The 72,089-nt window shown below is 45.0% G+C and overlaps 1 protein-coding gene across 1 annotated transcript; it reads right to left on the bottom strand.

The window, feature by feature from the left end:
* Positions 1–29,135: 29,135 nt before the first annotated feature.
* LOC101770856 (bifunctional 3-dehydroquinate dehydratase/shikimate dehydrogenase, chloroplastic) lies at positions 29,136–43,957 on the bottom strand. Its single transcript, XM_004968714.4, has 11 exons — positions 43,591–43,957; positions 41,414–41,519; positions 39,868–40,086; positions 36,993–37,339; positions 35,528–35,591; positions 35,323–35,428; positions 35,109–35,249; positions 32,297–32,445; positions 30,568–30,733; positions 30,438–30,484; positions 29,136–29,541 (listed from the first exon to the last, which is right to left on the bottom strand). Exons 1-10 carry the CDS (start codon positions 43,776–43,778, stop codon positions 30,441–30,443), a joined length of 1,530 nt encoding a protein of 509 aa, XP_004968771.1. The 5' UTR covers positions 43,779–43,957; the 3' UTR covers positions 29,136–29,541; positions 30,438–30,440.
* Between the last annotated feature and the right edge of the window lie 28,132 nt (positions 43,958–72,089).

The following is a 72,089-nucleotide window of genomic DNA, read 5'->3' as shown; positions in this document are numbered from 1 at the left end:
GATCCACGGATTGATAAACCTTGGATGGAATACTCTAAGGGAAAAGTTATGATGATCCGTGAGCTTGCGGTTCACAAACTGGTGCGCTAACCGTCGCCAACAATTGCATAGCATGTTTATGTGGTTGTGGTGACTAGATTTGCATGCCTTAATCTACTGATAAGTATGACATGTTCTTATGTTCATGCCCTTAGACTACCTACACTGATAGGGGGGACCATGACAAGATTTACTTTGTGTAAGATGGGGGTTTTCGGTAGCTAGACCGGAGGTGTATATTTAAAGATGCTTTTGATTCAGTTCATATCTGTGTTACTTTGCTATCTTGCTCAGAATTACAACATATGCATAGTCTATGTTACTCTAGATGGGTTACCTCTTGCTCATATCTATTATTTGTTTGTGTATGCTAGATTTCATCTGACCTATTCATCAATAAAAGGTTCATACTGACAATGCTAGTTGAAATAGATCTTGTGTTATAAGTTTCACGGATTGATAAACCTTGGGGAATACTCTGACAGAAGAGCTACAACCGATCTGTGCGCTTGTGGTTCACAAACTGGCGCGCTAACATCCGCCAATAGCTGTGCTGCATGAGGAACTGCAGCATGATGACCTGCTTCACATGTAGTGCAGCAACTCACAACCCAGCCTACTTCGCGCCCGAGACGATGCTCAGCAACCATGGATACATCTGGTCTTGCGATGTCATGCTCTACATGCTGTTGTACGGTTTTCTCCACTGGCATGAGCCTGTGGAGGAGTCGCGCGCTCAACATGCTCGATGAAATGCCCCAGCTAGAGACAACGGGATAGGAGAGGAGATGTCCAGTCAGCGTGCCAAGTCAACATAATGTGCCATGTGGAGGGATTTGGACCTATGTGAAAAAACATAAAAAGTTTATTTACCTAGCATGCACTTTCAAAGTTCGTGTACCTAAGTGACACCCCGATACAAGTTGATAGATCTTGGACGCATTTTACTCTATGAGAAAACATTCTTAGATTTCAATATGAACACGTAAGGACAAATTTCATTCTTCAGAAATCCATTTTTCTTCAAGAAAATCCATTTTTCTTCAAGAAAATCGTTAAGACAATTATGCCATATACTTCTAGATTGTTTTAAGACATAAAGTGATCTTTGTAGTTTCACACTATATATGTTACATTTTTTTGGTTTAGGACAATAATTCCATCAGGGAGTTTCATATAAATATTTGCAACTAGTGATCCACATAAATATGCTTTCACAACATCTATTAATTTCATTAGCAAGTTCATACATGCTGCCATAGATATCAAGTATCAGAATGTGATTCCATCCATTATAGGAAAATAAGTTTCATCAAAATTGATGCCGGGTCTCTATGTAAACCCTTGAGTTATTAGTCTTGCTTTATTCCTTTTCACCTGGTTATTTTCGTTTACCTTTTGAACGAAAAACCCATTTATGTCATTTAGGGAATATCCCTTAGGGATTCAATCCAAATGAACTGCTACTTAGGCCAATCATAATGCTTCATGTATTTTGCCAATGATTTTGGATCGGGATCTAGATCAAGTTTTCTAATCTTCTCGGCAAAATACGTATCAACTTTAGTAGTTTTTCTATCATATATATTTCTTGTTTCAAAATAATTTGTTGAATTTTCCATTATTCTTTCACATTCATCCTGATCGATTGTTATATTTAAATCAAGAATTTTCAGTTTCTCAGTGTGAGCATTTTCTCTGCACATATTCTCACTGGGTTTTCCATCTTTAGGATGTTTCACTATAAGTGTACCTTCACTTTAATTCTTATTTTCATTTTGCGCTATCTTAATCCTTTAAGGACGTGTCCCTAAAGCTATTGTCTGAGTAGATACACCATTCTCTATTTTTGCATTTCTACTTTGTCTCCGCATCTTTAGGGTATGAGTCAGTGTAGATTTTACTTGGAATTCCAATTCATCAACTTCTTGTAGTATTTCGATTCTTTATGTTGCGTTTATTGTAGATTCATAAATGTTCATAATCTCTTTAGTATTAGTGAAGGTTTTTGGTAGCTCATATGCAATTCTTTGCAAAACTATTATACTATGAACTTCATGTTCAATTTCTTAAGTGCGAGGATCCATTCCTAGGACCCTAGTGCTTTCCAATGTTGTTTCTCGACATTTTTCCCTAGCAAGATACTTTCCTCCCTGCTAATGTCAAGAAATTACCTTCAATAAATATATTACTAGTGAACCAAAGTATTATGGAGAACTCCAGTTAACGGCTGTAAATATTTAATTTTTTATGCGCTTTCAAATCCTACAATGAAGCCCCATCATGGTTCATTGAGGTGATGGTATAGGAATATATACAACACATTAAATTTATGCAGATGGGAAATATTTGGTACAAGCTTTTTCACAACTATATTGGTTACACTTCATGACATGCAGATGATCTTCAAGTGCACGAGTATATTGGTTACACTTCATGACATGAAGATGATCTTCAAGTGCACGAGATCCTTCTGTGTCACTCGGCTGTACTATGAGAGAGAGAGAGACAAGAATCAATATACAAGGGTCAAATCGCAAAGTTTTGTACAACTATAGCATGATAATTATCATAGGTGAACAATAATATTACACTAACAGCAACATTTTCATTCAGTTACATCCAGAGCATGTCGTGATAAGTTAACCAGTGTATACAAATGACCAGAGCATGTCGTGATAAGTTAACCAGTGTATACAAATGAAAAGCATAGGTTTAGGAGATATGTCAATGAAAGCTTATGCTATGGAAGTAGTAGTGAGGCATCATGTTGCTGATACAAAACACACCATCCTTAGTTTCTCCCCATTTATTGAGTTGTCTAACCACCACAAGATTAGAGCTCCAATGGATGTATAGATGAATTAGAATATACCTAGCTAAAATCCTCTCCAATTCAAAACATCACGAATTTCTCCATTTCTAAAGCAAGAAATGTACTAACCTATACACAAAAGATGGGAGGATTAAGTTACTAACCTTTGGAACACTTGTACAAGTCAAATCTCCATAAAATCGTGAAAACATTTGGCAGCACCTCCCCCTAGGCCCGTATCGCCATCAACAATAAGAGCTCGCCTCTGTTCATGGTTCAGGCTTGAAGAGAAAGGAAACTGCATTATAGCAGGCTAATTTGCACCAATCGGTAACACCAACTGGTACTATTACTTGCCTATAATACTGGTTGGTGTTACCAACCGGTACTAATGTGCATAAATGACATTAGGATCAGTTGGTAACACCAACCGATATAAATAGGCTAGTATTATATCCCTGCCTGGGATGATCGCATTAGTATCGGGTCTAACAATCACCCTAGGTGGTATATTTGTGCTGGATGAACAATGAGTTCTCCAGTAGTGACGAGTATCAAGATGGGCCAATCAATCACACCCTAATCTGTCGACAGATTTGAAGGTATCATCCAACAGATCACAACCAGGGTGCACAGATAAGGCAGCTTCTCTAGGTGGAGCTTGTCATGTTGGACTCTGGAGTGAAGTCCATGACTCGGTAACATTTCCTTAGCTGGTGATAGTGTTGACCGTGATGGAGGGACACTCCAAGAAGTTATACCATGCATGTACTTCTCTTTATTGTTTGCAGGTCTCGTGAAATAATAAGGTTACTTTGACAAAATTCCTTAAGATCTGAAAAAAAGAATATCAGATTGCACGCAGGCTGCACAGGCAAAAGCTACAAGATGACTAATTGAGATAAGACAAAAGTATCTAACAAGAATTCCTTTGAGGCTACTGCCTGGTTAAAAAATATCCAGATCATAGTGAGTCATCCATAGGTGGGTAACTGTTTTTGTTTCTATCTCTACCAGAGATTGCAATAATCAAGGCCACGGTGATGCATTTTCAATTGTTGGTCGGAGATGGCTGGAGCATAAATTGAATAGAGTTGAAGATCATGTGAGCCGCCATTTCCATGAGATAAATTATAACCTAATTTCTTATCTAGATCACTGATTTTATTTATTGTTCGATGGAGTTGGTTGAGTCATATTTCAATGATCTTTTTATTCAACCCAACCGAAGGATCTTGGTTAGAGGTCTATGTTTCCATTCATAATGTGCAAGATGATTGAAAGTTTGCCAAATATGAACATTATTTCTGCAGAATGGCTGCCTTGCCTTCTTCCTCAACTTTCACCGATGCTAGCATGTCTTCCATCATGATACAGGTTGAGTGACTTCTTGATTAGATTCACATGTGTGATGTTTGCTACTTTTTGAGATGGATATTGGTTTCTTCAATAATTGAATCCTCTGTAGATCCGGAACTGAAGAACAAAGAGTCATCAAGATTCAAGAAGTACAAGCAAGTAGCTGTAGAGAGTTTTAGGTTCTTGCATTGGATGGATTATACTCGTGTGAGGACATAAATTGTTGGGATTTGTTCTATGGATTTAAGAGAAGAATACCGAATTAATGGGCAAGCGGGGAGACAAATGTATTTTTGATCATTTTTCTTGTAGCTAGAATTTGTATGTACTCATGAATGTTCATATCTTAATAAAAGTGTTGTCTGCTCATGTGGATGAAACTAATGTCCAATGTGTGAATGCTTGATTTTAAGAGCAATAATTATTTTGCACAGTAGTAACTATGAAAACAAAAGTTAATTCAATTTGTCCCTAGGATTGCGAAACCGTAGGGAAAGTAAAGTTTCCATGTGCCATGTAGCAAAGTTCCCTACCGTTGTGATTCGTAGGGAACCATTCTTTCCCTACAACTTTCAGAAAAAATCGTAGGGCACACCTTGTTTCGTGACAATATTTTCCCTACAAGTCTTTCCCTAGTAAAAACTCTACGGAAACTGTTTCCCTACAATTTTTTGGCTGTTCCCTAGTAATGTTAGCTGTAGGGAACATCAACATCGTGGATTCTAGTAGCGAAAGGCATCTTATTACTTTTCATTTGGTACACTGGCTCAAGCGATTAGTAGTTCTTTCTACTGCCACTGCATCGGTATAGAGGTGTTTTCCAACAATGGAAATTGTTTGCAAAATCATATCAGTAACAATTTATGAATTTTATGGTGCGGTTCACTGAACAAGAATGTTTAGCTACAGTTCCAATCGGTGATGTAGCAGTATTGTTTCATAAGATCGAGGACCATAACCATAAGAGGTAACTACTGTCCTGAGTCACTGTTATTTTGTAGTGACCATGACAACAATTAATAATTTCCAGGCTTTGCATCAGCTACCTTTGTACATATACACTTGGGCTCAAACTTAATTTAGTACAACTATATGCATTCATAATCTCCCATTATTGAGCCTCAAACTTGGCAGGTAATTTCGGCTTTAAAATGTCATGATGTATGGTTCTCTAGTACCATACTCCCTCCATTGCACAATGTGTGTCCACACCCTATATTGTGCGTAGACCAACAAAACCCAACACTATCAATTCAACACATAAGGAATAAGTCAACCCATAATTCGGTGTCCAGCTCTGGAAACACGCAAATTTTATCAAGTGCCATACTTGGACTGATTATTCACCTCCAAAATCCAGTTTGCATTTGAAGTCTCTTAATAGAAAAAGTGCAATCATCATGTGGACTTACACTGTCAAACAAATAGTTCCAAGGCCAGTAACTCACATTGCAAACGGAGGGAGCATGTGTTAGATTGTAACATGTATATGCTGTGTTTATTGCGTGAGTGGGCCATGTATAGCAGGCCCAGGCCGGTCCATCTCTGGGCGCCGGCCCTAGGTGATTAGGGTTAGGCGCCTGCATATATATGTACTGTATCCCCGTATCCCTAATCAATCTGCTAGTTCCACGCACTCCTAGTACTTTCATGGTATCACGAGTCCAGGTCACCCCCGATTCCTTTTCTTCCACTTTCTAGCGCGCCTCTCAGGCGCTGCCTGCGCGATCCCGCGCCTCCGCGCGCCGCGCCTCCCCTGCGCGCTCCCCGCGCCCCACGCCTCCGCGCGATCCATGGCCGGCTCCTTGCCCGCCTCTCTCGCCGCTGCCGTGGCCGCCGCCGATGCCGCGCCCCAGGAGGCCGCTGCCGACGCCGCACGCCTGGACGCCGCTCGCGCCCAGCGTCAGGCCACGCGCAACGCCACCCTGGCCCGCGCCGCAGCCGCCGAGGCCGCGGCCGCCACTGCCGCCCGGGACCACGACGACGCCGAGGCTCGCATCCGCGACGCCCTGGCGCTCGCCGCCGCGGCCCGCCAGGAGGCCAACCCGGCTTCCGACGACGACTCAGTCGTCCACGATGACGCCGACGACAACTTGGATGCCCGCCACGCCCTACTAATGCATGAAGCCGCCGCCCTTCTTCAGCTCAATGCCCAGGCTACCGCTGTCCAGAATGTTCGCAGCCTCGTCCTCATCGTCCTCGACTCCGATGGCAACTACTCCCATTGGCGTGAACAGTTCCTTCTCGCTGTCGGCAAGTACTCGCTGCAGGATCACGTCCTCCGCGACCCTCCATCTGTTCCCTACGCAAATTGCCTCCGCATGGACTGCGTCGTGCATTCGTGGCTCTACGGCAGCATCGCCACGGACCTCGCCGACATCGTCATGGCCCGCGGCGACCGCGGGGCCACGGCCCGCACCACTTGGCTCGCCATCGAGGCGCAGTTCCTTGGCAACAAGGAGACGCGCATCATCATCCTCGACGCCAAGTTCCGCAACTTCAAGCAAGGTGACCTCAGCATCACGGAGTACTGCAAGCGCCTGAAGGGTATGGCCGACGGCCTCAGCGATCTCGGGGCACCTGTTGACGACAAGCTCCTCGTCCTCACCCTCGTCGGCGGCCTCAACGACCAGTTCCACGCTGTCGGTCACGACATCCGTCGCAGCCGCCCCCTGCGCTCCTTCCTGGAGGCTCGCGATGACCTCCTTCTAGAGGAGATGACCATGCCGTCCTCGCCGTCCGAGCCACCGCAGGCCCTTCTCGGGCCCACTGCTGGCCCTTCTCAGCCCCGGCCTCCCACGCCCCCCAACACCACTCGTGCCGGCAACGGGGGCGGGGGGAGCCGAGGCGGCCGCGATCGTCACCAACGCGGCGGCCAAGGCTGCTCCGGCAAGGGTTGCCAAGGCAAAGGCGCCGGCTCCAGCAAGGGCGTCAAAACCCCTGGTCCCCCTGGTGCAGGCGACGCCCCCCTAGCTCGTGGCCGTCATTTTGGAACCCATGGACTGGGACAATTCAGATGTATCCCGGTCCTGGGACCTTGCGGTCTGGACCGTTGCGCCCCACCCCGCCTCCCCAAGGCGGCCCACCTCTACCCCAGGCCTACCTCGCCCATCACCAGTGGGCCGCCCTCGCCCAACAGCAACAGGCGTGGCTTGCTCAGCAGCAGACCTGGGCCGCCCAAGTTTCCCCGGCGCAGCAGCAGCAGGCGCCGCCCGGGTTCTACGGCGCACCTTCGGTCTTGCCCTCCTCCTGGGACCAGCAGTCTCTCGCCTCTACGTTCAGCACAATGACGCTCAACCAACCACAGGTGACTAACTGGTACCTCGACTCCGGTGCTTCCTCCCACATGACATCCGACCCTGGTACCCTCTCCCACTTTTCCCCTTCGCGGTATCCCTCTCCCTCCTCCATTATTGTCGGTGATGGTTCCTTAATCCCTGTCACAGCCACTAGTTCCGCTTGTTTTCCAGGATTATTGTCTCTTAATAATGTTTTAGTTTCTCCTAAACTTATTAAAAACTTGGTCTCTGTTCGCCAGTTTACTTCTGACAATAATTGTTCCATCGAATTTGATCCCGCTGGCTGTTCTGTGAAGGATCTGTCATCCCAGAGAGTGATCGTCAGGTGCAATAGCTCCGGTCCCCTCTACCCGCTTCGATTCCCCGCCGCTCACGCCTTGGCAGCCACCTCCTCCTCCGACGTGTGGTATCGTCGCCTGGGGCACCCCGGCTCTGATGTTCTATCTAGAGTTGCTTCTGCTATTCCCTTTTGTAATAAAGCTGCCAATACTACTTGTCATGCTTGTCAGCTCGGCTGTCATGTGCGCCTTCCATTTCAAACATCGTCATCTCGTGCTCTTCACAAATTTGATTTACTCCACTGTGACCTATGGACGTCTCCTGTTCCTAGTATTTCTGGCTACAAATACTATCTGGTGGTGCTTGATGATTGCTCGCATTATTTGTGGACTTTTCCTCTGCGTCTTAAGTCTGACACTTTTGCGACTCTCACCAACTTCTTCTCGCTTGTGCATACTCAGTTTGGCGCCACAGTGAAAGCCATGCAGTGCGACAACGGCCACGAGTTCGATAACTCCAGCTCCCGCACCTTCTTCCTCTCCAAGGGGATGCACCTCCGGATGTCCTGCCCCCACACCTCGCCACAGAACGGTCGTGCCGAGCGCATGATCCGGAGCATCAACAATGTTGTTCACTCCCTCCTCTTCCAAGCCAGCATGCCACCAGCATATTGGGCGGAGGGCCTACACACCGCCACCCATATTCTTAATCTCCTGTCGACCAAAACCCTACAGGGTTCCACACTGCACCAGGCCCTCTTCGGCACTCCACCCGACTACGGTCACCTACGGGTTTTTGGTTCCACCTGCTATCCGAACCTCTCTGCCATGGCGCCACACAAGCTAGCTCCTCGCTCCACTCTCTGTGATTTCCTTGGTTACTCTGCTCATCATAAGGGATACCGCTGCCTTGATCGTTCCACCAACCGCGTGATAATCTCTCATCACGTGGTGTTTGACGAAACGCAATTCCCCTTCCAGCAGTCCTCACCAGTCTACACTAATGAGTTTAATTTTTTGGAGCTCCCCGAGGTGGTTCCATACAGCATGGCGCCTCCTTTGCTTCCTGCAGGTCCCTCCATTGGCATCGACGTCGCCACACTGCCACATGCGGCCAGTGTTCCAGCACCACCAGGTGCTCCCTCGGCGCCACCAGCACCGTCCCCAGGCGCCAACGGTGCCTCCGGCTCACCTCCGGACGCCCTAGGCGCCCCTCTGCCACCGTCTAGCACCTGGTCGGTTGCCCCTGCAGCACCCTTCGGCGACCGACCAGCCCTGACGACGTCTCCCGGCCACCAGCTGGGCGCTGCAGCCCCTGTCACCCGGTTGGGCAGCACCTCGCCCGAGCCCGTTGCGCCCCTAGCCGGGCCATCTGCTACCGCCTCGGCACCTCAGGAGTCGGTCGACGCCTCTAGACCATTGCTGGTCTATTCCCGTCGGCACCGGCCTCCACCACCATCGTCACCACAGCAGCCACCTGCGGCCTCTCTGCCTCTGGGCGCCGTCCCGATTCGCCCCGTCATCAACACACACTCCATGATGACCCGTGGCAAGATGGGCTTTCGGCAGCCCACCTTGTTCCACTCGTCGTCTCTCTCTCCGGTGCCTCGGTCCTACCATGGGGCCCTTGCTGATCCTAATTGGCGCCAGGCGATGCAGGAAGAATTCGACGCTCTCCTCTCCAACAACACTTGGGACCTCGTTCCTCGGCCCTCAGGCAGCAACATTGTGACCGGAAAGTGGATTTTCAAGCACAAGTTCCATGCTGACGGCTCTCTGGAGCGTTACAAAGCACGCTGGGTCCTTCGCGGCTTCACACAGCGCCCTGGGGTTGACTTCTCCGAGACTTTCAGCCCGGTTGTGAAACCCGCCACCGTCCGCACTGGGGTATGTATGCAAGCTAAACCGCTCTCTCTACGGCCTCAAGCAGGCGCCTCGGGCATGGTACAGCCGCTTCTCCACATATTTGCAGCAGCTCAGATTTGTCGAGGCCCGTACGGACACCTCCCTCTTCGTATTTCACCGTGGCCATGACACTGCCTACCTCCTCCTCTATGTGGATGATATTGTTCTGACAGCCTCCTCGTCACCCCTCCTGGCCCGTATCATTCAGGACTTGCGCCAGGAGTTTTCGATGAAGGACCTCAGCAAGCTACACCACTTCCTTGGGATGCATGTTCAGCGCTCTGGTAAGGGTCTGCTACTCTCCCAGCGTCAGTTCATGGTGGAGATATTGGATCATGCAGGTATGACCGATTGCAAGTCTTGTCAGACGTCGGTTGACACTTGTCAGACGTCGGTTGACACCAACCCCAAGCTATCCGACAGTGAAGGCAACCTACTCTTGGCTGCAGCTGCATCGGACTACAGGAGTTTGGCCGGTGCCCTTCAGTACCTGACATTCACCCGCCCGGATATCTCCTATGCTGTCCAGCAGGTTTGTCTCCACATCCACGCGCCGCGCGATTCACATCTCGCAGCCCTGAAGCGTATTCTGCGCTATGTACGCGGCATGCTTCACTTGGGCCTCCTGCTGCGCCCGTCTGTGCAGACCGAGCTCGTGGTGTACTCTGATGCGGACTGGGCGGGCTGTTCGGACACCCGCAAATCCACATCAAGTTATACGGTCTTCTTGGGCGACAACTTGGTGTCCTGGTCTTCCAAGCGTCAGAATGCAGTATCCCGTTCCAGTGCCGAGGTAGAATACCGTGCCGTTGCCAACGCCGTCGCTGAGGTCACCTGGTTGCGCCAGCTTCTCCATGAGCTCAGTGTCCCTTTGCGCTGCACAGCTCTAGTTTACTGTGATAACATCAGCACTATGTACATGTCCTCCAACCCTGTTCAGCACCAGCGCACCAAACATGTGGAGATTGATCTCCACTTCGTCCAGGAGCGCGTCGCCACAGGTGAAGTCCGCGTCTTGCATGTTCCGACGACATCTCAGTACGCCGACATCTTCACCAAGGGCCTACCTTCTTCGGTCTTCACGGAGTTCCGGTCCAGTCTGAACGTCCAGGCTACCGACGCTCAGACTGCGGGGGGGGGGGGGGGGTGTTAGATTGTAACATGTATGTGCTGTGTTTATTGCGTGAGTGGGTCATGTATAGCAGGCCCAGGCCGGTCCATCTCTGGGCGCCGGCCCTAGGTGATTAGGGTTAGGCGCCTGCCCCTATGCAGGCGCCTATATATATGTATTGTATTCCCATATCCCTAATCAATCTACTAGTTCCACACACTCCTATTACTTTCAGTATGTCAACTCCCACAATAATATGAATCTAGAAAACAAATATCAATGTGTTTTTCATGCATGCCCCAGGAAACATTTGATCTTTGTTGTTGATAGGCAAAGAACAAGTAAGGAGGCAATGCTTACTCACACTAGAGTACAATACAAATAGCTAGTAATCCAGAAATTTAGCCAAACATCTTTGTGAATCAGAGACACTACTGGAAAATATCCCTATGGGACCAAAATTTTTCGAAGGTTTGGGTAAACTATATAATATGGAAATGCGAAGTTCCTTGTATGTTCTTTGAGGTATCTGAAAATCAATATATGTATTGTACTCCTGTAGTGGACGTAGTGGTCAGCAATGAAATTAGTTTATAATGAAGCATTCTGACAACACGTACTCCATAGTGTAAGCAAGCTCCTTTAATTTTTCAAATGATTAGGACTTCGATTTCATAATCACACCATTTATAGTGGGAACGTAAGGTTGGACTAAAGGGTTTGTGCACCCCTAATTGCCTAGCCAGCTGATAGTTGGTGGCAACCTCTCTGGTCGAGCAGATTTGTTACAAAGAATGTGGCAACCCCGAATTACCATTCATCTACTCATCTTTGACCAGACATAAGTCTTGTAAAATCAACCTGCAGTTTTTCCCCCAAGGGTCTGAATGGAATAAAGGAGCAACAAGAACATCACCATACGTGAAGTCATGCATTACTGAAACAGAAAAGTTAATATTGATAGAGAGCACGAAATAAGATAATGAATTTTAATAAGGTTATGCTCATATTTGTTGATCCCAAAAATTACTTTATGAGGTATTCTCTTAGAGGTATTTTAGGGCTAGTCCAACCTATTCTATTTTGATTTCGTATTCTAGAACTTCGAAATTTTAATTAAACATTTTTCATATTCTAGAACATGGAAATTTTAATTAAACATATTTCAGTAAAATTAAATTATTAAAAGTGATAGATTCAATTATGATCACTACAAGTAAATTCCAGATCACATGTTGACCATTTTTGTTGTCAGATTTCTGGAGATTTATTGAATTTCAAAGAAACTAGGGATAAGATATATCTGTTCTATATAATCTTTGTAAATATCCTCTCGTGTATTGGTTGCCACGAAAAACGGAAAAACTATTTCTGCATTATTTATAGAACCACAACAAGAGGGATGAGTGGAAGAGGCAGTAAAGATGGATCAGATACATTTCTCCATGCCCATCAGTTTTTTTTGTCTGCACTTGCTTTGTTACCTGTATACAGTTGAGCTAACCAACAAATGCCAGTAGAGTTATGAGTAGAAACCAGCTATCAGTGAAGCAAACCCCAGGTAACTTTGTCTTTATAAACACGAGTTCTCCACTGAGTGAGGGCATAGTTGTGCTTGAGGGAAGAGGTAGGAGTAGGGCACACCATGTCCACGCCTGAAGGTATCAGGGCTGGTGAATCTACAGCCATTGAACCAGCCCCCAATATTACTGCAGCAGCCACCACGGCTGCAGCCATGGTCCAGACACAAGTTGCTCTTGGTGACGCTCGTCATATTGGGCTCCAAGGTAGAGTTTCCACCCCTCACCCGGAAGAAGCCACTAGGAGTGATGTTGAGTCTGGGGGCTCCAACCACCAGGGATTCAAGAAGACAAGGAAGATGATGATGCTTTTCAAGAGAGTAGGAGTTGCAGTCAGGCGCTTTGCATCTTTGCGTTGCCGCAAGGTAAAGTTATCTGAATCTGAGACATCTGACGAAGATGAAGTGGACTCTAAGAAGTGCGCTAAAAGACGTTCCTAGGAGCAAAGATCGGCATGCTATTGTTGCTATAGTAGCAGGAAATCGATCAATAAATAGTTTCAGTCGTGGTTTGTTACCAGGGTTATGTACTTTTTATGCACTCTTTCACTTAAGTTTCCTTCAGTTTTTTCCGACAATAAGGATAGTCCCATGTTATCTTCAAATACTCCAGTATGTGGTATCAGTTGTAAGGGTATTGTAAAACAATCATCCGTTGTCCTTTTGGATTGCATTTCATGGTCTATATGGTGTTTTTTGCCTGATTCTTGAGAAGAATGGATGTGGAACTGTTGTACTGTATGACCTTTTGTGAATCTTTTGTGTTGAAAATGCACAACAATGGCACAGACAAAAAACTAATATATATCTGAACTAATATAAGTATTAAGTTTATCTAAAATACTATCTTCCAATAAATAGATCAGAACACAGATGTAAAAATAATGATACTATCTGTCCAGTAGCACATTATTTCTTTGCCTAATCTTCTTTAATTTACAATAATCATTGTGTTTCATATTCCACAGATTTGAAATTTCGTATAGTTCTGAATTAATCTTACTCTCGTCGCTCATAATTATGTAGCGCATTATTTATCGAACTGGCCTATAGTGGTGCTCAGCTTTGTCCAGTCAGTATTCTAAAGCGTACTGCGAAAAGCTTACTAATAACTTCAGTTTGTTGATAGAGTTTTGGAAATAAGAATTTGATCCCTCATCTGAATGCCCAAAATCCTCCATCTTCCATACATACACTGCGCTTTGATTTCTATAACAAAAGTGTAATATTTTCATGAAACTGACTCCACCGATTTAATGTATATTAACTGCACTTGCTCTAAATGACAAAACTGCTAACTGTCTACACATATGATACAATTGGCAGTGGAGTCATCATGCAAACGAGCTGTCAATTTGTCATGCCTAGCAAGTACATTGTAATTTGTAAAAGACATTTCTCGTGAGGGAGAGAGAGGGAAGGGATCAAGAAATAAGATATGCCGTGCCTCAAGGTGTCAAGATTGAAAACCTTCAATTGAGCTGCCGGCCCCTAAGGCCGTAACCACACAGTCAAGACTTAAGGGTGATACCCACTGACCTGCCATAACTGTGCATCCATGGACCAGGCATCCCCTATGGGTGAATCCCACCGTGTTGGGCTCCACACAGTGAAGTCCATGCCTTCATGAAGAGGAGGATCGATGAAGCTGTGGATGAAATCCATGCCTTGATAACTCCTTCCAGTAGTGCAATGACAATAGAGGGACAGATACACCTGTCACTCAGAAGAAGGAATAGGCAGTGATGATTCACTTCACTGTTGGATCCAACAGCCATCTGTTCAAGAAGAGGAGGATGAAGCTGTGGATGATAGTGGGGATCAAATTCTTGTGCATGTCATCTTGATGACCACTTGCCAAGTCCTGGTCTTTTTGATAATTATGTGGATTCCAAGGAGAGAACCAAAGGGTACGGTATCAGATGCCTAGATCATGGTCTGTTATTATGACCGTAGCAAATCTATTCAATGATATATCTGATGTGTTCACTAGTGAGTTTTACGTTTCATTCAGAGCCTAGGGCTAATGATATAGGTGGTATGATCGGTTGGAAAGGAACAACCGCAGGTGACAGAAGCGGAAAGGCATTAGCAGGGTGAATTAATGCTGAAGTGCATATCCAGATGAAGTGCTGAGCAGCATGGGAAGCCGGCGACAGGCGGGACTGCACAACACTCTGCAGTGGCCTCATGATGATCTACCCTCTCTGCACAACCTTCTTTCTTCCTCTAGGGGTTTGACGTTTGACAAACAAACGTTTAATAAGCCCTTGATGCTTCGGTGGTACATCTTTTAATTTCTTTCCTCCAATATGGTGCTTCCTCTTTCTCCATTTGTTTCTCTTCATGCAGAGTGGCAAACAAACATGCAGGTGTAGTCTTGGCCTTTTTAGGGGTTCCTAGAGTGGGTAGTTATGCATCAATGGCTGTGGCTCAGATCTTGTTATGAAAGGATCAGATGTTGATTATTTTCATGATAATGTGGCTTATCCAGGAGCGTTTTATTTGCAGTCAATATATAAGGTAGAAGGATATTGAAGTGCGCAGAATATTTATTTATCGATCATTATTATCATTTGCATTAGATAACTAAAGCAGCATATATAAGAGAGTGGCAGGAAAAGAGAACTCAACTTGAGCCGAACTACTGAACTGCAGGGGTCCATAGATCTACATATGTTATGTACACTTAAGCAGGTGATCTGCTCCATATATACCATCAAGGTAAGATAAGGAAGGAAATGGATGCGCACGAAATGAAACTCAAGCACACAGTAGCTAAAAAGCATTCAAAGATACTCAAGGATACACATACAATGAGATGGGGCAACTGAGTTTTATCTATGGAAGAACACTGTTAAAGGCTTGCAGTTCACCACGTTTTAAGTTCGTAGCACCTCAAGCAAGGTAATTCAATAAAAGTAGTTCGAATATAATGAAGTTCTAAAATAGATAGTCAAAGGTAGAAACAAGTAATAATGTCTTCTGAAGCTAAAAGATGTATATTGGCGGTTTTCCGGCCCACCGGACCTTCAACTTAACTAGCAGAATTGCCCATCAGTGGCAACAGCACTAGTACAACGACTATTCATGTATTTTTACACTTTTAAATATATTTCCTTTCTGTATATTTTTACACTAGTACAACTGGAGCTCTAAAATTTGGTGGTGTGGTTTGAGCCATCGAGTTGTCAAAGCTTTTGCTATTCCATTTTTCTATTAAAAGATCTACCAGTTTTTCCTCTCCATATTCTCTATAATTGGGAATTCTTCACCACCTGAAATCATGCTTGTCGGGCCAGGTAATTCAATTGAAGCATATATATATATATATATATATATTAATCCATAGCTTTTAGGCTCAACTAATGGAGTGGTTGGGAGTAAATATGGTGTATCCATGCAAAATGTGCATTAAATAGGCAATTCATCAGTACTGTGAATAAGCTATTCACATTGCTTGATTTTTCGTCCTCACCTTTTTATTTCTTTAGTAGTCCCTAAAATATAAAATATGCAGCTTCTAGCTAGCATTTCAACTCTAGAATCTTGTTTGTATTTTTCCTCATTTAACATTTTTTTCGAAAGTTCAATACGGTCCAAACGGTGGTACAAAATGTGAAAACTATTTGTATATGAAACAATTGGCGGTATCCAGTCTTAATTGCTACAGGCATATTCCTTTATATTATTTCGCCAGGAAAATGCTGGAAATAGTAAAATCCTTAACATTATGAGCTGCCAAAACGTTTCACGATTCGTGATCATCCAGTCTGCTAATCACTGGAATGCATTAATTGCCTCCAACTATTCCCCACGCTATAAGTCTGCCTCGTCCCAGATCACCCGCACCGCCAGCCAGAAAGAGTTAAGAGAGAGCTATCAGCAGGCATCACGTTCTCACGCGATGGCTATTAGGGTTCGGATCTCTGGGACTCGCCCTCCCCGGACCACTGGGTCTTCTTCTCCGGCTGGACGTGGCTGGGTCTCGCCCATGCCTGGTGAACTCGTCGAGGTGCGCCTCCTGGACGGTGCGTGGGTCACTGGTACGGTGTCCCTCTACGGGAACTACCCCACCGGCACCTCTCTCCGCATCTCTATCAACGGCGGGGAGCCGACCTACTTCGCTAGGTGCAACGTTCGAGTTGTCCAGGTTCCTCCCACCATGGAGCTGCCGGAGGTGACTTCCAACGGCTGGGCGAGACGTCGCCGGCACCGCCGTCGCCGAGCCCGAAGAGATCGTTGGGAGACAAGCCTCGATCTTGAGTGTTTTAGTGCTCCTCGCTGCGATGCTGAGTCCGCGGAGAGCAGCAACGAGTGTTACCTTTAAGTAGGATCCTTGTGCACAGTAATGCATTGACATCTGCAGAAATGTTATATCCAAATGGTTCGAGATCGATCTGTTTAGCTTTGCTTTAGATGTTTCAATTTTTCAGCAGCACAAGTATATCATTACCCAGATGTATTAGGCCTCTTGCGAGGTTTAATTTCAGACTTGAAATGAACTAGCTTGTAAGATCTAAATGTTTCCCTTCTTTTTGGTGGATCCAGAAGTCACATCTTTTGTTGTGATTCTAAGGGCTTCAGTTGATTGAATAAGCCCCAAGCTCTTATGCATTCGTGTATCAACTATCATTTCATAAACTCCAGACTCAAGATGAGATGCACAACTGGCCTTTTATTATTCAATAATATCTATATTTTTACTTCATTTTGATTTTTGACTCATTAAATTTCATGGATATTCATGAAATTCGAATTATTGTTGGTGTTAATGTAGAAAGTCGTACCATATTCATGATCCAGATAATTTGTTATAGGGTATAACTGAACTTCCACCCATATGATTAAACAAAACCCAAAGATCTCTATTATGTATACTTATGAGGGAGTTTGCCGATCGAGCTTATCGACATATATTACCTTAAGGGATGGAGCCACGGCATACAGCCTGCTAGCCCTCTGTATATCTCCCCACCATTTTCCAGTAATAACCCCGGTGAAAAACCAGTCTGACCAGGCGGCCTGGATCAACCATTTGATCCATTCTGTTCTGTACACAAGAGTTTGTAGTACCCCTAATTACCTAGCCACCTAGTGATGGTGTGGAAACTTCTCTACTCCAACAAGCTTCTGATTGGTCAAGCAGATATGTTACAAAGAATGCATCATCACTGCCAGACATAAGTCTTGCAATGTCAACTTGCAGTTTTTTTTCCAAGGATCTGTACGGAACAAAATAGCAACAAGCACATGACCGTCTGTGAAAGTCATTACTGGAAGAAAAAAACTAAAAACACTATTAATAAAGAGGGTACAAAATTAGATGATGAATTTTTGGATCGCTGGTATAGGAAAGGAATGGCAAGGTTACGCTCATATTTGTTGTCCACCCAAAAATTCTTGAAGAGGAGGTATTCCATGAGAAATATTTTAGGGCTAGTCCAAACTTTTCTATCTTGATTAGCTGAGAAGGCAAACTTTCATATTCTCGAACTTGAAATTTTAGTTAAATATTTTTGTGTAATATTAAATTATTGGTAATTTCCGTCACTTGTTGACCATTCAGTCGTTAGAATGCTGGAAATTCATTGAGTTTCAAAGAAACTAGGAGTAACAGATATCTGTTCTACATAATCTTTGTAGACTCTCCTGGGGTGGATTAGTTCCTGCGGAAAAGCATTTCTAAATTATTTACGGAACCACAACAAGCGAGTTAGTTGGGAGGACAGAGTAGTAAAGATTGATTTAATTTAATTTATTTCTCTATGCCGATCTGTTTTTTATCCTCACTAGCTTTGAACAGACAAAATTGTAGGTATTAAATAAAGCAAGCCTTTCCTCTTTTGAACCTCACCATTAACGTTAAGGCTATGCCATCTTGAGTGTATACATGTATACAGTTGAGCTAACCAACAAATACCATTACGCCCCGATCCCTTCATTTTGAAGGAATTGGAATCTACTTAATGGAGTAGGCTAATTTATCTTGGAATGTGGCATTCCACAACTTTCCAAAGTTTAGATATAAGCCTATCTTAAATTTATGGGGATTCTATAGATTATGATTATTACAATGGAATTCAGTTCTTATAGCACGCTCTTGGACTCGCTTCTCTATAGCAGAAGTGCAGCACATAAGTATCTCTCCCATATCGCCAACATTAATATACAAATATATTCCACATATAATTATATTAGCTTAATTAATTTGTGCCTAAATTATGATTGTTAGAATGGAATTCAAAAGCATCCAAACGGGGCCTTAGAGTTATGAGTAAAAACCAACTATCAGTGCATGCCAACCACCATGGGAAGGTTGTCTTTACCATCACGTACGAGTTCTCCATTGAGTGAGGGCATAGTTGCACGTGAGAGAAAGATCCAAAAGATCGTGTCTAATATGTATAGCTTATCGACATATTACCTTGCAGGGGTGGAGCCACAAGAAAACAGTCTGCTAGCCCTGTGTATATACTCCCCTCCATTTCCCAGTAATGACCCGGTGGCCTGGACCCTGCCTAGCTGCTAGCTCGTACAGTTGGCAGCAAAGCAGCCTGCAACTGGCCTGCTTCATTCTCCTGGTCGCTTCCTCTATTCATAAGCACTCACACACATCTAGCCATCTAGGCAACCCCACAGTGAGGAACTACCTCCCCTCTCCCCCTCAGAGCTAGGGTCCTAAGCCCCAAGATCAGCTTTAATTTACACAATCCAATTCCTCGGTTATCAGTGTATCTTGTTTCGGCATTGATTGATCACTGGTTTTGATCTTAAGGTTCTGTTTTTTCCCTTGATTCAAATGTCAAGTCTGGATGTTTAGGGTTTTTTGTTCTTTTCATCAGTAAATCGGTCATCAGGAACCTGAATGATGATCATCTTTGCAGAAAAATGCCTGGTACTGAACTTGTGGTTTTTATAAATTATGATTGTGGCTGCAGCTTTCATATCGTGCCTTATCATACTTAAAGCTTAACAGCTTGTGAAACCATGGTAGAACCATTCTGAAAAGAAAAATACCCCTAGATAGTGATAGGATGACCGGGATGGAGGGACTCCAAGAAGAGATGGCATATACTTTGCAGGTCTTGTGGAATAACAAGGTTTATTTGACGCACTTCCTTAATTAGGATCTGAAAAAGAATATCAGATTGCATAGGCGCTGCATTGGACAAAACCTACAAGATGTCTAATTGATATAAGACAAAATACCTAATTAACTAGAGTTCCCTTAAGCTAATTAAGACTGCAAACAGGTTAAGTATCCAGATCACATGTGAGTCATCCACATCAGTATCAATACAAATATAGGTGGGTAAGTGTTTTGTTTGTATCGACTTGTTCAGATATTACAATAATAAAGGCCATTGTGATGCATTTTTTATTTATGGTCGGATTGGAGATTGCTGGAACATAAATTGAATAGAGATGAATATCATGTGCGCAGCCATTTCCATGAGATAAATTATAAACTAATTTCTTATTTACATCATTGATCTTATTAATTTTTTGACGATGGAGTAGGCTCAGTCATAATTCGGTGGTTTTAATTCAACAAACATAAGGATCTTGGTTATTATGATGAGTTCTATGTTGCATTCATAGTGTGCAATATATATGAGGAAAAGTTTTCCAAGTTAAACTTCTTTCTGAGCTTTGCTAGACTAACGGTGGATAAAAAGGCATCATATTACTTTTCATTTGGTCTTTCAGCTTCTTAAGAAATTACTAATTATTTCTATTGCCACAGCTGCATCGATAGAGAGGTGTTTTCCAACAATGAAAAATGTGGATGAAATCAGATCAGCAATAAATTATGAATTGTATGGTGTGTTCCAATTGATGATGCAGTAATCTCATTTTATAAGATCGAGAGCTAAGTTATTTCTTAAGTTACTGTTAGTTTGTAGTGACCATATTGTACTACGGGAAACCTCAAATTTGCCGAGTGTTTTTTCTTTGCCGAGTGTTTTTTTACACTCGGCAAACAAGCTCTTTGCCGAGTGCCAAGCTAAAAACACTCGGCAAAAAAAAAACACTCGGCGAATCAAGGATTGGCCGAGTGTTAAATAAAAAACACTCGCAAAGAAGGAGTTACCGAGTGTTTTTATTTGGACACACGGCAAACAAGGGGTTGCCGAGTGCCCCGAATCAGCGGCACTCGACGAACTTTTTTTTTATAACCAGCGCGGCCCATCACGCGGCACCCCTCACGCCCAGCGCCCCTCCCTCCTGACCCCTCACCTCCCTCCTGCTGCTCCCTCCCGGCGGTGCCGCTCCGTCTTGGCCACCGCCACCGCCTACCTCCTTCCCCGTCCCCCCCCCCCCCCTGATCTGCTTCCCCGCAGTGCCCCTCCACCGGATCTCCTTCCCCGCCCCTCGCCTCCATCACCGGCGGCGTCCCTCCCCGGATCAGGCGGATCCGCTGCGCCCCTACCCGGATCCGGCGGACTCCGTCTCGGCCGTCCGGGGAGCCCACCGAGAGACGCCGTGGAACTGTCCGGGAGTGGCGGCGGCCTCCTACACCACCCCTAGGGCTCCATCGGCAGCGCGGTCGAGGCTCCGGCGGCGCCTGGCTGGAGCAAAGCAGCGGCGTGTGGTGGTGGCTAGCGCGAGGGCGTGGTGGCGGCAAGCCAGTGCTGGCAGCGGCGGGGTTCATGGCGTGGCCGTGGGAGGCAGTGGCCGCGGTCGGCGGCGGTGTGGATGGTGGCGACGGTGCTGGTGGTGCGACCGACGGTGTCGGCGTGCCATTTTTTTTATTTTTTCAAAAAAATGGTTTGCCGAGTGTTTTCTGGGCACTCGGCGAAGCTTTTGCCAAGTGCCCAACAAAAAACACTCGGCAAAATTACTTTGTCGGCGGAATTTTACCGTGTACCAGATGCCGAGTGTAACACTCAGCGAACTTGGTGCCGAGAGTATTTTGGGTTTCGCCGAGTGCCCCTGGCACTCGGCATACCACCTGTGTCCCGTAGATGATGGCAATATTTCCTGACTTCACCTCCACTACGTCATAAACATAGGTTTTATTTGGCTCAAACTTTATCTAGTAGAACAACTATATGCATGTATGATCTCCCATCTATTGAGCCTCACATTTTTTGATATAACATACGACTGCATGAAAGATCAAAGTTGGAGGTAGATTTGGCTTCAAAATGACATGTGCTGTAGTATATATATATATATATATATATATATATATATATATATATATATATATATATATAGTATATATAAGTACCATACTCCCTCCATTTCACAATATATATCCACACCCAATATTGTGCATAGACCAACCAAACCCAACATTAATTCAACATAAAGCGATAAGTCAACCTACAATAACGTGTCCAGCCCTTGGAACCCACAAATTTTACTTCAAGTGCTCTACTTCGACTGGTTATTCACCTCCAAATAATCCACACTTTGCATTTAAAGTCTCTTAATAACAAAAGAGCAATCATCATATGGCATTACACTGCCGAACAAATACTTCCACAGGCCATGGACTAACACTGCAAAAGGATGCCGGAATAACATGAATCCATAAATCAAATATCAATGTGCTTGTTTCTTATGCCATCAAACATCTGATCTTTGTACTGCGAGTATACTAGAAATCATAACGCAGCAATTTAGCCAAACAACTTAGTGAATAAGCAGAGACGCTACTGGGAATGAAACACGAATATTCCTTTGGGCCCAAAATTATTTGAAGGTCCCGGTGAACTATATACTAGGGAAATGCGTAGTTCCTGGTATGTTCTTTAATTTCAGGTATCTGAAAATCAATATATACTGTGCTCCTGTAGTGGATGCAGCAAAGACGAAGTTAATTTATGATGAAGCATTCTTACAACGCGTACTCCAATAGTGTAAGAATTGTCCTTTTATTTTTGAAACAATTAGAACTTTGTTTTTATTTTTAAAACAATTAGAACTTTGATTAGGCCTATACCGACGGTCTGCCTATTGTTGTTCCGGGGCTGTGGTGTAGTGTGTGAACCTAAGATTGAAATCAAGGGTTTGTTGCACCCCTAATTGCCTAGCCAGCTTCGATGGTGGCGACCTCTCTACTCCAACAAGCATCTTGATTGGTCGAGCAAATCAAGAGAACAAATCAAGCATCCTCTTTACAAAGAATGGCCAGACATAAGTCTTGCAATGTCAACTTGCAGTTTTTTTTTCCAAGTTTCTGTACGGAATACTGTGAAAGTCATTATTACTGGAAAAAAACCTAAAAACAAAATATTAATAAAGAGGGGACAAATAAAGATAATGAATTTTTGGATGCTGGTATAGAAAAGGAATAACAGGGTTATCCTAAAAAATTCTTGAAGATGAGGCATTCCATTAGGAGTATTTTTGGGCTACTCCAAGCTTTTCTATCTTGATTTCCTGATAAGACAAACTTTCATATTTTAGATCTTGAAATTTTAATTAAACATTTTTGTGTAAAACTAAATATTCGTAAATTCCACATCACTTGTAGATCATTTTTGTTGTCAGATTGCGGGAAATTCATTAATTTTAAAGAAACTAGGAGGAACAGATATTTGTTCTATACAATCTTTGTAAACTCTCCTATGATGGATTGGCTGCTGCGGAAAAGTGTTTCTGAAATATCTATGGAACCACAACAAGAGTTGGGAGGACAGGGTAGTAAAGATTGATTTAGTTATTTTCTCTATGCCCATGTGTATTTTGGCTGCACTAGCTTTGAACAGACAAAATTGTTGAGCTAACAAACAAATTCCAGTAGAGTTATGAGTTAAAACCAGCTATCAGTTCATGCCAACCACCAGTAAGGTTGTCTTTATAACCACAACTTTTCCACTAAGTGAGGGTGCGCATAGTTGAGCGTGAGAGAGATAGAATAGAGGTGGAGAGGTAGGAGCAGGGAACACCATGTCCACACCTCGAGGTATTAGGGCTGGTGAATCTACAGCCAACAAGCCAGCCCCTAATATTACTACAGCCACCAGGGCTGCGGCCATGGTCTATACACAAGTTGCTCCTGGTGAAACTCATCATGTTGGGATCCAAGGTAGAGTTTCCATCACAAATCCTTCATCCCACCGTGTGACTACAACAATGGTGCATACAAATACCCCTCAACCGGAAGAAGCCACTAGGAGTGATGTTGAGTCCGGAGGCTCCAACCACCAAGGATCCAAGAAAACAAGGAAGATGAAGATGCTTTTGAAGAGAGTAGGAGTTGTGGTTCGGTGCTTTGCATCTTTCCGTCGCCGCAAGGTAAAGTGGTCTGAATCTGAGCCATCTGACGAAGATGAAGTAGACTCTAAGAAATGCACTAAAAGGCGTTCTTAGAAGCAAATATCGACATGCTATTGTTGGCATCATTGTAGAGATATAGATCAATAATAAATAGTTTCAGTCGTTGTTTGTTATCAGGGCTGTACTTTGCATGTACTCTTTTACTTATGTTTCCTTCAAATTCATTCCGTAGAATAATAAGGATAGTCCTATGTTATCTTCAACTCCTTAACTTCGGTATGTGGTATCAGCTGTAAGAGTATTGCAAAACGATGTTCACTTTCATTTTGGAATGCACTTCATGGTCTATATATTGCTGTTGCGGGATGTTGATCAAATTCTTGTGCATGTCATCTTTCTGCCCATTTGCCAAGTCTTTTGATGAAGAGATGTGGATTCCAAGGAGACCTCCAAAGGGCATTGGATGTCGAGATCTATATGATCTGTGACTGTATAGCAAATCGATTCAATGGTATATTTCACTACCAGAAACGGAAGGTTTGCACCAGGCACACGGCGAAGCCCTTAAAACACTCGGCGAACCCTTTGCCTAGGGCACACGGCAAAAAAACTATTGGCAAACATTAGTTTGCCGAGTGTTTTTTGTCGGGCACCCGGCAAAGAGATGCCGAGTGCCAAAAAACACTCGGCGTACTTTTTTTGAAAAAAATAAAAAAAACAGCCGCCGTCACGCACCCACGGTTGCTGTCACCCACCCACGGTCGCCGCACCACCACCCACGCCGCCAGCACCACCACCACCACCACCACCACACCACCACCACCACAGCACCACCACACCACCACACCACCCGGCCGCCACGCCCGCTACCACGATCCCACCCACCACGGCCATCGGCCACCCCTAGCCACCACGCCCGCCCCCGCCCACCACGGCCTCCGCCAGATCCGGCCCGGAGGAGGGACGGCACGGCAAATCTGGCCAGGAGGCAGGGGCGGCGGCCAGATCCGGCCGGGATGGAGGGGGCGGCGGCCAGATCCGGCCGGGAGAGGGGGCGAGCGCCGCCGCCCACCAGAGGAGAGGGAGGGGACTCGTGCCGCCAGAGGAGGAGAGGGAGGGGAGGGGCGCCCCCCGCGCTGGAGGAGAGGGAAGCGAGGCGGCGCCCCTCGCGCCGGAGGAGAGGGAGGCCAGGCGGCGCCCCCCACGCCGGAGGAGAGGGAGGCGAGGGGGCTCCTGGCGTTGGAGGTATGCCCTAGAGGCAATCATAGAGATGATGATATTCCATTTGTATCCATGATTTATATTGTGTTCCTTGAATATCCATTAAAGGCTACTTGAATTGATTTGCAATTATGTGAATTGTGTGTGAAACTCTTTACTTGTATGGTTATTCTAAAGTTGTCCCTAGTCGGAGTTCATGTGAGGACACACATGAATATTAGACTAGCACATGTATTAGTTGATGACTATGTTTCACAAGTCATGGATATGGAGATGTTGAACTAATAATGTGGGCACATGTGGAGACATGTGCTAGGACTGACCCAACACGAGAAGTAGTTCTCTTTTTAAACAACATATACGCTTTGTCCTTAGACCTGAGATTGTCGTATGTATTCAAGATGTGGATCGACCTACTTAGGGGCTATCAAACGCTACGCCGTAACAGGGTAGTTATAAAGGTAGCTTTCGGGTTTGTCAAGAAGCATGCTGTGAGACATGGTCAATCAAGATGGGATTTGCCCCTCTCTGATTGAGAGTGATATCTCTGGGCCCCTCGAGTGATCGGATCCGAAAATGCATGGCCATGCTATGTACGGTTAAGAGTTAACCTACAAAGGGATTCCGAATCACAGGATCGAGAAAGAGCGGTCGGCTTGAAGCTAGACCAAATATCGTGAGGCAAAGGGAATAGCATGTATATAATGTTGTGATGGTTCGTCTGATATGATCTTCGTGTGCGTATAGGAGTTGGCACGTCTTGCTAGAGGCCGCTACCGACTATTGGGCCGAGTAGGAGTACTCGGGCCATGTCTATACGTATCGGAACCCATAGGGTCACACACTTAAGGGGCTGGAAGCCCAATTCGGATGTGATCCGAGTTCGATTAGGTTTAGAAGTACTAGTGGGCCTCGGACCCAGAGGCCCGTTAGGAACCTCTATAAATAGAGGGGTGGGGGCGCCCTAGGGTTTACACCTCTTTGGCGAAACACACCTGCTGCGCCTCCCACGCCCTCGCATGTTGCAACTCGCGGATCTAGCAGTCCGGCTTGCGATGCTTCCTCCCTGCACATGTGGATACCTTGGAGGTGTTGCGCCTGCAGCACTTGGACGAGCCGCCGATGAGCCACGACGAGCCGCCGACGAGCCAACGACGAGCCGCGGCACGAGGGTGATCTTGCTGCACGTGGACGAGCTGCTGGACGTTGACGTGATCGACTACGTACGACTACGTTGATCGACTACGTACGACTATGTTGATCATCTTCGCTGCATCGACGCAAATCTACATCTTCCGCACCAGTAGTGCGTCGAGTGGTAATCCCGTGATCCTTATACGGCAGTTCTTCCTGGTTTTACGCGGTAGAAATTTTGATTTGCGCTAGTGTAGCCTACCTCGTATCCCTACACCTGGCTCGCGTGCGGGAGGGGCGTGAGTGCCGGAGGGAGGGGAGGGGCGTGGTGCGGGGTGTGCCGTGGGAGGGTGAGGGGCCGGAGCGTGTGGGGGAGGGGGACAATGTGTGTGCCGGGGGGCAGGGCGTGAGGCCGGGGGGACGGTGCGGTTGCGGGAACACGGGTTTGCCGACTATAGGAGAAAAAATACTCGGCGAATCCTTGTTTGCCGAGTGTTTTTATGTATACACTCGGCGAACCCGTTGATTGCCGTGTGTTTTTTTTTACCGAGTGTTTTTGTGTATGCACTCGGCGAATCCTTTATTTGTCGAGTGCCCGAGAGATTGCACTCGGTAAAAATAAAACACTCAGCAAACGCTAAGTTTCCCGTAGTGTTTGACTTGTTTGTTCAATGTAGTGGGTTTTACCTTTCTTAGTGGAGCCTAGGGGCTAGGGCACATGATAGGTGGTAGCATCAGCTGGAAAGCGTAAAGCCATTTAGCAGGGAGAATTAAGGCTCGTTAATTTTCATGCTGGGCCCGTCACGACAGCAACATCGTGTCGTGCCATGTGGGCCCACGGGCCGCACTGGCCGCCCAAGCACGGGACCGCAAGGCCTTTTTCATGCCGAGCCAGCCCGCAGAGCACGGCCAGCTTCGGGCCACCACGAGGCTTCGTGCCCCCGCGCGCACTGCCGCTGCTCCCCGCCGTCGGGCCCCTCGCTGTCGCTGCTGCCGGACGTCCACATCGCCACTCCCTCTCCCCACGCCACCGCCGCGGTTCTCCGCTCTGCCAGCGGCGGTGGAGGCCGTGAGGGAAGGAGGGAGCATCGCCCGTAAAAAAAAAGTGCCGCACGCACCAGTGGAGGCCGTGAGGAAGGGAGGCGGCACCAGCGGCGGTGGAGGTCACGAGGGAGGGAGGGAGCACCGCCCGCCGGACAGAAGGTCGAAGGGCAGGCCGTAGGCGGAGGGGAGGCGATGGGGAGATGGCGAACGGGAAAGGAAGGGTGGCGGCGGGGTAGAGGCGAGATATTTAGGATTGATTGGTTGATGTTTGTACTATACGGGCTTTAACGGGCCTGCTTCTTGACACCGTGCTGGGCCGGGCTGCCTACCCAACACGAGGTACCGAGCCAGGCCAGCCCAAGCCCGAAGTCTTCTGTGTCGGGCGGGGCTAGAGCGAGGCCAAAAAATCAGGCTCTGTGCCGGGTAGGCGAGCCACGGGCTGCATGGACATCTATAGTTGACATGAAGAACCGGAGGATGAAGTGCTGAGGAGTAGGGATGGCAACGGGGCGGGTCAGGGTCGGGTGGAGCTTCCGCGGACCTGCCCCCGAAACTCGAGCCACAAACCCGCCCCGACCCCTAAACAACAAACCCCCGAACCCGATGGGGCCCCGACACCCGAGCCGTCGACGGTGGTGGCCACAAGGCGCAGGAGCTCGGCACGCCATCCTTCGCCACTCGCCACGGACAGGGCCAACTGAGGGAGGGGCTCGCCGGCCGCCGCTGTGGTGGCCTCATGGGATGGAGTGCTGGCCGAGGGGGAGGGGGCAGGGGAGCCGGTGTCGCGCTCAACCACTCGCTCCGGATCAGGGTCACCTGGATGTGGGGTGTCGACGGGGTTGGGGTGGGGTCGGCGGCGGGGGCACCGGCTACCAGTTCAACCGGGCTCGCCGTGGCCATCGATGGGCACTGCCACTAGCGGGGGTCGGCACGCCGCGCTAGACGATCGCGCGGGCTCCACCGGCGGACTCGATGGCTTCCTCTACGGGCTCCGGCTCGAGCTCGACGGCCTTCACCCTCGGCATGCCCCTCCCCTAGTCCCCTTCCCCCTACCGCGACGCGACAGCATAGTAGTGGTGGCGGGCTAGGGTTCCGGCGAGTACTGGCTGGCTGGCTCAGGGAGAGGGACAGAGCAGGGTGCGGGTGGGAGGAGCGGCGGGGTGTCACAGAGGCACGGGGTGCGGGTAGGAGCGGCGGGGTATCACAGAGGCGCGGGGTGCGGGTAGCCGGGCGTTGTGGGTCGGTCGGCTTTGTGGGCTGAAGTAGAGAGGGAGGAGCGACGGGGTATCACAGAGGCGCAGGGTGCGGGTAGCCGGGCGTTGTGGGCCGGTCGGCTTTGTGGACTGAAGTAGAGAGGGAGGAGCGGCGGGCGTTTTGAGCTGGCTTCGTTGGCTTCGTGGGCTGACCTAACTTCGGGGGGGCGTGGGCGCCCGCGGGGTAAATCAAAATCCGGACCCGCCCCGACCCATTTCGAGCCCAGAATCCGCAGCCCCGTGGGGGAGAAATCAGACTCACCCCTGCATCCGCCGGGTTTCAAACCCGTGGGTTTCGGGTCTGAACCCACCTGATTGCCATCTCTACTGAGCGGCATGGTAAACCTGCCGGCGGCAGCATGTTTCTCTATTATCGTGGTAACGTGGTTGGAACAGATCATGGAAGGATGGCTGCATGGTCGCAAACCAAACTTGCCGGCGTCGTGTTGGCCATGGCATCGGTTTGTGGATCAGTTGTTATATATAGGAAGCATATGAAAAATGTGCAGAATATTTATCTATCCATCAGTATTATCGTTTCGTTTGCATTAGATAATTAAATTTTGAAACAGCATATGTAAGAGAGTGGCAGGAAAAAGAGAACTCAACTGGAGAGGTCCATAGATCTACAGATGCGATGCACACTTGAGCAGAAAGAAGCTCTGCTCCATATATACCATCAAGGTAAGATAACGAATGAAATGGATGTGCATGAACCATTTCCTGACCGATTTCGGATTTCCGGGCTAAAACTAGAAACGGTTGCAAAAGGCAGGAAACGCGACTTGTCGGGACAGGAATTTTCCCGCCCCTTTTCACACATCACACCTACTTACAATGTTCCGGAACTACAGAACAGATGCATCTAATGGTTGGACACCTTTTTATTTATTCTTTCCATAGCAAAATCAACATCCAAGAGGTACAAGTACAATTTACGCAGGTCAATATAACCACCAGCAATGCCAAAATTGGGCAAGCATGTCAACAGTTTAGGCTTGATGCATTTTTTCTTCTTGCTCATTGTAATTTAGGCTCTAAACTGACACTTTATTGTTGAAATTCCTCTATTGCAAGTACAAGAATGAACACTGTATAGCATGTCAACGTCCTCCATGTGCAGATAAGTCGGCAAAATCTAATAATACAACAGCAAAGTTCCATGAGTGCAAAACCGGGAAGATATCTCGAAACATTTTTTTTTCACTCAGCCCTGACAAAATCTTTGGGCGAATATTTATCACAGCAGTCTTTTTCACCATTAACCTGAAAAACATAACCGACTGTTACATCCAACTTTAGTCAACTTGTTTAGTTTTCATGGAATCAAGTATACAATTTAAGACACAAGAACATGACGTTATGAAAGTATTTTCCAGAAGCTACCACTATTTTTACTCGTGTCATTTTACTTGGCAAACTAGATATGCGTACAGAAATTTACAAGTGATCAGGATTCGTGTTTAAGTGGCATCTGGCATATCATAACACGTAAATTTGTAGCACATCTGACGAAAGACAAAAATAAAAAGACTAATGCACCGTTTGGATCGTTGGAATTGAATTCCATTCTAATAATTATAATTTAGGCATAAATTAATTAAGTTAATATAATTGTATGTAGAATATATTTATATATTATTGTTGGCGTACTTATGTGCTGCACTTCTGCTATAGGGAAGCGAGTCCAAGAGCGTGCTATAAGAATTGAATTCCATTCTAATAATCATAATCTATAGAATCAATTTCCATCTCCCACCCCATGAATTTAAGATAGACTTATATCTAAACTTTGGAAAGTTGTGGAATGCCACATTCCAAGATAAATTAGCCTACTCCATTAAGTAGATTCCAATTCCTTCAAAATGAAGGGCTCCAAACGGGGCCTAAGTGGTATTGGTCCTTTTTAGCCCTATTTAATTAAGCAGTGTCATGTACATTGTTACTGGTGATCAAAAAAAAAAATGAGCACTGTCATGTTCAATGTATGCATGGTGTACTTGACTACTTGTGATATGGAATGTGAGTTTCTCTTCACAGAGAACAATGAAATAATGGAATGCAATTAAATAGACCTTGTTCCTAGAATCACATATTGGTATATGTATATTACATGTTAAGTATTTGTAAGATTGAAATGAAATGGTAATAGTTAAAGGAACCTTTTAGGTGTATTTCACTGCTATCTCGCGCATTAGGCTTTCAGGAGCTGCAGAAAATAAAGGTAGTCAGAAATATTAAAACATTTGGCATGTAAAGAATTAAGAACAAGAGCTGAGGAGAACATGACACCTTCTATACCACCGGTGAAATGTTCAAATTGACCCATGGCTTGTCTAATAAACATTTCCACACCACTAACAACTTTAACTCCACATTCTTCTGCTTCCCGTAGAAGCCGAGTAACCTTTGGGGCATATACAGCATCAAATACCACATTGTAGAAACTCAATGATTTCTGCGAATTCAGGAGAACTGATCAAACATAGTTTGGCATGACATAAGTGTAGAGGGGAAAAAATGAGCAAGGTCTTTAACTTGTGCGAGAATAGAATTATGGCTGCATGTTACACAAACTCATACCTTCATATAAACAATATGTTGTTCTGATCAGTTACAGCACTGCTCTATTAGATACTCCCTCCGTTCCAAATTACTATACATTTTGGCTTTTCTAGGTACATAGCTTTTGATATGCACCTACATATATGCTATGTCTAGATACATAGCAAAAGTTATGTATCTAGAAAAGCCAAAACGAATAGTATTTTGGGACGGAGGGAGTACATTTGCAATTTTTCCTCACAGGTGCTCTCTGAAAAAAATCCCTTCAGCTGAATTCAAATGATCTTGAGTTCTTGACCAGTTTGTAAGAGACAGCAGTTTAAGTTTGCAGTTTCCATTCATAACTTATACGTTAAGGGCATATTATATTTCTTTAGTGGGCTAGCCTATCCTTAGTAATGGAGGAGTGCCAGTTTAACTCTCAAAAACAAAGCAAACTTTGGGTGGGCCAGTAGAGGTCAGGGAACCAAAAGCACTTCTTGATTACTCTCTAGTAACAAATAAGTGACCTTTTGGGTTCTGTGCAGCCAACCATTTCAAACTTAAGACAAAAATTGCATTTTATGTATTGGTTTGGATGTTTGAAAATGTTACGAGTATATTTGTCTCGAAAAGTAGTTTAAAAAAAGTTTACTTTTGCAATGTTTTATAAATATATCATGACAAAAATACTAGTTAAAGTAATGTTTTGAAGACCGCAACACCGTTTCCTTGTCTAAAATGTCACTTATTTGTGACTGGAGGGAATACTAATCTTGCGAAGCAAGGATAGGCATGAGGACAAGGTATTCCTTTATTTGTTGCAAGAACAAGATACATAATTAGTTTTCAACTGTACGTAGCACCTGTGGTTATCACTAAAACCAAATCAATTTTGCTCATCCCTTTAAGTGTAATACTGCTTTGATGAATATAGGGCTGCAGAAGTTTGTTGTCTAGAGAAACTAAAATAGGCAGTACATGGATAAGTTATAAATGCACATCTTTCTCTATTTCAACATACAGACAGGTTCTAGAGGCTTAGCCTGGATCCCGTGGACCTAACAGCTTTCTGATAACTTTTAGTAGAAGATGGTATATTTAAATACAGATACCGCTAATATGATTGACCAGCATTGAGAAGATTTCACCATTAGCACCAAAAAAATCATGATCTGTAATATCATATTCTACTAATGTACTCTCTAAGATGAAACACAAGCAAAACAGCATTGTTATTGATGCATTTAAGAGTTCCAACTCACTCCAAACAGAAATTGTGACTCTAGAATGGAAGGGAATTACTATTTTTCTTGTAAGACAAGCACAGACATAAAAAAATGTCAGATCTCTATGATCAATCATTTTAAGATAGAAAAAAAATACACTCCAATTGTGTGTGTGTTTGTGAGATAGAGAGGGAGGAGGGGGGAGATGGTGAGCGAGAGATAGAGAGAAAGGAAGGGTGTAGGGGCACCTTTGGAATAGGAGTACCATCAATATTTGGGTACATCCCCAATGATGTTGCGTTAGCAAGGATCATCCCTTCTTCAGGCCTGAAAGTTTCCAGGTCCGCTAATCTCAGCGCCTGACCACCAATTGCGTTGGCAAGACTTACTGCCTTTTCTGGTAACACCAAAATATTTTTTCACATTAATTAAGGATCTAAAATACAACCCACCATTCATCTAAACACACATGTAAATCCAGCATGAATGTAACAGAAGATAAAAGAAATGCAGTCAATTTAGAAAGCAATACTGTAGGTTGCAAATTGTCTTAGTGTAGTGTCTTGACAACAGGATGCCTGAACAAGTCATAGCACTAGGCTTCTAAAGCAAGGCAGGCAAATTGAATATTTAACGAGCACATGGTTGGAGTCAGAACTCACAAGCATAGTAGTATAATGAACAATACATGCAACAGAAATGCAAACCAACAACTATGGGAATCCAATAGTAATATGCATAACCTGAAAGCTGAATCTGAAGTGAATTTACAAATTTCAACTTGAACTTAGGCCAATCCTGATGGAGGTTCGAGTTTCATTCTCATTAAATAGGGTGCCATGTCACCATTTTTTTATGAGGTGGCAAATAAATAATGAAGAGAGAGAAGAGGTTTCGTCCAGATGAAACAACCTACAAATATGTTCTTGCTTATGTTGCCTATGAAACAGAAAAAAGTGAAACAATGCTTTCAAAGGACTATTTCGATCATCAATCAAATGCTCACTTGCACTTGTGGCACTCATGGAAACACCACACCATTATGAAATTCTCCATTGGGATTGGCCTTAGGGCCCGTTAGGCAGGTTCCAGATTCCAGATTCCAAATGTCAGTAATCTCCTCCGGACGGTAGAAGATGAGTGCAGTTTGTGGAGTATGTCTGGAGCCTCCAAGCTCCAGGAACTCCTGGCGAGGTCGTTTTCCCATAGATCCCCAGGTCATGTTTTGTTACTAGGCTGTGGCAAGTCTGTAATTTTGTGTTTTCAGTGGGTGTGTGTGGGTTTTTAACTTCGACCTGGGTATATCCAGGATCGTTGTACTGTCTCTCTTCTACATTAATGAAATGACACGCAGCTCTCCTGCATAGTTCGAGGAAAAAAAAGAAACATTTTAGATTTGGTTTCTCATTAGAAACAATTCTCTGGTGAAATAGAATCACTTTGAAACCATTTGACTTGTAGACCGGATCTGATTCACAGAAATGATAGCAGTTGAAATGACCAATGAACCCCTACGCATACGTATAATCCTAAGTATGCCTGGTAAGCTATATAGTGTCAATCTCCTAGAAATTTTTTCTGCCATTGAAAAACCTACTGGAATATGCTTCTGTGTAGCCTTAAGGAGTGCACCTAGCAGTTTGATGCTGAGAGCACCACACCAGGCCCACCTCTTAAGTTATACATCACTTCTTTTCCCTTCCACAACACAGGGAAAATAAAAGCAGAGCTGACATCACTTCTCTGGTGGAGCTTGCCTATGCTGGAGTAGCGCCAGCCCTTGGGAAGCCGCAAAATTGGTTGTACCAAGAGAGGTGGAGAGATACATTGCCAGAACTGATCTAGTGCTGCCAGAGGGCCGGCGAGCAGAGGTTATAGGCAGCACAGAAGCAACAATACAAACAGAACACTGGCTGGCCTTGGTCAAAATGGCAGAAGCAGGTAATTACTGTATAGAAAAGGGATGGTAGGAAAGGATGGAGATGATTCTCGTGCAAAACCAAGTTCCACTTGTTTCTCTTTAGCTGATATGGTAGGACTAGAATAAAGGAAGAACAGGCTAATCGCCCTTGCTTGGTTAATCCAAATGGTGCGCCAGGAGCCAGCAATTAAATAGCCTCCTAACATACAATCGTAACAAACAGCCTAACAAGCAAATCTATAACCCTAACAACCATCTCTAATGAGCTGCTAGCTACCTGATAAATAACAAATATCAAATGTTAAATGCTGTCAGCTGATGCTGTGCTATCTTCTCACATTAGTGCTGGGTCAGGGCCAGCCCCACTTTCCCACTCACAGCGTAAAAACACGAAATGATTCTATTGTTTTTGTTTTCAATCGTTGCTGCACCCAAGCTTTGAAACAGATTCTGCCGTTTCTGGCTAGAAAATAAAGCCCCCTGCTAAAGGCCAAGAAAAAATCGATGACAAAACAATATTGCTATGTAGACAAGAATGAAGCCACGTGTTTGGAGGATATGAGCGAGAACAAGATCTTGACATAAAAAAATCTAGACCCTTACAATGATATTCATTTATTACTCATTAGGATTGACAACCTCATGATAGTGTGACCAAAATTATTAATTAAAAAAACTCGGCCAGTGGGGGAAAGACCGCCCCCACGGTTTTCTGTTGGTACAGCAGCCCTCAGCCAACAAATCGAGAAAACCCCTGAACCTTGGCCTCACCCTATAGGGCCGCACCATAACCTGGGCCAGCAACCATTGTCACTACCCCTGGTAGGACCGCACTGTGGCACCCTGTGCCCCTGGCACTATTTTGTGGGGAGGCACAGCGAGGGGATTAATTTAGCTAAACACTGAAATTCGCTCCACGAGGGAGTCAAACCCAGGACCTGAAATGGAAAACTATATCTTCCTATAACAGATGCATCGTTTTTTTTTGTTGGTTTAGGGCCATAAAGCATGTAGTTATGCTTCATCAACACAAATCGTGTCCTTGCTTTTTTAGATTGAGCCTTGAGGTATACAGGATAGCAATTGTATACTAGCTAAAAAACATCAAACACCATCTATTGTAGAAATAGAGATCTTACCATATGTACGATTTGCTACCACTACCCTTGCACCCTTCTCCTTTGCACCATATGCAATTGCCTTACCAGCACCCCCAGCACCTACAACAACAATAAGCCTACCAGCTAACAGTGATATAGCAGCATCCTTGGACCCTGGACCTGTGAAACATAAAGCGTCTGATATCTTTTCCATGATACACAACTGTGGAAACAGAGCAGGTAATGTTACAACCTCCAATGCCATCCTCAATAGCAGATATTGCTCCAATGTAGTCTGTATTGTACCCCACTAATTTGCCATCAGGTCTTCTAATTATAGTGTTTATCGCTCCTATTGACTGCATATTTAACACACAAAATAGCATCTCAAACAAATCAAGAATGATATGTTACTGATAAAAGTAAGCACTTCAAGATTGTAAGCTGCATCCAGTTACCTTAGCAACTGGATCATGTTCATCACAGCACTGTACAGCATCCACTTTGAAAGGAAGAGAGCAACTGCAGCATAAAATCATATGGAGTGAACTAAGGAAATTTAGCTTTCAAAAATAGATCAATAAAACAAGAACATGAAACTGGCTCGTAGCAGGTTGGTAACAGAACAGCCAGTTTTTGCTCTTCCAGGGGCCATGTTAATTCAGCCCGAAAGTAATGTTTATTTTGGTGCACTCCTAAATAATATTCTTAGCTATTTTTGCCAAATCATACGTCTGTATTATGTCAGAAAAATCTGAACTTGAAATAAAAAAGGAGAAAAGATAGCAAAAGTTTACAGAATAAACATATAGCTTGCTGCCATCATGCAAACTGGTGAGATTGGGATATTATTATTCCAATCTAAAGAGAAATTTTCGCATTACATTATGGATCTTTCAAATATGGTTTCGTGATCTATGAGCTGCTAACAAAATTCTCATCCATGTGATCCTCAAATCTGAGGAAATTCCTTATTTGACACTAGAAGATGACTTAATTCCTTCCTTGGCCCTGAAAAATTTCACGTCCCTTATATGACACCAAGTTTTAACTTTCATTCCTTATTTGACATTTTCGTCACTTTTGTTAGTTAAGTTGGACAAACCGACCATCAAATCACCTCCAAAATTCATGAAACTTTGTATGGTCATTTAAAAAATGAAGATGAATCCATGTTGCTTAAAAACCGCATATGTACCTTTGCAGTTTTCAAATTAAAATTCATCAAAGTATGCTACTTTTGAAGCATATTTGAATTTTTATGCACCAAAATAGTTTCCAAAAAATATTGGAAAACAACTAATATTTTGTAGATGAGATGTAGTCATTTATAAAATTATTTACCTTCATAAGTTACATAGGAAATTATGAGGTTCTTCTAATATTTCCCAAACTTCCCGTTTTTCATAATTATCGGTGTAACTTATGCTAGAAAATAATTTAATAATTTATTGCATCTAATGTGAGAAATATTATTTATTTTTCTATAATTTTTTAGAACTGTTTTGGTGCCTTTAAAATTCAGATAATTTGTAAAAGTAACCAAATTTGGTGAATTTAATTTTTAAATCATAAAGGTACACGTGTGTTTCAAGAACATGTGGTTCACCTTCAATTATTTTATTGCTACAAAAAGTTTTCATAAATTTTGGAGGTAATTTGATGGTCGTTTTGTCCAACTAAACTAACAAAAGTGACGAATATGACAAATAAGGAATGAAAGTTAGAACTCGGTGTCATACAAGGGACAAGAAATTTTCCAGGGCCAAGGAAGGAATTAAGTCATCTTCTAGTGTCAAATAAGGAATTTCCTCAATCCACTTAACTATAGACCGTCCAAATTACTGTTTCCCCTCCAGGTATTCTACAACTCGGAAAAAATGTAAGATATATGTGACAGTTTTGCAGAACCAAATTTAGTACCTAAATCCTGAAAAGTCCGGAGATGAATATGTCTCAAGAAAACTAGCAAGATTATCTCCAAGAAGTGGAAGATAAACAGCATTATATCCAACAGATTGAAGACATTTATTGTGCAAAATTGGGCTCTTGCTCTGCTTTACTGGGTTGGCTATAAGACCAAGAACCTTCGTATCAGGTCCTATGCGCCTTATATTGTAAATCTCCAGCAATTCTTCAACCGTTGGCTGCCCAGATGCTGACGTCTTTGCAGCATTCAGTATTCCAAATGTAAGATATCCACCAAACTTGGGCGCTAATACCCTGGACATTAAACCTTTTTCACTCATTACGAGTCCAATCATAGGCACCTGTCATTTCTATTGGTCAGTCAAATGTAAGTTAACCCAATATGCCATGACAAAGAATAACTCTCTAACACTAAGGAATGCAAGCACAATTTAGATTAAATGTGAAATATGCATACTACCTTTGAAATCACATATAGTTTTCTTATGCAAAATATGAATGAATAAGCTAGCAAATGAGCTCAACTTAAACCAATTGCTAAACTGTTACCAAACAAGTCCAGGAAAACCTAACAGTTTTTTTCCAAAAATAAAACAGCTTAATAAGAAAGAGACATCCATCGAAACAATGTTTGAGAACGAAGTTCATTTAAAATTAGAACTGCAACAATCCTACCTACTCAAGGCTAAATACTCACACCAGAACTTTGAATCAGTGCATAAGATGAAACAATTCAAAATCAACACCTCGTACACATCTTTAGAATTCAATTAAGACCTATCATGCAGCTCCTGACCAACTAATGTACTTGCAAAGGCCAATAGTTAGTTGTGAAGAAAAATGGCAGCAGCATTTCAACTCAATCTGAGCAACATTGTGTCATGTTTGGTCGGCTCCATCCCCTTTGAACCTTGGAAGCGGATATGGAAATCTTGCGCTCCGGGTAAAGGCAAAATATTTATTTGGTTGGCCATCTGCAATCGTTGCTGGACAGCTGATCGCTTGGCGAAAAGAGGGCTCCCTCATCCCGAGCAGTGCAGCCTCTGTGACCAGGAGGATGAGACGGTTCAGCACATACTTACATCATGTGTGTCTGCGCGGCAATTCTGGTTTAGCATTCTTGAACCTCTAAACTTATCCAACCTGGTGCCTACCCGCAGGGACAGCTCCTTTGAAGTTTGGTGGAGAAAAGCATCGAGGAAAATTCAGAAACAACACAGAAAGGGATTTAATTCCCTTGTTATTCTTGGAGCCTGGAGCATTTGGAAACACCGAAATGCCTGTGTGTTTGATGGATCTACCTCTAGCGTTCAGGTTGCTCTTCAGGCCTTCAAGGATAAACCTCATCTTTGGCTACTGGCTGGAGCCAAGGAGCTGGCAGCCCTGGACCTTGGTAGGATTGTGGTCTAGAGGTTTGGTTAGTTTGCTCGGTCAGGTCCTTTGAGTTTTTTAGGTCTCCTTTTCTATTTGTTCAGTCACACATCTCACTTTAGTCCAAGGTGGGATGATGCTATTGTAATTGGACTTTTCTCTCCTTAATACAAAGATACGCAGCTCTCCTGCGTGTTCGAGAAAAAAAAACATTGTGCCAGATTGTCTTGCTACAGTAATTCGCTGCTACTGTAGCGCAACCGCCGGGAGTCGATCTAGGTTAGGGTTTAGGCAGAGTCTAGAAAATAGGTTAGCGTAAGTCAAGTCGACTCCCCATAAATATGAGGGGAGGGGCAATGGATTCAATCAAGTAAGAAAAAGGGCTTAGTCCCTCTCCTAAGTCCTACCTTTTGCTATGGTCTTCTAAAATAGTTTCCTAGCCTCCTGCGCCTTCCCCAAGTAACAGCCCCGCGCCGCTGACCCTCGATGGCCGCTGGCCACCCTCTCCTCCCTCCCCAATAATCCACATACATGACACATTGGCATCAACATTTAGACTGAATCTAAGTAAACTTCTTATGACAAGAAGACAGCCCCAAACAGATTATGGAGTACAACAATTCAGTATTAATTCAGAGTTACTATAATTCTGATATTTTCTGAACAAAGCAGGGCAGTGCAGTACAAGGAAAGTCCAAATTGTCTACAATTTTTATTTGGCTTCCTTTGCACCAAAGCATACAATTTTGATTCATTTCGTATCCAAGTTGGGCAGGACATTTTTAAAGTAAAACAAAAACAGAGATGGAGTTCAAGGTCTACACTACACATCAACATCTATGAGCAGGCCCAGCTTTGGAATTCCAGACAGGGCCCAAACACACCAAATATTGAATTCAGTGAAGGAAGGGAAAGGTTAAGACCCTATAGAATATACTCCAACTTAGAGTAGGAAACATGAAAGAAAAGCTTCTTAGCAAAGCAAGTATGTGCTTCTGTTTATGTGGATAGTAAACAAACTGCTACATTATTCTGACTACTCCGGTGCATCCAAACATAGATCAGATTAGTAGTTGACAAAACTTAGTGCTAGAGCTACCAGTCCACATGCACTATACAAATAGGTGTCATGAAGTCATGAACCATGTTCTGTATCCAGGAAAATACATTTGTAGATTCAGGATATAGCGAATAGACACCTAATAGATTGCTTTGTCATTTTACTTATTGTTCTTTTGAAATTATTCAGATTTAAAAAAGTGTTTTGAAGTATGTTAATCAACTATGCAAGTTTGCTAGTTCTTTCACATAGCCCAGTTCTAAAGAAACTCAACAGACACCAAGATTGGGCCACAGTGACAGATGAATTTCCAATAAGTTGATCGACTTCAGTGGTGGCACTAAGAATGCACGAGATGTATACAAAGACACATAACACTACACAAACTAATGGAAAGAAAAAAAAAATGAAATGCACTTTCGTCTAGAAAACACTTACTTGGCAGTGAACCATCACTTGGAACATCCGTGATACGTCAACAATGTCCTTAGCAGTTGTTGCAATTTTCACTATGTCAGCTCCAACTGCTTGTATGCTAGCCACAAGATTTGCAAGCTCCTCACAGGATGGAGTATATTCATAATTATGCGAAGAAACAATAAGTTTACATTTCTCTGGCTTATTGCCAGAAATAAAGTTCATAAATTTGTCAGCAACCTGCAAACAAATAAGTTTGTCACAATAGTAGAATATTATCTACTGATATACATGCAATGAAAAAACATTAGGCACAACACTCACAATAGTCTTGAACTTAAATGAATGTGCCATTCAATATGCTCAAGTTTATTAAGATAGTCCTGACTTAAATAGATGCCACATTGACAATAAATTGTCTACAGAATCACAATGTAGTGTAGTAACGAATGTTTCCAGACAACTGGTTCAAAAACAACTATTAACGAAACAAAATACCACATACCTGGTATCATCGTTATGAGCATAAAAAGTAGAAAACCTCTAATTTATTTCTTAAAGTGACAAGTGTATCGCGACTATTCTGTACACAAGCCTCATCCTTCTGATAATGATAATCGGTTTTGTGAGAAAACATCAACATAGTTTCTAAAAATCAAAGTGCATGCACCAAAGATGCCGTTTGAGTGTTGGAGACCCCCCGGCCCTGACCTTGTCTCTTTGCATCTTCTTTTAGTCACAGGTGTTCTCTTTACTCTTACTTGGTTTCTTCAATGAGACTAGCAAGCTAATTCCATTGCCCCAGCACGCACAATGCTTACCAATGCAGTACCCAGCACATTACAACTGCTCCATACTACTGCTTCAACTGCCAACACTTGTGGCCTGTGGCATCTTCACTTCCCCTGTCAAACCCTACCCAACTGAAATCACTAGCTATGCTCATTTGCAGCTTGCCCCAACCCTGCCTATTATCCACAGGCAAGCCAGCGTTCAGCAATACCTTCGTGGTTTGGAAACTCCAAAACTCTAGACTCTAACCCTACCTTGCCATCCAGAGACAAAAAGCTACCTATTGCCCATAATCACTGAAGGTAAGGTATTCACACATTAATTAAAAAGTAAAGATCACAGTATAGCATTTAACTTCTTGTACTGGGTAATTTGTTAAATGAGCATGATTCACACCAATATCTCCTTTTTTCAGTTTCCCTTGTTACATATTATCCAAATTTATCTTTTAATGATTCTTATTCTGACCAAGACCAAATGACTACAAGGCACAACTAAAGCATATCAGAACAATTGAAAATGGATTTTTTAAAAAATGAAATGGTTTGTCTGCTAGGGAAATGTATTCATAGTGTATGACAAGTGCATATTTGGTGCTCCTATGGGGAACACACCATTTGTGATTTGTGGTGGTACGTAATGTACTATTCCTCAAATGCCAGGAAGTCATGGGATGTTATACATGTGATTTTGTACCCACTTGCACACTTTCAAGTTCCTATTTGTCCAGGCAGTTCAAAACGCAAAACAGATTTGATTGTTCAAACAAACGAACCTTCAATTCAACATCAACATAGTCTACACCTAGTTCCATTGCTATATGTAGTGCCTCGAATCTTGTGGTGTCATCACCTTCATATTGGCCTCCTTCCCAGTTAGGTCTGTGAACAAACAAACAGATGGATGCATCATTTACTCTAGGTAAAATGGTGTTTGTTGCTATATAGAAATTATATACATGATACAATTAACTACTACAAAGAACTGAAATATTTTATCAGACTTCAACAAGCGATGTTTGCTTCAATAAACTGCACAACAAATATTTTGAGCACAAAAATTTAAAAGATTCATAATATAAGAAATGGAAGGAAGCATAGAATTTAAAGATTTTTTCTGTTAGGACCATTTCTTTCCTTATACTATGATGAGTAGATACCCAGATTCATTTAACTAAGCGTAGAAACATAAATGAGCTACCTCACCATTATGGCTGATGGTACTTGAACAGTGGTGTGCACGCATAGCAATGATCATGAATGTAGGAAGGCTTCACCTTGCCCCAACAAGAATATCCATCTCTAGAAATAATTAATTGGTTTTCAAGGTCAGTTAGCTATGTCATTATTTTGATTAATTCTTTGAATTAGTATGGCCCTCACAGCAACTTAATGCAAATTGATTAGCAGGCCCTAAATGCTGTCCAAGTTGGCCTTTTAATTTTTGAAAAAAAAATCGAGAAAATTGAATGGAACTAACTCATAAACGATTATAAGAAAAATAAGAAATAACTTATTCAGTGCTTTCTTAATATTGAAAAAAAAAAGAAAAACTTTACGGAAAAAAAAACATCTTCGAGTGGGCAAACTACCATACACCAAAAGGAAAAAGGATTGATCCAATAAATGGGATTAGCTTTAGCTGATAGCAAAAACCACTGCCCATGCATGAATATTATTCGCCACATGTAATAGCATCTTAGCTCCTGCTTATCATTTTTAAAAATTGTTTTAAACTTAAGGAATGCATAACAACCGGAACAATACATGCTGCAATAGATAATTGACAGCATGGCCATTCCTTTCCAGATGGAATAAAGCTGTTGGAGTCTTGTTGTAAGCACAGCAGATGTCCGTGTTTTGCTAACACCTCAGGGTTGAAGATTCCCATCCCTTATGTTACTATGAGCAACAGGTGGAGACTAGCGGTTGTCTCACATGGAGACAAAACAAATACGGATTTTTGAAGTACTACTAAAATTATCCCTAGGCCATCACATCAATGTATGCAACTTCCTTCAATCACATCAATATATGCAACTTCCTTCAATCTGTTTTACGACCCATGGTCATGTACTCATGTAGTATACACTATACAGCATCTGCCGTTCTTTGGACATGACATTTTCCTTTAATACAATGAGGACTGAGAAGCTAGTTCTGACCCGTGTGTATAGTAGTGCCAAGTCTTATAACATTATCACGTGGATGTTGCAACACAAATTCATGTGGAATGCTTGGCAACTTATGTTTATGGTCCGAAACAGAAGCTTAGCAGGGATTTTAAAGCTTTGAATTTTTATATCTTTTGGTCCATAGCCGGTGAATTAGGCAGCTCATTTGTGCGCAAAACAAGAATCAACAAGACGACAATGTGGCACCCAACCAGGCACTGAACTTCTTTGTAATGGTGAACTCCAGGACACAACCCTCTTACTAACTTCTATGTGATGAGATTTAAGCTCCAGTCTGGCGAGAAATGGAGCAAGTACCAAGGGCAGATGTGCAAAATGGCAGCTAAACCGGGTCAAGTATGTTCCCATCCTCAAGGATACACATACCAGCAAATTATAAGGACTTCAGGCGCTTATATGCGAAATATTGTATTCATGTTCATCCCACCGTCCCGTTCGATCCGTCAAAACAGCGTCGCAAGCAAGCTAATCCGAAGCGGTGACAGTCAGACAGACGTAATGCGATTGGCTAATGACTCGATGCTGACGCGGAACGATAGAAACGAAGCGGCGGAGCATGTGCCGTGTCGAGTCGAAAAGCTAGAACCTCGCGAGCACGGGCACGCCCAGATGGATGGCCCGCACGAGTAACGGCGCACGCGCTCCGGATATCCTGAAGTGGCGGCGGAATCTATGGAATGAACCCAACCCGAGCGTGGAAGCCTGAAGTGGCCGGATGCGAGAGGGGGAGTGGGCCGGCCAGGGGGGGCCGAACGAACCGGTAGGTGACGAGGGCCGGGAGCGGGCAGCCGCGGAGCAGGAGCGGGAGGTGCTCGCGCGGGCGGAACCCCTCGATGAAGTCGAGCCGGATCTCGACGAGGTCACCGCCTGCGGCCGCGGCGGCCACCGCGTCCGCCACCATCTCCTCCACCGTCCGCGCCACCAGCGGCACGCATATCAGCGTCATCTCCGACTCCGTGCCCTGCTACTCCTCCCTCTCGGCCAGCTCCCTCGCGCGGCGTGCGTGGATGCAGATGCGGGCAATCGGCAATGGCCGCGGCCTGGGGTCGGGGTAGGTGGTCACTGGTCAGTGGTCTGCTGGCGGGGGTGGGTGGGGGCCTGCGAAGTCTGAAATGGGGGCAGGGAGGTTTGGCCTGAGTTGGTGGCGCCGTGGCGGGCGCGAGTGGGAGTGGGAGTATGGGCCGGGGGGTTTGGTGGAAAGTCGGGGTGCGTTTGGTTGTTTAAATGTCTCCGACATCATACGTAAAATTAGTGATAAAATCAGTTTTATTTAGGCACAGGATAGGGAAGATTTACATAAAATTCTTGTGCTTCTCTCCAACAGTATACTAAACTTGAATAAAGTTTTCTGAAAATACTCTTAGATTCTAGGGGTTTTCTGTAAAAAGGCCAAGACATAGAAAACTAAATGAAAATTACATGCTTTGATGAGGGTTTTTTCCTAAGTTCTTGTCCACGGCAAAAATCCCCTTGTTCATCATCTCGTTCCTCCTCCCATCACCACCGTCCTTCCTCCATGACTCCACGCATCCTCGCGCCTGTTTCCTCCTTCCCTTCCCACATCCAGCACCTGAATCAATGCCGGTTGTGCTCCTCCAATGCCCTCCGCTCAAATCGACACCGGCCCCTGCTACTCCGGCGCGAACCGATGAGCCATGACCCCCGCGAGCTCCTCCCGCGGCCGTGGATGGTCATCAGAGCTCAAGGAGGGGAGAGCGGGAGCGAGGGAGGAGGGGTCTGGAGCGACGCGTCGGAGGGGCCAATGCTCTCCTCGCTCCGACCATAGAGCCTCACCCATGCGGCGTTGCTCGTTGAGCCCCGTCCGCATGTCGCTCACCGGAGCTCGAGAGCGGCACATTGAAGGTGGCCATGGGCGCACCAGAGGACAGCCTCGAATCGATGCGGACATCGGAGAATTGGTAGAGGATGACCTCGAACAAGCGGACGATCGGCGGGTCAAGCAGGGCCAGTAACTTGTGAATCCTAGCTTCAGAATTTTGGTGTGGATCTTCCTCGTAGGGTGATCATGCCGAGCCTAGCCTAAGCTAGCCTCTGGACAACTACACAACCCTCAGCTCTTTGTAGATGGTATCCTCGACTTCTGCTACTACTCATTGTCTTTGTGTTGATGCAGAATGGGGGTATTTATACCCTGAAAAGGCCGTAGTCCAAAGGGGAAGTCAAATGGGAGAGGGAAAGGCCCAGGGCGATCGGCCTGGGCCATCCTTATGGCCTCCCATGTCCTTCTTCATCGCCAAGTCTTCTCTGATTTTCTAGCGTCTTCTTTTATCTTGCATGTGAGCCTAGCTCATCGATATCCTCGGGATAAGAATCGATCAACCTACCTTATCTTTTGAAACTTAGCCCTTAGGTCTTCTCGGAGGAACGTTCATCGAAACTGAGCAAAAATGGGCGTCGGGATTGTTGGTTAATTAGAAATTCATCCGAATAGATAGGGACCTCCGGGAGGTATAGAAATGATCTCATAGTCTAGGGTTTGCATCAGAGCGATGGAGTAGAAGAAGAGACCCCCTTTACCCTAGCTCCCATGAGTGCCTTATATAGAAGAAGAGAGGGTAGGGCAATTTTCTATTATACCCTTGGTGGGGATAAAATTGCATCTAAGTCCTTGGGTTGAATCCTTTCATGAGATATATAGGAGGTTGTTTAGGTCCATATGGAGGATCCCATTTATAATTCCCCACCCCTGGGCTGATCGGCTTAGGCTTCTTGGGCCGATCGGCCCAGGCCCTTTCTAGGCCCTTGTTGACAATCGTTTCGTTAAGTACCAAATATGACCGCCAATGTACTTAGGAATAAATGAGGATTTGTTGGAGGTATGCCCTAGAGGCAATCATAGAGATGATGATATTCCATTTGTATCCATGATTTGTATATTGTGTTCATTGAATATCCATTAAAGGCTACTTGAATTGATTTGCAATTATGTGAATTGTATGTGAAACTCTTTACTTGTATGGTTATTCTAAAGTTGTCCCTAGTCGGAGTTCATGTGAGGACACACATGAATATTAGACTAGCACATGTATTAGTTGATGACTATGTTTCACAAGTCATGGACATGGAGATGTTGAACTAATAATGTGGACACATGTGGAGACATGTGTTAGGACTGACCCAGCACGAGAAGTAGTTCTCTCTTTAAACAACATATACGCTTTGTCCTTAGACCTGAGATTGTCGCATGTATTCTAGATGTGGATCGACCTACTTAGGGGCTATCAAACGCTACGCCGTAACAGGGTAGTTATAAAGGTAGCTTTCGGGTTTGTCAAGAAGCATGCTATGAGACATGGTCAATCAAGATGGGATTTGCCCCTCTCTGATTGAGAGTGATATCTCTGGGCCCCTCGAGTGATCGAATCAGAAAATGCATGGCCATGCTACGTACGGTTAAGAGTTAACCTACAAAGGAATTCCGAATCACAGGATCGAGAAAGAGCGGTCGGCTTGAAGCTGGACCAAATATCGTGAGGCAAAGGGAATAGCATGTATATTATGTTGTGATGGTTCGTCTGATATGATCTTCGTATGCGTATAGGAGTTGGCACGTCTTGCTAGAGGCCGCTACCGACTATTGGGCCGAGTAGGAGTACTCGGGCCATGTCTATACGTATCCGAACCCATAGGGTCACACACTTAAGGGGCTGGAAGCCCAATTCGGATCTGATCCGAGTTGGATTAGGTTTAGGAGACTAATGGGCCTCGGATCCAGAGGCCCATCAGGAACCCCTATAAATAGAGGGGTGGGGGCGCCCTAGGGTTTTACACCTTTTGGCTGAACACACTTGCCGCGCCTCCCACGCCCTCGCCTGTTGCAACTCGCGGATCTAGCAATCCGGCTTGCGACGCTTCCTCCCTGCACGTGTGGATACCTTGGAGGTGTTGCGCCTGCAGCACTTGGACGAGCCATCGACGAGCCGCCGACGAGCCACGACGAGCCAACGACGAGCCGCGGCACCGGAGGCGATCTTGCTGTGCACGTGGACGAGCTGCTGAGGAGCTGCTGGACGTGATCGACTACGTACGACTACGTTGTTCGACTACGTACGACTACGTGATCGTCTTCACTGCACCGACGCATATCTACATCTTCCGCACCAGTAGTGCGTCGAGTGGTAATCCCGTGATCCTTATACGGCAGTTCTTCCTGGTTATACGCGGTAGAAATTTTGATTTACGCTAGCGTAGCCTACCTCGTATCCCAACAGTGGTATCAAGAGCCGTAGCTGCTTAGTTTTGGATTCGGGATGTGTGCATATGGAGATATGCGAGTTCTCTGTTTGATCTATGTCCTGATTTCGTGCCCTTGCTGCAATGGTAGTGTAACGACATACTCCTACCGGTCGGTTTCCGCCATCGGAGTTAAGTGATACACGTAAATCCAGTTGCAGTGAGGGAAGATCAATATGATTGGTCGAATCGAGATCCAGGGTCATACGCCAGGCGCATTAGATGTGCTATAGTAGATGGGATCTACTGCCGGGGTCGGGATTTTGCCGTATGCGCATGCTTCGGTAAATCAGCCGTAACTTTTCGGTACGATCTCGGATCGGGGCGATTTCTATACGAAAATTGATCTACAGAAAAAGTTACACATGAAATCTAATTCGGCGAAATTAGATTTCCCAAATTCGGCTTGGAAGATGGAGTTTCGGGCCTCCGAAGTTTGGAACGTTAGGACGCCTAACTCTCTTTTGCAGGATGTATGTATGTATCTTGTGATCAGTATGGCCCCTTGTGTATGTGATGCATGTGTGTAACTCATTCGTGACCTGCGTGTCGCGCGTACGGCAACACGGTAGGAGCCATATGTGTTGTCACCTTATTGTATTTAATGGTCTGCGTACCAATCTGTGATGATCCAAGCAACTATGTAATCTTCATTACTAGATTCTTTACTAGCTATTAGGCGTAATAGCATAGTTCTTGGAGGACTCATCACCAGGAGGATGGCGCACATGGAACATGGAGATGGAGATCACCATGGTGAACAGGTTCTATGGAGATGGAGATCACCATATGAAAACGGGCCATACTGTGTCACAACTGTGTGAATGCCATTCTATTTATGTTTTACTTTCTGCATGCTGTGATGTTAGAAGTAGAACGATCCCTCACAAAGTTTAAGTTAGTATGCCCTCCCAACTAAAACTTGCACCGTCCCATGTCTTGTACAATTAGTGGTGGGTCTATGAAATTAGGGTGCCACTAGTTTTCCTTGACTAGACGGGTTTGTGTCGGACACTTACACGCATAAGGGTTGGTTAGCTTAACAAGGTTATCTTAACGGTTAAGGACCTTGGGGCATAAAGGTTGGGCGCCGAGACATAGAGATGTCACCCAACAACAGGAGTCATATGTGATATGATTAGCAAAAGTTGCTTACCGATCTACCTCGTTTGCTAGCGGTGATGCTAAAGCTCACTAGTAGACTTGTTAGTTGTGGATCCTGAATCACTAAGTTTCAATAGAGGGATATTGATTTTAGTGGGAGTAGATTCTGTTAAAATAGTTTAATGTAATTTGCTCTATCATGGATACGTTTGTCTTAGTGTATTTTGCATTACTTTTGTTGTAGATTAAATGGCACCTAGCAACACCACCGCATCGTTTGCTTTGCGTTCGGTCCTTGAGAAGGACAAGTTGAATGGAACAAACTACTCGGATTGGATCCGTAACCTGAGAATTGTTCTCAGGGCTGAGAAAAAGGAAGATGTTCTAGACACCCCACTACCACCAGTACCTGCTGATGATGCATCTGCTGCCGTTAAGGCTGCTTACAAGAAGGCATTTGATGCTAATCTTGAGGTAAGCTGCCTTATGCTTGCTTGCATGGAACCCGAGCTGCAGATGCAGTTCGAAACAAATCATGAGGCTTACGATATGATCGTGGCGCTCAAGGACATGTTCCAGACACAGGCTAGGACCGAAAGGTTCAATGTGTCCAAAGCCTTTCTGGAGTGCAAGTTAGCAGAAGGCGCAGCAGTAGGACCACATGTAATCAAGATGGTTGGTTACACTCAGCGATTGGAGAAGCTGGGCTTCCCAATGGGCAAAGAGTTGGCCACTGACTTCATTCTCTCATCTCTTCCGCCTAGCTATGGGAACTTCATCTCGAACTACCATATGCATGGGACGGAGAAGGGTCTGAATGAGCTGTGTGGTATGCTCAAGACAGCAGAGGTAGACATTAAGAAAAGCGCTAGTACCAGCCATGTGATGGCTGTACAGAACAAGCCTACCTTCAAGAAGAAGGGCAATTCTTGGAAGAAGAAGGGTAAGGCTGGAGTGTCCAAGCCAAACCCAGCGCCCAAGGCTAAAGCTGGACCTGCTCCAGATAAAGAGTGCTTTTACTGTCATGAACTTGGTCACTGGAAGAGAAACTGCAAGTAGTACCTAGCTTCGTTGAAGAACGGCGGAAGTAAGAGTACTTCTACCTCAGGTACGCTTGTTGTTAATGTTATAGACAACATATTTCTCGCTGATACAGTTATTAATTCTTGGGTATTTGATACCGGATCGGTTGCTCATATTTGCAATTCGATGCAGGGAATGATAAGAAGTAGAAGCGTGGAAAGAGGAGAAGTTGATTTCCGCGTGGGCAATAATGCAAGAGTTGCTGCTTTGACCGTCGGGACGATGCAACTCCACCTCCCGTCAGGATTTATTATGGAGTTGAATAATTGTTATTTTGTTCCTAGTTTAAGTCGAAACATTTTGTCTCCTTCATGTTTGATGAGGGATGGTTATTCATTTGCGAGTGAAAACAATGGTTGTGTGATCTCTAAGAATAATATGTTTATGGCTTTTGCACCCATTGTGAATGGATTATTTGTTTTAAATCTTGATGGTTCACCTGTCTGTAATGTAAGTGCTAAAAGGCCTCGGCCTAATGATTTGAGTCCTACCTACTTGTGGCATTGTCGTTTGGGTCATATAAGTGAAAAGCGCATGAAGAAGCTCCATTCTGATGGACTTCTAACTTCGTTTGATTTTGAATCAAACGAGACATGTGATGCTTGCTTGCTAGGCAAGATGACCAAGACGCCTTTCACAGGATTTCCTGAGAGAGCAGTAGACTTGTTGGAACTCGTACATAGTGATGTATGCGGACCAATGAGCACGACGGCTAGAGGAGGATTCCAATACTTCATAACTTTTACTGATGATTTTAGTAGATATGGCTATGTCTACTTAATGAGGCACAAGTCTGAAACCTTTGAAAAGTTCAAGGAATTTCAGAATGAAGTTGAAAATCAGCGTGGCAAGAAAATTAAGGCCTTACGATCTGATCGTGGAGGCGAGTATTTGAGCCACGAGTTTAGCAATCATCTAAAGAGTTGCGGAATTGTTCCACAACTTACGCCGCCTGGAACACCTCAGAGAAACGGTGTGTCCGAGCGACGTAATCGAACTTTGTTAGACATGGTTCGATCAATGATGAGCCAGTCGGACCTACCGTTGTCATTTTGGGGATACGCTCTAGAAACAGCAGCTTTCACACTAAATAGGGTACCATCTAAATCCGTAGTTAAGACACCATATGAGATATGGACTGGAAAGGTTCCTAGTCTGTCTTTTCTAAAGATTTGGGGATGTGAAGTGTTTGTCAAGCGACTTCAGTCGGACAAGATCACACCCAAGTCGGATAAGTGCATTTTCGTGGGATATCCAAAGGAAACTTTGGGATATTATTTCTACAACCGATCAGAAGGCAAAGTGTTTGTCGCTCGGAACGGGGTTTTCCTAGAGAAAGAGTTTCTCAAAGGAGAAAAGAGTGGAAAGACAGTGCATCTTGAAGAAGTTCAAGATGAGCCAATCGGGCAAGAATCAATGAGTGATGCTAACGTAGCAGAACAAGTTGAGATACCCATGGCAAGAGAAGCACCGCCACAACTACGAAGGTCGGCAAGGCTCCGCGAAATGCGGGAAATATTATTGTTGGACAATGATGAGCCTGCGACATATGCAGAAGCAATGATGGACCCAGACTCCGAAAAATGGCAGAGTGCCATGCAATCCGAAATAGAGTCCATGGGAGATAATCAAGTTTGGAACTTGGTTGACCCGCCTGATGGTGTTAAGGCCATAGAGTGCAAGTGGATCTATAAGAAGAAAAAAGGACATGGATGGAAATGTTCACATCTATAAAGCACGACTTGTCGCAAAAGGTTTTCGACAAGTTCAAGGAGTTGACTACGACGAGACCTTCTCGCCCGTAGTGATGCTTAAGTCCATTCGGATTATTCTAGCTATAGCTGCATATTTCGATTATGAGATATGGCAGATGGATGTCAAGACAGCTTTCCTGAATGGAAACCTAGCTGAGGACGTGTATATGATACAGCCCGAGGGTTTTGTCGATCCGAAAAATGCTGGAAAGGTATGCAAGCTTCAGAGATCCATTTATGGATTGAAGCAAGCATCTAGGAGTTGGAACATTCGTTTTGATGAAGTGGTCAAAGGGTTTGACTTCACCAAGAACGAAGAAGAGTCTTGTGTTTACAAGAAGGTTAGTGGGAGCTCTGTAGTATTTCTAATCTTATATGTGGATGACATATTACTGATTGGAAATAACATTCCTATGCTTGAGTCCGTAAAGACTTCACTGAAAAATAGTTTTTCGATGAAGGACTTAGGGGAAGCGGCATATATTCTGGGCATTAAGATCTATAGAGATAGATCGAGAAGGCTTATAGGTTTAAGCCAAGATACTTACATTGACAAAGTGTTGAAGCGGTTCAGCATGGAAGAGGCAAAGAAAGGGTTCTTGCCTATGTCACATGGCATACATCTCAGCAAGACTCAGTGTCCTTCGACTGCTGATGAGCGGGATCGCATGAGTAGAGTGCCATATGCCTCGGCCATTGGATCTATCATGTATGCAATGATAAGTACTCGCCCAGATGTTTCATATGCGCTAAGTATGACAAGCAGACACCAATCTGATCCAGGTGAGAGTCACTGGACAGCGGTGAAAAACATTCTTAAGTACTTGAGAAGGACTAAAGATATGTTCCTCGTCTATGGAGGTCAGGAGGAGCTCGTTGTAACAGGTTACACCGATGCTAGTTTCCAAACCGACAGAGATGATTCAAAGTCACAATCAGGATTTGTGTTCACGCTAAATGGTGGTGCTGTTAGTTGGAAGAGTTCCAAGCAGGAGACGGTGGCCGATTCTACGACAGAAGCCGAGTACATCGCGGCTTCGGAAGCCGCGAAGGAAGGTGTTTGGATAAGGAATTTCCTCATTGAGCTTGGTGTGTTCCCGAATGCATCCAGCCCATTGAATCTCTACTGTGATAACAATGGGGCAATTGCGCAAGCAAAGGAGCCAAGGAACCACCAGAAGAACAAACACGTAATGCGGCGATTTCATCTCATTCGAGACTTCGTTAACCGGGGTGAGATCAAGATATGCAAAATACACACGGATCTGAACATTTCTGATCCGTTGACAAAGCCACTCCCGCAGGCTAAGCATGATGCGCATGTAAGAGCTATGGGTATTAGGTACCTTCTAGATTGACTCTAGTGCAAGTGGGAGACTGTTGGAGGTATGCCCTAGAGGCAATCATAGAGATGATGATATTCCATTTGTATCCATGATTTGTATATTGTGTTCATTGAATATCCATTAAAGGCTACTTGAATTGATTTGCAATTATGTGAATTGTATGTGAAACTCTTTACTTGTATGGTTATTCTAAAGTTGTCCCTAGTCGGAGTTCATGTGAGGACACACATGAATATTAGACTAGCACATGTATTAGTTGATGACTATGTTTCACAAGTCATGGACATGGAGATGTTGAACTAATAATGTGGACACATGTGGAGACATGTGTTAGGACTGACCCAGCACGAGAAGTAGTTCTCTCTTTAAACAACATATACGCTTTGTCCTTAGACCTGAGATTGTCGCATGTATTCTAGATGTGGATCGACCTACTTAGGGGCTATCAAACGCTACGCCGTAACAGGGTAGTTATAAAGGTAGCTTTCGGGTTTGTCAAGAAGCATGCTATGAGACATGGTCAATCAAGATGGGATTTGCCCCTCTCTGATTGAGAGTGATATCTCTGGGCCCCTCGAGTGATCGGATCCGAAAATGCATGGCCATGCTACGTACGGTTAAGAGTTAACCTACAAAGGGATTCCGAATCACAGGATCGAGAAAGAGCGGTCGGCTTGAAGCCAGACCAAATATCGTGAGGCAAAGGGAATAGCATGTATATTATGTTGTGATGGTTCGTCTGATATGATCTTCGTATGCGTATAGGAGTTGGCACGTCTTGCTAGAGGCCGCTACCGACTATTGGGCTGAGTAGGAGTACTCGGGCCATGTCTATACGTATCCGAACCCATAGGGTCACACACTTAAGGGGCTGGAAGCCCAATTCGGATCTGATCCGAGTTGGATTAGGTTTAGGAGTACTAATGGGCCTCGGATCCAGAGGCCCATCAGGAACCCCTATAAATAGAGGGGTGGGGGCGCCCTAGGGTTTTACACCTTTTGGCTGAACACACTTGCCGCGCCTCCCACGCCCTCGCTTGTTGCAACTCGCGGATCTAGCAGTCCGGCTTGCGACGCTTCCTCCCTGCACGTGTGGATACCTTGGAGGTGTTGCGCCTGCAGCACTTGGACGAGCCATCGACGAGCCGCCGACGAGCCACGACGAGCCGACGACGAGCCGCGGCACCGGAGGCGATCTTGCTGTGCACGTGGACGAGCTGCTGAGGAGCTGCTGGACGTGATCGACTACGTACGACTACGTTGATCGACTACGTACGACTACGTGATCGTCTTCACTGCACCGACGCATATCTACATCTTCCGCACCAGTAGTGCGTCGAGTGGTAATCCCGTGATCCTTATACGGCAGTTCTTCCTGGTTATACGCGGTAGAAACACAATTTATTTTGGAATAACATAGTTCCACTTGTCAGAATATTTGGTTGTAGGTGAAATAACACAAAAGGGTGGAGAAACCACACTCTGGCAAAGAAACACAATTCCAACCAATGAGAGTTTGCCATATGTGCATCCCATGGATTGAAGGGCCCACAAACTACCACAACCGTCTGAATCCACCAGATAACGCACACAACTGCCATTGAGACCTACATTTCAGACTACCTCGTGAAGGCGGTTGCAAGAGGGGCCACCAGGGGTTCGACTGAACCCTTGGATCAGCCGAACTGCCTCTAACTCTCCTCGTGATCTACTTCCACGTGGCGACAGTTGACAGCTTTCCTACATCGGTTATAGGAGATTTTCCGAATATTCATCTTGTAAACCGCCTCTATGAGCCTATAAATATGAGGGTAGGGGCTCCATTCTAGGACACACACCACAAGTGAATCATTATCTCCCTCTTAGTTTCCAAGTTAGTGGAGTTAGGCTAATGTAGCTCTTCTTCAAGTTCCAAGTCTTCTTGGAGTCTAGGGTATGGCTCTTGTATCTTACATTCCTAGGTTGACTTTATTCTATTCAAAGTATTCATCTTCTTTATATAGTGTTGTTCTTGATTCATATATGCATGAGTTAGATTTATACCCTTACTATGTTGATGTGCTCGGCTTATATGCTCATATGCTAGTCGTACCTTGCTATATAGTATAGGCTTATATACTCTCATGTATGCCTTGAGACCATGCTTCAGTACATACTCTGTGTGCGTATATACCTTGTATAGCTTGGTTGATCTATGCTACGGCATCGGTTCAATGGCCATATTTTTATAGTGGCTTCAGTCATAGTCACAATAGCTCGGGATGGCTGGAGTGTTGTTAACAATGCAAGCATGGTGCTTGGATTGGTTAGCTTCATTAGATATGAGTTTGCCCCACAGGTTGCCAGGGGTAGGCGGTAGGTGGTGACAGCCCTGTCCATTCTTTGTAATCCCCCACGTTCGGGTACGCTGTAGGAGTTCGGAAATTAGCAGTAACTTTGCCGGGCGAAACCGGTACGAGTACTGCTCCCCGTGCGTGCCTGGGTGCATAGGCATGAGTCCTATACAATGTGTATGTATGTTATGCTTGTATGATCTGTGAGAAAGTACATATAAACCTAAAGCTAACTCTTAGTCCTTCTCCCTAGCTTAGTTATCTTGAGATGATTCATGTGTGTCACACTACATATCTATCATGATCTTACCCCTACCTTGAGTATTGTCTCTACCCATTTATGGTATACTCATATGCATAGTAAATCTTTTTGACCTACCCACCTTACTTTGGGAAGTACGATACCCTTGGGAATACTCTTGGGTGAAATGCTACAATGGTATATTTGTGCGCTTGTGGATTTATTCGTGATCATTAAATATACCAACAATCATTTCTGGTGCCGTTGCTGGGGAAGGCTCTAGTTAAAAGTTTTTTTTACTTTGTATTTGTTTATATTCATAGTTGATAGATCCTTACTGAAGCAGGCTAACCTTGATTGTCTTCTCTATCTTTCATGTGAAGATAGGTAGTGTATGACTGGTTTCGACTTGCTGACAAATTTCACTGAGAATTCGGAGTCACTTATGAGAAGGGTACGATCCCATGTCGTTCCTCCTCATATTACTCTGTCGACAGTCAAACCAGATTCCTTTGCACCATGTACGCCAAACACATGACCTAGAAGACTCTTCGTGAGTATTTCATTCCCTCAGCCTCTTAGGTGCTGAAAGGCCTTGAGGTGGACACGGGGAATGTCAACTTTCAGATCAAGACAGGTCTCATTACCATAGTGCAGGCAAGCCCATTCTGTCGGAAAGCCAACAAGGACGCAAGCGCTTATCTGCAACATTTCCTTGAGCTCTGCAACACCTTCACCATCAGAGGCGTGAGTGAAGATGCTATTCGTCTCTGACTGTTCCCATTCTCTCTCCTAGGGAGAGCGAAGCAATGGTTCTATGCGAGCCGTATGGAGGTGAATAAGTGGGATAAATTCTTTGTGGCATTCCTCGCGAAGTTCTTTTCGTTGGGAAAACCAATGCCCTTCGTAGAAGGATTTTGAGTTTCCAGCAAGCAACTGCTGAGTCAATTCCCGAGGCGTAGGAACGGCTTCAGGAGTATATCCTAGCATGTCCTTACTACGGGATGGATAAGTGGCTCATTCTTCAGAATTTCTACAATGGATTGATTCTGACATCCTAAGGCCATGTTGATGCTGCTGCTCGAGGAGCCTTCTTCTCGCTTACTATTGATGCTGCTGCAACATTGATAGAGAAGATGGTCTCTAATCAAGGGTGGACCGATGAACGACTCTAGCCTCGTCAGAGAGGTACGCAAACCATCAAAGGAGCAGATATGCTTACCGCTAAGATGGACCTCCTTATGAAGAGATTGGATGATTACACCAAAGAGAAAGTTGCCATGTCCAATACTGTCCACGCTATGGATTCTCACATGACATGTGAGGTTTGTGGAAACACTGGACACTCGGGGAATAACTGCCCCGAGACTCAGGAGAACGTATTGTACATGAATGGCAACAACAACGGATATCATCAGGGGTGAAGCCACGTTGGCCTTGCCGAGTGCACATGCACCAGGGAAAAAATATGTTTTCAGTGATTAGCAACTAAATTTTACCACTTGTGCAGTCCCTAACCTCCAATTATGTGCACCATCATTTGGCGCACCCATAGCCAAGCAGCCCAACAGTCAGCCAAGATCAGAGCCCACAGCTTGCTTTCAGCAACTCATCAACCAAGCCAACGATGAATGAAACGTGTACATGCTTGGATCAGCAGCCGTATCCACATGCGTCACGCGTGACGTCGTGATGAGCCACATGAGAACATGAAGCGTCGTCTGTGAAGCTGCTCCCTCACCCATACGTGTGAACTCATCGTCCAGGCCCCCGGAATTGCAGAAAGGTGGAAGAGGGGAAGGTGGCACTTGGTGCCATCACTGGTCACCGCGGTACTCCTCGCCGGAATCGGCGTCTGAAGCCCCAAGCGATCATCGTAAAAGTGCTTGAATTTGTGGAAAAGGAAGATAGGGATGGAAAGGCAAGGGGTATTCTTGTGTACTTCGAGTCTTTTGAGTTTGCGTTCTATTTACATCTCATGTTGACTATTTTGACTATCATAAATACATTGTCGACGGCATTGCAAAGAAAAGATCAAGATATTGTGAATGTTGTTAATTGTGTGAGATCTACTAGAAACCATTTAGATCGAGTTAGACGAGATGAGTAGGAGAAAGTACTTGGTGAAGTATATGAGTTTTGTGATAAACATGATATTTCCAAATTGGAAATGGATGAGGCTTACATCGATCCAACTAAGCCAAGGAAAAAACAGGAATAGTGGAGAAAGAAAAAATGCAGAAAGTTACAAATGATGTTGTAGTGGACCGCTTCAGGAAAAGTGGAAATCGAAAATACTAAGGGGTAATTTGTTCGTGAATCAATTGTTTCTTATAATATTGGATCATCTAATTAACACTTTTTAGGTCATTGTCTCATCGAGGACTCAACTTAATGGTGTATTTTGCCAATTATTGTACAGACCATATAATATTTTGTTAGTGTTTATTGATATTAACTATCAAGAGTACCCGATTCTCCATTTTGGTAGGCATTTCCTTTGGCTTTGTATACATTGGACAAAATTTTTATTACATGTGTAAATTGAAGTGTCAAGTGTGCACTCGGATCCTCCGGGCTTTAGCTTTGCCCCTAGATATCGTCCACAAGGAGGCCAAGAGTGGAATCAGCAACGCCCTTACCAAGGAGATAACAGTGGTAATTCTTTCAATCCTAACCAACCCTCCTTTCGAGATCTCGTTTTTGGGCAAGCTAAGATAAATGAAAGTCTTAATAAAAAGTTAGCTGCCAATGAGAAAATCTTGGATAGCCTCAACATAAAACTTGATGGTCCTTCTTCTGCCTTCAAGAACCAGATGAGTTTTAATAAAATGCTTGAAACCTAGTTAGCTCAGCTGACCGCTGCTGTTCCTTTTGTTGAGATTGGGAAGATCCCGGGGCAACCCGAGTCTTCTCGTCAAAATGTTAGTGCAGTGACCGCAGATGGGGTAAGCCATCTCAGAGGCCATTTGTTGCTAACCATGCAGGAAAAGCCCATACACCAAGGAAGGAATCATGGGATGAACTAGTAGCAGCAAGCAAGGAAGATCCGGGATACCTGGTGATCAGCTGTTCAATATGTGATTGCTCATCGAGCAGGCCCTCTGCGACCTTGGAGCAAGTGTCGACATCATGCCCAAGGTGATGTTTGAAAGGTTGAACTACCCTGCTCTTTCCCCTACTTGATGTGATTGTAGCTAGCCGACTCGACAATCTGATACCCCGAGGGGATAGTGAAGAATCTTTTGGTGAAGATCTGAGGTTCCTACATCCTCGCGGATTTCATGGTATTCGATATGGAACATGACTTGAGAATGCCGCTCATTCTTGAGTGACCATTCCTAAATGACACCAAGGCAAGGATCGATGTTGGAGCAGGAGAAATCCGCTTCCACATTGGGAGGAGGAACATGATGTTGAAATTTCAACCAAGGGAGGAGCAATGCTACCTAATCCATCAAGACGATGAGTGGCACGGGGAGTGGACGGAGCCATAACCTCAATCCATATTGGGAGGAGGAACATGATGTTGAAATTTCAACCAAGGGAGGAGAATGCTACCTGATACATCAAGATGATGACTAATACAGGGAGTGGACGGAGCCCCAGCCCCAATCCAAGAAGCCACCGACCGCATCAACAAAACCTAAGAAGATCAAGAAGGTGTGGTGAAAGGTAGAACGAGCGCCCTCATCCACTTCTCCAGGATGGGATACCGAATGGTAAAGATGATAGAGAAGATTCCTGCTCGTCGAACTCAAAATGGTGAGCCCTTTGCTGAATGATAAAATCCATAGTTATCTCATATTTCCCCTTTTAAAGTTTTGATTTTCCTATCATTTGATTTTTCGAAATGCATATTTGATTTTTCCAACCCACATTTGCATGTTGGAATTTTTTTAGCCATTTTTCCCTTTTCATAAAAAATTCTGAAAATAATTTTAAGCTAAAATCTCTTTGAAAAAAAATCTTTGGTCGAGGCACCCAGGCATGACATCATGTAGCTGTTGGGGAGCTGTGGGCCAAAGGGGGCAGCCGATGAAGCCCACCAGGGGTTAGCCGACCCCTAGGTTCAGCCAAACCAGGAGCAACGGCTCTTGGGTCCCACCGGTGTCAATGGCTAGTAGCGGTGGATGGGTGCGCGGGAGTGGCTGGAAGGTCGTGGCGTGCGCCGGCGCGCCGAGGTGCGTCACGGCAGTAGGTTGGCCGGGGAGGATTTGATGTGCAGGGAAGGGAGATAGCGCGCGGGGGTTGGGCACTGCGGTTGCGTGCGCTGTGCTATCACCTCACCGCCGGCCATTGGCTTGGCGCGGCGCGGCGGTATGCATCTTACGCCGTGTGGCGCCGACGAGCACGCCGCGAACGTGGTGACCGTGCCTAGAGCATGTCGTGAGCGTGTGTGGCGTGCGAAAGGGCTGACTTCAATGCGAGTTTTCTCCAGAGAGAGTGGGGAAAAAATTCATGCCCCAGTTCAATCAGATACTAGGCTTACTGATTACCATATTGTCGGCATGTGTTTAGTATGTTAAAAAACTTGACCATGAACACCGACACGTTTCGACCTTAGCAATTTCCTATATACAGACAGAGCATCAACAAATTCAGGAACGTCGCACAAAGCCCCGCCCGTCGACCTTATGATTCCAACATAAGTAAACAGGCAACTCCTATAGCTCGTGAGTGATAGGAAATCACTCTACTTTTACTGTGTCCCTATTTAGCATAGCAACTAAGCGACCTAACATGCTAGTATTCAAAACATGGATACTAGGATCATGCAACTAGGGTTTCAATACAACTCCTATGGACTTAATGCACACACATAAGCAACAACAATATTGCATAAATTTGGAAACTAGGGTTATGCTCTGGGGCTTACCTTCTTGAGCCTTGGGCTCTTCCAAACTTTGGTTCGGGCCTTGGTTTGCCTTGATCACGTTCAGCTCAGCAGGAGGGTGTCCTTCATGATGTTTCGGGATGAGCTCGTACATTCCGTCAGCGAGGTTAGCTTCTACACGAGATGCATATGCATAAGATTTCTTTTATAATTTTTCATGACGTAGATTTTTATTTCGTTAATCATAAAAGCCTGGGTGTATTTTCTTCTAGCCACATTCACCTAGACAAATTTATAAACATTTCTTTTCCTTTGGCCACATTCACCTAGACAAGTTTATAACTATTTCTTTTCCTCACAAAACAAGCTTGGTTTTAAAGAAAATATAGATTTTATTTTGATGGTGATTGTGTACACATATAAAATTCTTAGAAATTTAGTATTCAAAAGCCAACAAATGCTTCTATTTTGGTACTGTTTAGAAATTTTTTTTAGGGATGATCTTGCTACTGATAAAGAGCATAAATAATCATTTTGTGAGCCTACAAATCCTAGTAACAATTATCTTTAATAAATAAACTAGCTTTTAACATGAATGATTTACAGGAGCTTTCCCCCTACGCAAGAAATCTACTGTAAAAATTTGAGATGGATTTGAGAACTACAGAATTTACTAAAAGTCAAATAGTGTTATACTGCAGATATGAAGAATGATTTATAACTAGAGTTATATAATCAGTTTAGCTTTACAAATTTTACAAAATAGTTTTCAACACTATCAAATACGACGTTGAATTTATTAGGATTTTATAAGTACAAAATTATTTATTCCACAATAAGGAGATTAAAAAACATACATTTTGTTAAGTAATAAAAACACATATTTCACAAGAACAAGTATTTTTATTAGTCAGATATGAGCATCAGGAAACTAAAAAAATTTATTTCGTATTTTTATCATTTTTCTATGATTTTATATGGATTTCCAAAGTTTTAGCCATTTTAACTAAAATAAAATCCGAAAAGGAAAAACATGTTTTGCAAGAAAACCCTCCAAAACAACTTCTCTCAACAGATATGCCCTTCCTTTTATGAACTAGCCCCTGCGTTTTGCACTAAGGACCGTGAAACCAAAACTTCGATTGCAATTGGGTCCCTGGGTCGGCTGGCGGCTCGGGGAGCGCAATTCTGGTGATGTGGGGCTGCTAGATTGTGGGCTAGGGGCATGAGGGCAATGAGGGACTCCCCGGCAACCAGTTTGGTGTAGGGCTCAGGTTCAGAGGAGGGCTAGTTACGGCTCACGGCGGAGCAGTGGCGGCGTGGCCGCTTCGGCTCGAGCTCCAGCGAGGGTGGTGGTTCGTGGTTGGGAAGGTGGAGGGGTGGTAGGGGAAGGTTTTAAGGCGCTTGGGTGGTGACGGGGATGGCCGGGAGTAGGGGCTCGTCAGCGGAGGTAATGGCGGAGCGGCGGGTGTACGGGCAGTCGGCAAGGATTAGGTAGGGGCCCTTTTTATAGCAGGCAAAGGGGAGGGGAGGGTGAGTCATCCAGGCGAGGCTCTTAGTGCACTGGCTAGGCGGGACGGTGGCCGGGTATGCAGGAGTGGCCGGAAGGCCATGGCATGCGCCAACAGGCTGGGGAGTGTCATAGCAGCAGGTTGGCCGGGGAGGATTTGGAGTGCATGGGAGGGAGATAGAGCGCGCGGGTTGGGCGCTGCGACTACGCACGTTGTGCTATCGCCTCGCCACCGACCATTGGCTTGGCGCGAAGTGGCAGGAGGCATCTTGCTCCGTGTGGCGCCGGGGAGTGTGCCGCGAACGCGGTGACCGTGCCTAGAGCGCGTCACGTGCGTGTGTGGCGTGCGGAGGGGCTGACTTCAATGCGAGTTTTCTCCAAATTTTTGAACTGCACATTTAAATTTCCAAAAATAAAAGTTGGAGTTCAAAGTATAGGCTACAACTTTTGTAAAATCCAACATAGGGAAAACTCACTGGATTTGGAGATAAACTTGGAAGAACTTTGGTAGAATGCCAGCTAAAACTGGTTTTGAAAATGATTTGAATTTTGATCGAACTTCAACTCAGTTTTTGAATACCTCCCACTTAAAATCAAGAAAAGTTCCATTTATAAAAGTTGCTCCATTTGAAAAGGTCTATCACTTTTATATGGGCCAAAAATTGAGTTCTTATACGAATTTGTTTTTATTTGCTCCCCAAGTGCATCACTATAAAGGTGCTTAACACTTAACCATTTTGGCTTTGCTTTGATTTATTTCTTAATTTCTCTTTATTTTGCTCTTAATTACTAGGGATGTCACAGCCTACCCCCTAAAAAGAATCTCGTCCCAAGATTCAGGTGATTACAACTAGTGTGGGTGTGCGTGTACCTTTCGGTCTGAGTAGGAAACCGCGGAAATTTTTGTTGAGAAATTCTTCAGTTTCCCACGTTGATTCATCTTCGGTATGGTGGCTCCATTGTATTTTAAACATTTTTACCACTTATCGCCTAGTCCTTCTTTCCTTGCAATCAGGAATCTTGATGGGAAACTCAACGTAAGAAAGATCTTGTTCTACCCATATTTCCTCATATTCGACCACCTCGGTTGGAACTTGAACACATTTCTTAAGTTGAGAGACATGGAAGATATCGTGGATAGTTGAGAGTCTAGGTGGAAGTTTCACTCGATAGGCCACGGGTACACAAATTTTAGTGATTTCATAGGGACCAATACATCGAGGGGCTAGTTTTCCCTTAACTCCAAACCTTTGCATATCTTTGGTTGGTGAAACCCGAAGGTATACGTGGTCACCAACTTCGAATTGCAAGGGTTTCCTCCTGTTGTCAAAATAGCTCTTTTGTCTAGATTGGGTGGCTTTAAGGTTTTTTTGTATTACCCTGACGTTTTCTTCCGCCTCAACTACCAATTCTGGCCCGAATATTTTCTGCTCTCTAGCTTGGGGCCAACTCAATGGAGTTCGACACCTACGACCATACAAGACCTCAAACGGTGCCATCCTCAGACTAGCTTGGTAGCTGTTGTTATAAGAAAATTCAGCTGGAGTTAAGCATTTATCCTAGTTTTTATCATAATGAATGACGCAAGCTCAAAGCATGTCTTCAAGGATTTGATTCACCATTTCCATTTGTCCATCTGTTTGAGGGTGATAAGTCAAGCTACAGATTAGTTTAGTATCAAGAGAAGCTTGCAACTGTTCCCTGAAGCGTGCCACAAACTGAGTACCCCAATCTGAGATGATTGTTTTGGGCACTCCATGTAGGTGAACAATAGATCAAGATATATCTTAGCATATCTCTTTGTTGAGTAGTTTGTATGAACCAGAATAAAATGTGCCGTTTTAGTAAGTCTATCAACTATAACCCATATGGAATCATGCTTCTGAGAGGTATTGGGCAAACCAACAATGAAGTCCATACTTATGTCCTCCTATTTCCATGACGGTATAGGCAATGGTTGAAGAGTACCGGCTACTCTTAAGTGGCTTGCCTTTACTCTTTGACAAGTGTCGGATTCTGACACATATTTAGCAATCTCTCTTTTCATCCTAGTCCACCAAAAATTTTGCTTGAGGTCTTGGTACATTTTGGTGCTACCCGAGTGAATAGAGAACTTGGAGAGATGTGCCTCGTCTAGGATTTGTTTTCAGAGATCGTGATTCTCTGGAACAACCATGCGGTCCTAAAACCATACAACTCCCTTCCAATCATGGTAGAAACATTTATATTTCTCTTCCCCTTGAGAGAGCTTTTGCTTTATAATTTTTATTCCTTTATCATCTAACTGTGCCATAACAATTTGATCATGCAAGGTAGGTTCGATAGAAATGTGATTCATTGTGCCTTGAGGAATAATTTACAAGTTAAGCTTCCTCATTTCATGACACAAAGTTTCTATAAAGGATTCTGCGGAAGGTCAATTGCAATGAGCCTTGCAGCTTAATGCGTCCGGAACCACATTGGCCTTCCCGGGGTGGTAGTGCACCTTGAGATCATATTCCTTAATTAACTCCAACCATCTCCTTTGACGCATATTCAGATCGGCTTGGGTAAAGACATACTTGAGACTTTTGTGATCTGAGCACCCATTAGATAATGTCTCTAGATCTTTAGAGCATGGATGACAGCTGCTAGCTTGAGGTCATGTGTTGGGTAATTCTACTCATGAGGCCAAAGTGCACGTGAAGCATAAGCAATGACTCGATTATATTGCATAAGAACACAACCGAGACCAGTGTTAGTGGCGCCACAGTAAACATCAGAGGGCTTGTTGTTATCGGGTCGAGCTAGGACTGGTGGTGAAGTCAATAGTTTTCGTAGAGTGTGGAAATCTTCTTCACACTTTTCACTCCATACAAACTTGACCTCTTTCTTTAACAACTCCGTCATTGGCTTAGCAATTTTTGAGAAGTTTGGAATGAATCGATAATAGTAGCCCGCTAGACCAAGGAACTTCTGATTTGAGGAATGGAAGTGGGGGCTTCCAATCCATCACTTCTTGTACCTTGCTGGGATCAACGGCTATGCCTTCACTAGAGATGGTGTGTCCCAAGAATTTCACACTTTCCAACCAAAATTCACATTTGGAGAATTTGGCGTAAAGGTGATGATCTCTAAGGTGTTGGAGAACAATACGGAGATGTTGGGCATATTCTTTTTTATTTTTGGAGTATATGAGGATGTCATCAATGAAGACCACAACAAACTTGTCAAGCTCGAGCATAAACACCGAATTCATGAGATACATGAAGTAGGCAGGAGCATTCGTGAGCCCGAAAGACATGACTAGGTACTCATATAATCCATATCGAGTGGAGAAGGCGGTCTTAGGGATATCACTTGGCTGGATCTTAATTTGATGATATCCAAAGCGGAGATCAATTTTGGAGAACACTCTGGCTCTAGCTAGTTGGTCAAAGAAGACATCAATACAAGGTAGCGGATATTAATTCTTGATAGTCACCGCATTGAGAGGTCGGTAATCTACACACATTCTCAAGCTATTATCCTTTTTCTTTACAAAGAGAGTTGGGAAGCCCAAGGTGATGTGTTTGGGCGAATAAAAATCCTTGTCTAGTAGCTCTTAAAGTTCAATCTTTAATTCTGCCAACTCCACAGGCGGCATTCGATAGGGTCTTTTCGTGATAGGTGCAGTGCCTGGCTGTAGTTCAATGGCAAACTCAATGTCTCTATCCGGTGGCATTCCTAGCAAGTCATCCGGAAAAACATCGGCATACTCGCATACCACGGGAATTTCTTCTAGTCGGGACCCTATTGCCAGAAAAGCGCACGAATTTTTGCACTCTCGGAATGGCAAGTACAGTGTGGAGGATCCATGTGTGGGTGAATTTATCTCGACAGCCCGTGCTGCAATGTCTAACATGACTTTGTGCTAAGTCAACCAATTTATCCCCAAAATAATGTCTATGCCTTCAAGTCCCAAAATAATAAGGTCGGTTTTGAAAATTTTACTACCCAACCTGAGTGGCACACGATGTGTTATTTGGTTGGAAGCAATTTTACCACCGGGTGTTGAAATCATATGAGACCCTTTTGTGTGACAAAAATCCAATCCACATTTACCATTGAATTTTATTCCAATAAAACTATGTGATGCACCAGAATCGAATAATATAATCGCACGCCAGTTATGGATAGAGAAAATACCTGTTATCACTGGTGCACCCTCGGGAAGATCGGCGAGAGTGGTGAAATTGATCCTTCCTTGTTTGACTTGGACTATCTGCTTCTTGCCCTTGTTCTAACTGGAGCCTTGCCCCTGATTCTGGGGTCGTTCTGGGGGCACTCTCTGGCAAAGTGATTAGGACTCCCACAAATGAAGCAACGATTTCCATTGCCAGGGGTGAGCTGGCTCTTGAGCATTGGGCCTTGGGCCTTATTGATGAAAACTGGGGAAATGTGAAATTCTCTGCTACTGCGGTGGCCTGATCACCCAACGTCCAGGCCATGGGGCTCTTTGGGAACTCTGGGTAGAGTGTTCTATACTATCCAAAACTTCTGGTTTGGGGCACTAGCTGGTGCAATTAGGGTCTTCCTCTTTTTTTCTGCACGATGAGCCATAATTTAATCCTCTTGCGAGATTGCTAAGTTCACCAACTCATTATAGCTATTGGTTTCGACGGGATTTAGTCGGTCCTTGAGCTTGGTGTTGAGACCTCGATGGAAATGGTCCCTCCTTTTCTCATCCATGTCAGCATGATAGCCTGCGTACTGACATAAGTCATTGAAAGTCTGAGCATATTGGAGTATAGTGTGCGTGCCCTGAGTCAGTGATAGAAACTCATTCAACTTCCTGTCCAATAGTCCTTCTGGAATATGATGGGCTCTGAAAGCAGCTTTGAATTCCTCCCAGGAAACAACATGATCTGCCAGGAGTATGTGTGACGACCGACCCCAAATCTCATGAGTTAATCTTAATCCGAGTCCCTAATCCCCATCTCAGCTTTCTCGAGTTTAAGTACTCCACCTCCAGCCCCGGTTCCGACCCCTGAGATCCGACCCCTCTCCGTTTTCCCCCAGTCCCGACCCCGCCGACCCCAACTCACCCCGCCGGATCCTTCTAAGTCTTCCCACAACACCTCCCTTCAATCTGAGCAGTGGACCAACCGAGACGGACCAGTGGACCCACAAAAATCTTTTCCATAGATCTCCCGCGGCAGACGCACTCGAGTAGCATGCCCGCTTCAGAGATTCCCCGTCGCGTGGCTCAACTCTTCCGACCCCCGCCGCTCTGCCCCGTCGCCGGCCGCGACCGGATGGATATCCGCGCCCCCTTCCCCAATCGCAGCGGAAGCCCTCTGCAACCCTTTCTGCAGCGCCTCGTCGCCCGCGCCCATCATCACCCCACCGGACCCTCGGCTGCGGAGCCCGATGCCTCCCGCCTTTTCCGCTGCCCCTCCACAGTCGCGCCGCCCGGATTGCGCTACGCGACGATTCCTCCGTCGCCAATCCAGACCCCGGCCGTGATAGTCCCTTTCCTGCCTTGTCAGAACAGCGCCCCGACAGTCTGTTGCTTCGCGCTCGCCCGCGCAGCCGCAGCCGCCTGTCTTCTCACCTGAGCAACCTCGCTTCTAGCGCTGTTTCCCTGGTCACTTCCATCAGATCCACCGCACGACAACGCCCACCTCCGCCAAATCTCAACCACCGGCAGAACCGCGCCTGCGCCGCCCTATCGCTAGTGCCCAATGACCGCCGGTGTCATCCCCGAAGTCCTGCTTCACTGCCCTCGTTGCTCAATCGCCGCCCCGGCAGCGCACTCCATCATTTCTTCCCGATCTTCGCGCCGCTCCAACCTTCTCTCTTTCGCGCGGCTATAAAAGTGAATGCCGGAGCCCCGCCGGAGTTCCCCTTCGCCATCGCTGCCCTTCCGCCTTGCTCTCTGTTTCGTGCTCAAAGCGCTACAGCTTAAGTTCTTAAGGAACTCTCCTCTCCGCTCAACACCGCCTTCCCCAATCTACCCAGCCGCTTGCTGCTCCGCGCTGTGCTAGAGCTTGCTTGCTGTCCACAAGAAGCACCGCCGCTGCCGGAGTACCGCTGGACTTCGCCGCTACCCAAGTCCTCTCCTTCTCGATCCCAAAGCTTCATCTATAAACCGAAGGTAAGCTGCCGACCCCTCTATTCGTCCAACCCCTTTTCCGTCTCTTTCGACCCGTCTGTTCGTCTCGTCCGACCCCTCTATTCGTCCAACCCCTTTTCTGTCTCGTCCGACCCCTCTGTTCGCCCGACCCCCGACCCCTTTTCCATCTCGTCCGACCCCTCTGTTCGTCCGACCCCTTTTCCGTCTCGTCCGACCCCTCTGTTCGTCCGACCCTTGGTCTTGTTCTCTATCCACTAAAGCTTGAACCTCCACACTTTTTCCATAGCTTTTGCTACCAGTTTCTGGGCTAAAAGCTTGCAAGTGTTGCTGTTGAAATAACCGTCTAAGTGCTAACTCTTGCATTTGCATTCGTGTAGAGTTGAATCTCGCCGACGACGTCTACGAACTGCACCCGGTGCAAGAAGACGGAGCAGTAGCTGAGCTGCCGACCGCAGGAGCTGTAGCAGAGCCCTTTGAGGACCAGTTTCCCTCCCCTCCGCTTGAAGGCAAGCCCCGGAGCATGAACCTGTTTTCTCTAAACTTACACATGCCTTCCTTGTTGTATGTGCATTTAAGTGCAGGAGTTGTGTGAAACCATAGATGCATGACTTGGTTTCCCTTGATCTGAACACTAGCCGATGAGTCCGAGTAGTGGCATTGCTTAATAGGACTCGGTAAAAGTCGAGTGATTTCCTGTCACTCGCGAGTTATAGGAGTTGGTTGTTCTTCTTCTGGTTACAACTATAAGGACGATGGACGGGGCAGGGCATGTTGAATCCTTTTGGTGGTCGGTGGATTGCCCTATCTATCTATATGAAGTTGCTAAGGTCGGAAAGTGTTGGTGTTCGTGATCAAGTGTTTGAAGGTACTAATCTCATACCTAGTATGGGATGGGGAAGCCTAGTACCTGATTGAACTAGGGCGTGGCTTATACCCCTGCTGTCCCTGGAATGAGGTTCCCATGGTGCATCATGTGGGTGCAAGTGCGGTCATAGTACAGTAGAGACCGGGACTGTGGAGCATTGCATGCCAAGGGAAGTTTGGACCTGACACGCGCCTGGGAATTGATGGGGACGACTGACACAGGAAGCGACCTTTGTGGTGCGCGGATGTCGTGAGATTAGGTTTGCCATGCATGGTTAAGAAACTTGAATCGATTCGTCTGCCTCTCACAGTTTGAGATTGCTTGATCGCTATGCTACACTGAGTAAAAAGATGGAACATGATGATGCTATGAACCTGATGCTTGTTCTATACTTTGTTGTTGAAAAACTGTGGTTGTTTAGAGTAAGTTGCCAACATAGACCGGTTAATGAACTTAGAACTTGAGCTAAAACTTGAAAGCAAGGACCCACTGTAGCACTTTTGGCAAACCATCCCCTCGGCCAGAGAGCCTTGCATGTCTAGTTGTGGTGAAGTAGTTTACCACCGGTCGGTTAAGTCTTGTTGAGCCTAGCAGCTCAGCCTTGTTTGTGGCTTCTTTTCAGGTGAAGTCGCCACTCCCAAGCTTGTTCCTGTTGGCACTTGGCCGCCCCAGCTCCTTCCGGGTTGGACGGTCGAGTGGGATCCCTCCTCGGACGGCGAGGAAGGGGATCACTGATGTCTTGGCTGGCCTCACCAAGGACGTCCGACCCCGGCGAAGTAGCTTCCGCTCATTTTACCTTCTGTTGTTTTCTTTCAGAACTTGTTAAACTCTGATTTGCAACTAAGTGTGTATAAACTTGTTAATCTTTGGTGGACCTGCTGTATTCTCTGGAACCGCTCACCTTCGTGTGAGTTTGCTAATTCGGTCCTGTTAAGTGGTCAAATCAGATGAAATCCGACGGCACTTCGTGTTAACTTGACTAAGGCATGAGTGTCGCATATTAGGCGACTTAACCGTACCTTAATCAGGCTAATCCGAGGTGGATCTGCCACAGCTGGTACCAGAGCTGGTTTAGCAAGACAGAGAACACAATAGGCCCTAAACACTTCTTTTAATTAAAAGTTGCAAAGAAAATTTTTGAAAATCTTGTATGATCGTTAAGGATAACCTTAGTACGAGAGGCCCTAGGGGATTTTGGGGTTGTTTTTATGTGGCTAATACCTATTGGTTATCTTGCTAACCTTCCAGCACTTCGCCACGTGTGTCATACGTGTGCCGAGTCCGCATCACGAGTATGCGAGGGTTGATAGGGAGTTCTATTCAAAGGACCCTGTCATCACGGTTGCTTCACCCACATTTATCATACGTGCGCGGGTTCCGTATGTTAATTCATACGAAGGGTGGTATGGTTCGATTCCAACGAGCCTATCATCACGGTTGTTCGCCACGTCTATTATACGTGCGCTGATTCTGCATCACGAGTATGCGAAGGGTTATACGGTTCCATTCAAAGGGGACCTATTTCCACGGTTGTCACAGTTGTTGTGGTGTCCATGCAGCCTTGAACGCATGGGTGCCGTTCCTATAGTGAACGGTAATGTTTGGGGACGCTTTCGTGGGTGCTGGCACGAAAGGTTCATGTGGTTGTGTTTTTCTGCAGGTACACTAACCGCGTTCGCTTAGGAGACGCTACTAGAACCGACTAGCTACTATAGGGAGAGACGTACTGGTTGCCTTGCCACCGGCACTAACTGCGTAAGGCCAAGTTTGGCAGTTGTTTTGGTTGAGAAACGAGGTAGGCCATGCATGCGACATAAACTAAAATCTGTAAAGTCACCCTCCCCAAAAGCAACCTTGCTCGGAAAGGCTCTTCTTCGGTTCTAAGGACTTCTAGTTTTCTTCCAGCTTGTGTGCGGTCAAATCCGAGTGCTTTTTCTGTCCGACCCCTCTTCTTAGAGTTCTATCTCATGTTGTCTTGGTTCTTGGTTCCAGATGGCCGCCCCCGGACACGTTCTGTATGGCGTCGATGGTATCTCTCACTCGACGTGCTTACACTTCGAGGGTTTTCCCGCTATTCTGTGGGACACCTTGAAGTGGTTCGGGTACCAGTCTCCGCCCTTGTACATGGGACGGATGTACCTGGAGGACGACGTCCAGAGGTGCAACGTGCAGGCAGTGGTACCTCCACCTCCTGTGCGGCCCGAGTGGCCCCAGCTCAGAATCTCAACGTACGGGCACGCCCTGGAAGATACATGGGAGTCGGCTGCTCTACAACTCCTCACTCAGTTCTGTCAGCTGCACCCGCTAGAGGTCACCCTGGACCCAATTGGCCTGTTCCCTGCCAGGGATCGGCTAGACCCGGCGTGGCTCAACCGCGTCAACAACATCGAAGTGTTGGCCACATCCCACTCGATGGTCACCATATCCACCAACATCAGATGCATGTCATCCCTATACCGGCTGATCGAGCTTCAAGGACGGGCCATGGCTGTCTTGGCTCGGATCGCCGTGGATACTCAGGGACACCTCAACACCGCCAAAAGAGACATGGTGGGCCAGACATATCAACTCATCCAAAGAGGCATCTGTTGATGCTAGATTTCGACACGAGTAAAATCGGCGTCAGGAGAAGAAGAAGTGGGAAGATACAGCAGGATGCAAGGGTGACAGTTGGAAATCAGCCAAGTGGCGCTACAGTTAAAGATCGGTTGGTTGGTGCTACAGTCCAGGATCGGTCGATGTTACAGTCCAGGATCGGTCGATAGATCTTTAGAATTCCGCCTTACTTAAACCTTGGGGTTTGAGATCGGACGCGCTTGGTTCCCGATCGGTTACCCTTTGCCGATTAGGAAATCGGCTGATTAGGAGGTTGGAATAGTTGGGCCAGTATGGGCTTAGAAAGGATTATAAGGATGAAAAGGGAATCAGCCCATTAAGTGCATAATAATCTACCTAGTACAAATCGTACTTGTAAATATTCGTTTTCTATTTGAATTAGGGATAGAGTTCTAGTCAGATAAGGAGTCGTCTGTACGGGGCTATAAATAGCCACCTTTGTAGATCTGTAATCATCAACAACTCAATACAACAAACTACTATTTCCTCGTACTTACTTTCAAGCAGGCGACTTCGCCAAATACTTTCTTCTTTTTCATGAGTTCGTACGGGTTGGCGGGGCTGCATCAACTTGACCTCCGGCCGATCTTGTAAGTTCCGTTTACCGAGTAAATTCTAAGCTTTAACTTCGGGCGCATCGCTGTCGTTTCGTTTAGATTTATTCACTAGTTATCGATATTTACTAGAATCATAGGTTTTACCTGTTTTTCTAGTTTTATCACCAGTTATCCAGCTAGGGATCGGCAGTTTCGGCTTTTCTCATGTTTTGCTGTTTAATTTACTTATTCTACGCATAGCCGATTAGATCTGTTCCTAGTGTTGCTACTGTAGCGTTGTACTGATTACTCCAATAGTTCTCATCCACGCTGCCTGGTAATCGGCTGCTTCATAGCCGATTTCTTTATTACGGCAAATCGGCCGATTCGCTGATAAGCTTTCTCGAGATCGGAAATTTAGCCGATCGCGACTTCTAGATCTGACACGTATTCTTCCTTGCCAATCAATAGGTCAGATTGGCTGGCATGCCGCGCGAACTGCACCAGGGCAATCACCCGAACAGGAGTTAAGCAGATTCTCCCAGGTTGTGTGTCAGACGCTGGAGATTCGGTTGACCAATTTCTAGCACCAACACACTTTTGGCACGCTCGGTGGGACCAATACAACCGCCACCATGTCGAAAGCTGCTGAAGTCTCCGAAGATAACATCATCGAAGTGA

Source organism: Setaria italica, chromosome V (genome assembly GCF_000263155.2).
Source record: "Setaria italica strain Yugu1 chromosome V, Setaria_italica_v2.0, whole genome shotgun sequence".
Taxonomy (NCBI): domain Eukaryota; kingdom Viridiplantae; phylum Streptophyta; class Magnoliopsida; order Poales; family Poaceae; genus Setaria; species Setaria italica.
The sequence above is the reverse complement of the archived record's forward strand: the minus strand, read 5'-3'. Positions and strand labels throughout refer to the sequence as shown.

Excerpts from the sequence above, each read along its gene's own strand:
- LOC101770856 (XM_004968714.4), bottom strand. The coding sequence starts at position 43,778 with ATGACGCTGATATGCGTGCCGCTGGTGGCGCGGACGGTGGAGGAGATG. Across the intron at positions 40,087-41,413 it reads ATGTTGATGTTGAATTGAAG|GTTGCTGACAAATTTATGAA; the intron begins GTTCGTTTGTTT and ends ATTTGTTTGCAG. Across the intron at positions 30,485-30,567 it reads TTTCACCGGTGGTATAGAAG|CTCCTGAAAGCCTAATGCGC; the intron begins GTGTCATGTTCT and ends TATTTTCTGCAG.